The following is a 72,089-nucleotide window of genomic DNA, read 5'->3' as shown; positions in this document are numbered from 1 at the left end:
CTTCCATCGTTCAAACAATATATGCTGAATGATCTACTGTGATGTCACGGTCGCTCAGTCATTGTATTGCTGTTGGAGATGTATATATATTTTAAAAAAATATTACTGCGTCTGCCACCCCCCCCTATTTAAAGCGGTAAGTTGGTTCGTTCCAAATTATGACGTTCACACAACGCGATCAAAGTTCGGAACGCTCTTGCAGAATTGTACAAACATTTAACTCCGAAAGTTATCGCGATATGGCGATACTACGATATTACATAATCATATCCAACATAAGCGTATTGTACAATTTGTTTCCACACGGCACGTGCACACACTCAAAGCATTTGCAATTCAAATTTCGATTTAAAGCTTTCGTGACTGCAGGGATTCATCTTCTTGGTTATTTCGGTAAAGTCACCACGTAGAATGGAAACAATAAAATAATAATAAAAATATTTTGATCCCCTGCTGATTTTGTACGTTTGCCCACTGACAAAGAAATGATCAGTCTATAATTTTAATGGTAGATTTATTTGAACAGTGAGAGACAGAATAACAACAAAAATCCAGAGAAACGCATGTCAAAAATGTTATAAATTGATTTGCATTGTAATGAGTGAAATGAGTATTTGACCCATCAGAAAGATTTCTGGCTCCCAGGTGTCTATGTGTACACTGTGTGTGTGTACACTGTTTGTATACACTGTGTGTGTACACTGTATACAGTGTGTGTGTACACTGTGTGTATACACTGTGTGTGTCACTGTGTGTGTACCACTGTGTGTACACTGTGTGTACACTGTGTGTGTGTACATTGTGTATACACAGTGTGTGTACACTGTGTGTGTGTGTACACTCTGTGTGTGTACACTGTGTGTACACTGTGTGTGTGTGTACACAATGTGTGTGTGTACACTGTTTACGTATATACACCATGTATGTACATACACACTGTATATACTGTGTGTGTACACTGTGTGTGTTTACACTGTGTGTATACACTGTGTGTGTACACTGTGTGTATGTACACTGTGTGTGTGTGTACACTGTGTGTTTACACTGTGTGTGTTTACACTGTGTATATACACTGTGTGTACACTGTGTGTTTGTACACTATGTGTGTGTGTACACTGTGTGTGTACACTGTGTGTGTGTACACTGTGTGTATACACAATATGTGTGTGTGTACACTGAGTGTTTGTGTACACTGTGTGTGTGCACTGTGTGTACACTGTGTGTGTGTGTACACTGTGTGTATACACTGTGTGTACACTGTGTGTGTACACTGTGTGTGTGTACACTGTGTGTATACACTGTGTGTGTGTACACTGTGTGTGTGTACACTGTGTGTATGTGTGTACACTGTGTGTGTACACTGTGTGTGTGTGTACACTGTGTGTGTGTGTACAATGTGTGTGTACACTGTGTGTGTACACTGTGTGTGTGTACACAATGTGTGTGTACACAATGTGTGTGTACACTGTGTGTACGTATATACACTATGTATGTACATACACACTATGTGTATATACTGTGTGTGTACACAATGTGTGTGTGTACACTGTGTGTGTGTACACTGTGTGTGTTTACACTGTGTGTACACTGTGTGTGTGTGTGCACTGTGTGTGTGTGTACACTGTGTGTGTACACTGTGTGTATACTGTGTGTGTATACACTGTGTGTGTACACTGTGTGTGTGTGTGTGTACACTGTGTGTGGGTGGTGAGTGTGTGAGCGACTGGGTGAGTGAGTGTGTGGGTGGGTGAGTGAGTGGGCGACTGGGTGAGTGGGTGGGTGAGTGGGTGGTGAGTGTGTGAGCGACTGGGTGAGTGAGTGTGTAGGTGAGTGGGTGAGTGAGTGTGTGAGGTGAGTGTGTGAGCGACTGGGTGAGCGACTGGGTGAGTATGTGGGTGGATGAGTGGGTGGATGACTGTGTGAGTGAGTGAGCAACTGGGTGAGTGAGTGGGTGTGTGAGTGTGTATGTGTGAATGGGAGAGTGAGTGGGTGGGTGACTGTGTGAGTGAGTGAGCGGATGAGCAACTGGGTGAGTGAGTGATTGTGTGTGCGACTGGGTGAGTGAGTGGGTGTGTGAATGTGTGAGCGAATAGGTGAGTGTGTGAGTGAGTGAGCGACTGGGTGAGTGTGTGGGTGGGTGAGTGTGTAGATGAGTATGTGAGCGACTGGACGAGTGAGTGTATGAGTGTCTGGGCGAGTGTGTGGGTGAGTGTGTCGGTGAGTGAGTGAGCGATTGGGTGAGTGGGTGAGTTTGGTGCAGTAGGAGGCACAGGTGGTGCATCAGCCAGTCATCTCAGCCGTCTCAGTCGACCCGTGGCACCTGCTGGGCCTGCCCCGTGACTTCCTGCCAGCGGGCGTTCGACACTTCACGTGGCCTCAAGGTGCACCTAGCCTGGCACAAGCGTCGTGGTGGCGTCACCGCCACTTAGTGGCGAATGGCGGTTGTTGTTGTTGTTGGCAAAAACAACTCCCTACCTCCACGTGGTGCCGGACGGGCAACGTTGTCGTGGACAGTGCTGTGGGGTGGAGGGCCAATTCCAATCGGCCTCTACTCTCAGGGCATTTGCGACCACCATAGCGGCTAATTAATTGAAGGTGGAGGGGCTGGTAACCCCTCCACCTTCATTTACTTAATTGAAGGTGGAGGGGTTACCCACTCACCCACCCACTCACCCAGACACTCACACATCCACCCACTCACCCAGTCGCCAACCCACTCACCCAGACACTCACCCAGACACTCACACATCCACCCACTCACCCAGTTGCCCACTCACTCACCCACCCACTCACCCAGACACTCACCACCCACTCACTCACCCACCCACCCACTCACCCAGTCGTCCACTCACCCACCCAACCACCCGCCCACACACACACCCACTCACCCAGTCGCCCACCCACTCACCCACCTACTCACCCAGACACACATCCACCCACTCATCCAGTCGCCCACCCACGCACCCACCCACTCACCCAGTCGCCCACTCACACACCCACCCAACCACATGCCCACACGCTCGCTCACCCACTCGCTCGCCCATCCACTCACCCACCCACTCGCCCACCCACTCAGCCACCTGCCCACTCACCCAGCCACTCACAACCGCCACTAATTGGCGGTGACGTCACCACGACGCTTGTGCCAGGCTCACGTGGTTAGCATTAATTAATTAAACCATCTCCACCTTCAATTAATTACCGCTTACCACGTGACCCTGGCACAAGCGTCGTGGTGACGTCACCGCCAATTAGTGGCGGTTGTTGTGAGTGGCTGGATGAGCGGCTGGGTGAGCGAGCAGGTGAGTGAGTGGGTGAGTGGCTGAGAGAGTGGGTGAGTGGGTGGGTGAGCGTGTGGGCGACTGGGTGAGTGGGTGGGTGAGTGGGTGGTGAGTGTGTGAGCTACTGGGTGAGCGACTAGGTGAGTGTGTGGGTGGATGAGTGGGTGGGTGACTTTGTGAGTGAGCAACTGGGTGAGCAACTGGGTAAGTGAGTGGGTGTGTGAGTGTGCGTGCGACTGGGTGAGTGAGTGGGTGTGTGAGTGTGTGAGCGAATAGGTGAGTGTGTGAGTGAGTGAGCGACTGGGTGAGTGTGTGGGTGGGTGAGTGTGTAGATGAGTATGTGAGCGACTAGACGAGTGAGTGTATGAGTGTCTGGGTGAGTGGGTGAGTTTGGCGGAGTAGGAGGCACAGGTGGTGCATCAGCCAGTCATCTCAGTCAGTCGACCCGTGGCACCTGGGTCTGCCCCGTGACCTGCCAGCGGGACGTTTGACACTTCACGTGGCCTCAGGGTGCACATAGCCTGGCACAAGCGTCGTTGTTGTTGACAAAAACAACTCCCTACCTCCCCGTGGTGCCGGACAGTGCTGTGGGGTGGAGGGCCAATTCCAATCGTCCTCTTCTCTCAGGGCATTTGCGACCACCATAGCGGCTAATTAATTGAAGGTGGAGGGGCTGGTAACCCCTCCACCTTAATTCACTTAATTGAAGGTGGAGGGGTTACCCACTCACCCACCCACTCACACATCCACCCACTCACCCAGACACTCACCCAGACACTCACCATCCACTCACCCGCCCACACACATCCACCCACTCACAACAATCGCCACTAATTGGCGGTGACGTCACCACGACGCATGTGCCAGGCTCACGTGGTTAGCAGTAATTAATTAATTAAGCCCCTCTCCACCTTCAATTAATTAACCCCTCCACCTTCAATTGATTACCGCTAACCACGTGACCCTGGCACAAGCGTTGTGGTGACGTCACCGCCAATTAGTGGCGATTGTTGTGAGTGAGTGGCTGGGTGAGTGGCTGGGTGAGCGAGCAGGTGAGTGAGTGGGTGAGCGTGTGGGCAACTGGGTGAGTGGGTGGGTGAGTGGGTGGTGAGTGTGTGAGCGACTGGGTGAGTGAGTGTGTGGGTGGGTGAGTGAGTGAGTGGGTGAGTGAGTGAGTGTGTGAGGTGAGTGTGTGGGCGACTGGGTGAGTGGGTGGGTGGTGGGTGGTGAGTGTGTGAGCGACTGGGTGAGTGAGTGTGTAGGTGAGTGGGTGAGTGAGTGAGTGTGTGAGGTGAGTGTGTGAGCGACTGGGTGAGCGACTAGGTGAGTGTGTAGGTGGATGAGTAGCTGGGTGACTGTGTGAGTGAGTGAGCAACTGGGTGAGCAACTGGGTGAGTGAGTGAGTGTGTGAGGTGAGTGTGTGGGCGACTGGGTGAGTGGGTGGGTGAGTGGGTGGTGAGTGTGTGAGCGACTGGGTGAGTGAGTGTGTGGGTGAGTGGGTGGGTGAGTGGGTGGTGAGTGTGTGAGCGACTGGGTGAGTGAGTGTGTGGGTGAGTGGGTGAGTGAGTGAGTGTGTGAGGTGAGTGTGTGAGCGACTAGGTGAGCGACTAGGTGAGTGTGTGGGTGGATGAGTGGGTGGGTGACTGTGTGAGTGAGTGAGCAACTGGGTGAGCAACTGGGTGAGTGAGTGGGTGGATGTGTGAGTGTGTGAGCGAATGGGTGAGTGTGTGAGTGAGGGAGCGACTGGGTGAGTGTGTGGGTGGGTGAGTGTGTAGATGAGTATGTGAGCGACTGGACGAGTGAGTGTATGAGTGGTTGGGTGAGTGTGTGGGTGGGTGAGTGGCTGAGTGAGTGGGCGAGTAAATGGGTGGGTGAATGTGTGAGCGACTCGGTGAGTGAGTGGATGAGTGAGGAGGGGTACTGCGGAGGGTGGGGGGGGTGTACAGGGGGTGAGGGGTAATGATTATTATACAGGGCGGTACAAAAGTCAGGTCACAGTTTCTTGGGTTTCTTTTTAAGTTCATTGTGATTTTTCGAGTTTATATAGTTTAACACGTAGGCTTTCGCGACCAATATTATTCATAATAAAAGTTTTTGGGTTAGATCGCGTTATTTATAAATGTGTCGTAACCCTCTACCACCCGACACGGCCAATCAGCAAAAAAAGTGTCACGTTGACAAAAGACAAATAGTTCACTACTTTAGCCCACCGGTGTGTTGAAGAGTGAATCCACAACATTTACAGTTTGAGTAGTACTGTGACGTTTCGCTGGTAAATACATCCGACATCATCGGGCAATTCGCCAGAATGGTAAAGCCCTCTCCACTTGCTCCCGGTCTTAAATAGAGCAGCAGCAGGGTGATGTCATCATTTAACTCATATCAGGTGCAGTGATTAGAGGCGGATGGGGGGGGGGTATTGTAATTATGTAATCGATTAGTAATCAGTCAATGGTTATGATTAGTAATGAGTTGTAGATTAGTAATTAGTTGTAATGCGTGTTAGTGATTACATGCTATGTTAGTAATCCGTTTATTAGTATGTGTTTCCCCTATAAGGAATTGTAATGTGTATTATTTAATAATACGCTTCCAGGACGCACTAAGCCTGTAGCTGTCAGAGCGATTAAAGTTATTTTTATTCCTCTCAATTTCAATGGATTCTCTAATTAGTCTTTGCCAGTAATAATTAGTTTTACACAACACTTCAACGTTATCAAAATCAATTGAGTGTCCTTGTTGACAAGCATGTTCTGCCACTGCTGACAGTTGTGTTTGAGATAATTTAATATTTCTCTGATGTTATTTTAGTCTTACGCTGATGTTACGTCCCATCTGTCCAATATAGCATCTGCCACATAAACAATTAATCCGATATACACTTTCTGTTGATAATTTAGGTAATGCGTCTTTAGTGCAAGATACTAGTTTTTGAATTTTGTGTACTGTACCAAATCTTACTGTAATGTTTTGCTTTTGCAAAACATGGGTTAATTTGTCAGTTACTCCTGAGATATATGGAATTTTTATTGTTTTAACAATCTGATCGCTTTCAGCAGTATTGCTTTGCGATCGTGATTTGGCATTCAGTGCTCTGTTGATTTGAGCATTATTGTAGCCATTCTGTCTTAGTGCGTCTTTAACGTGTTTGATCTCTCTCACTAGACTTTCACCATCTGACACTGTTTTAGCCCGATGTATGAGCGTCTTGATAAGAGAGGATTTCTGAGCTGGATGATGATGCGAATCTGCATTCAGATAGGCATCAGTGTGCGTTTGCTTTCTGTAAACGCTGTGTGTTATTTTACCGTTTAGGCCTTTTCCAAGCAAAATATCTAGGAATGGGAGTGTGTTATTCACCTCCATTGCCATGGTGAACTGGATGGCCGGGTTTTGTGCATTGAGATGATTTAGAAAATCATTAAGTGTATCTTTACCATGTGGCCAGACAACCAAAGTGTCATCCACATATCTAAACCAAAAATATGGTTTTAATGTGAATTATTTGTCTTTTGTCAACGTGACACTTTTTTGCTGATTGGCCGTGTCGGGTGGTGGAGGGGTTACGACACATTTATAAATAACGCGATCTAACCCAAAAACCTTTATTATGAGTTTATATAGGTAGCTCTGCTTAAACGCGTCTCTCTCTCCATCCATCTCTCTCTCCACTCTCTCCCTCTCTCCCTCTCTCTTCCTATCCCCTGTAGGTTTGGGCCGAGCGAGTTCCTGCCAGGGATTTGGCTCTTCAGGAGTTGATTCCCCCTGTGGCTTTGCCGGCACGAGGCGACCGCGCGGAGCGTCAAGGGCTCCACCGGGCCCCAAGCCGCCGCCCCAGCATCACCATAGCAGCCAAACCACCGGTGCTCGGCATGGCCTATATGAAGGTCTTGCTGGACCGCATGTTGCGCACGGGGTACAACATCGTCCAGGAGAGCAGACAGAGGAAGTTCGGACCGCCGCCTGACTGGCAGGGGCCCCCTCCCGCCCGTGGCTGCGAGGTGTTTCTAGGGAGGATCCCGCGCGACCTCTACGAGGATGAGCTGGTGCCCGTGCTGGAGACGGTGGGGAAGCTCTACCAGCTCCGCCTCATGATGGAGCACGGCGGAGAGACCCGCGGCTATGCGTTCGCTACCTACGCGACGCTCGCCCAAGCCACGGATGCCGTCAAGAAACTCAACAAATTAGAGATCCGTCCCGGACGCCGCATTGGAGTCTGCATCAGCGTGGACAATCGCCGCCTCTTCATTGGGGGGCTGCCAAAAGACAAGAAACGAGCGGAGGTGATGATGGCGATGAGCGGTGCCACCGAGGGCGTGGTGGACGTCAAGATGAGCGTCTGTCGCTGGGACAAAACCCTCAACCGAGGCTACGCGTTCATCGAGTACGGGAGCCATCACGCGGCCGCCATGGCCCGGAAGAAGCTCCTTCGAATCAACTTCCAGCTATGGGGCCGGACCATCAAGGTGGACTGGGCCATCCCGGAGTGGCACACGGTGGCTGCGGCTGCGGCCGCGGCAACGGAAGACGAGGAGGAGATGGAGGCAGCGGTGCCAGACCTGCCGGAGCCGGAGTGCACGGCCACCGGCAAAGCCGCACACAGCCTGTTTGAGGGCTGGGGGGCACACACGTGCCTGTGGTGGGTACCTCGCCACCTGCGGCCCATGCCCGTGGCTCTCGAGGCGCTGCCGGAGGTGGCCATGCTGTCGTGGGCGGGGCGGCTGCGGATGCTGTGCCGGACCTCCGGCATCAGCTACCCGATCTTCGAGCTGCACGCTCACTCGGGGCCCGGGATGCACGCGGGCCTCCTCTATAAGGTGTCGATTCCCGGGATGGGAGAAGGCGCCAGCATCTTCCCCGCATTTCTGAGCTCCAGCGAGGAGGGAGCACGAGAGGTGGCGTGTCAGCACGCCTACAACATCCTCACCAAGGCGAATCCTCTGAGAATGTGCCCAGCCCCTGCCGCGACACCGCCTCCCAGCTGCCTCTTCCAGGGCCTCTCGACGTAACCCGGCTCCTTCTCCGTGAGCCGGCAGGTGGTCGCCACGTGCTGTACCTGCAACAAAAGCGACATGTACCCGTAGCGCATGTGTCTATTGCAGCGGCGTTCGTCACACCACTGACGATGTTCTACCCACGAGCCCTCACTTAGCGTTCACTCTGAACCTCACGTCCATTGCGGCGTTTGCCGTCAAACTGCAAATTGCCCGGCCACTCGCTCTCCACGTTCACGTTCCCGCACGCTCTCCACTCAGCCATCCGCCTCCTTTCCTTTTTCCCTCGGTGGGGGGGGGGGACCACCCCTGACTTCACGTTGCGCCTCTCTCATTTGACTCGTCGCTCCTTCTCACCGGACCACGCGCCGCTACCTCGCTCGCTACGCACGTCTCACCAAATGACTTTCCACGTTAACGTCTCGTGACTATGCCGGCCCTTCTTGGCCACGATTCCGGCTGGCGGCGTGACGACGACGGAGAGAGATGCCGGCGAACGGCGACACGCCAGGACCCGAGACCCCACGCACGAGCCCCGAGCTCCGGGTCCGCTCCCCCTTATATCCCCCCAGGCGTGGCTAGGCCCCGCCTCTGGCCACGCCCTCTCGTGGAACCTTGGAGCAGGTTACACGAGAGGGCGTGGACGGAGGCGTGGCTAGGCCCTGCCTCTGGCCACGCCCTCTCGTGGAACCTTGGAGCAGGTTCCACGAGAGGGCGTGGCCAGAGGCGTGGCTAGGCCCTGCCCCCGGCCACGCCCTCTCGTGGAACCTTTCGAGCAGGTGACCGGAGTAACTCGGCTAGCCCCACCTGTTGCCTTTGCCCCAGATGCGCCTCCTTCCCTGATTGGTTGTTACCTCTGTGGCCATACCCATGGAGCCCTTCCCAGGCCAGCAGGTGTCACCCTGTCATGTCAGCAGGTGTCACCCTGTCATGTCAGCAGGTGTCACCCTGTGATGTCAGCAGGTGTCACCCTGTCATGTCAGCAGGTGTCACCCTGTGATGTCAGCAGGTGTCACCCTGTGATGTCAGCAGGTGTCACCCTGTCATGTCAGCAGGTGTCACCCTGTGATGTCAGCAGGTGTCACCCTGTGATGTCAGCAGGTGTCACCCTGTGATGTCAGCAGGTGTCACCCTGTGATGTCAGCAGGTGTTACCCTGTCATTACACTTTAATGAAAACCGACAACAGAATCCTTGAAGAAAAAACTAATTCAGGTGTTTGACATGTCGACGCCATTTCGTTTTGAAAATGTAGCGGAGAAAAATATATATTGTTCACATCGCATTCTGTTTTGTCAATAATCTCTGTAACGTGTGCCTGCTCTGCAAGCCATACATTAACCCCTTTCTTTCTCAATTTAATTCCCAGCATGCAATTCTCCAAGCCTCAGATTTTATAACATATTTCGCACAACTTTAATCCTGGTAAATATATTATTTTCTTTTAAAACACAAGCATTATATTTAGTCTTTTGCATGGCTAAAGTATTCTAAGTAAAAATATAAATTGTATTAAACCAATATTAGATCATCGCTATGATAAATATATTTCTACCCTACAATATACAAATCTACATTGTGCTAATGTTTCAATTCTACTTTTATTAACTTACAAATATAGTGTCTAGGACACATTTTCAAATAAATATTTTCATGTACCCAGACAATATTTGCACGTGCCCACATTAAAAAAACTTGCAGACTGCATACGTAACTACGACAACAGAATCCTTGAAGAAAAAACGAATTCAGGTGTTTGACATTTCGTTTTGTACGGGAGAAAAATATATATTGTTCACATCGCATTCTGATGTCAAAACTTTTGATTCTTTATAAAATTGAAAAACCCTTGAACAACTTTGCTGCACACGGAGATGTCCGTGCACCGCCTCGTTTCCACAGCTTCTATCCCGGTGCCATTTGTATGTCATGCACATACCGCTGTTAAGAGTTTGATGTTTTATTGATTTTCAATTTAGGTGTTTTTTTCCTGTAATGTTTTTTTGTAAATTTTTTAGTGGAAATAAAGTCCTGAAAAGTCTCTTCCTCTCTCTCCACTCCCTCGGCCGAGTCTCTGCCACTTTTGGTTCTGAGTGTCGCATATTTGGGATCCTTCTTTCCCTCCTCTGTGGATTTAATTTGATTTGCTGATTTACACGTCAACATATTTAAGACGTTTTCCTAATCATTACCAATGTTTCCATGGCCAGGCACTTTAGAGTAACTTATTACCTTTTCCCACAGCATCATAATATAATTTTCCTGCATCATCACCTTCAAAGCTTTGATCAATTACCAATTTTTTTTCAAATTTTCTTGCTGTGGTTTTCACACCTGATGATGATTGCTTGTGTTGCAGTCGAAACGTCGTGAGAATTTTATTGTTTTATATTTTTATTATTTTATTGTTTTCCTTATACGTGACTTTACCGAAAGAACCAAGAATATGAATCCCTGCAGTCACGAAAGCTTTAAATCTAAATTCAATCACCAATGGTTTACTGGTTCGTTTTTGTATTTACTTACGCCACCGTCTTTCCCCGTGGGACCATGTGGCGTGAAGTTGTGTCGCACATAAACAGAATCTGTTCACATCACGATTTTCCGTACTCGACTGTCAGTTGCCATCCCCGGGGCGATGTGCACATTTGTCGACTCGGCGAATCGATTTGATTTCGGGTCCCGTTGGGTCGCCCCTTTTGTGCTTTTGCGTGAGCCGGATTTCAACACAATTCCCGATCCGTTGTGGTGCCACGGTCTCGGAGCAACTCTGCCGGCGCCTCGACTCCCCCGTGGCCCCCCACACCGAGCACGCACCTGCAGCGCGCACATGTAGCGTCCTGGCGGGGGATTGCCCGTCACGACGGGTTTTCATCCGAAGGGTCTCTGGGATGAAAGTCCCGCGGTTTCCCGGTGCCAGGAGAATGGCCGACCCTCGCAGAGCAAGTCACATTGCGGCGCCCCTGAGTTGGCTTCAAATTGTTTGGGTGCGCGAAGGTTCGCCGGGTCGGCGGCGACGAGTCGCACGCAACGCTCCCCGCCTTCTCGAGCCGCCCGCGGCATCCATGCGACGCCGGCGAGCGCCGCTACGAGGCGGCGATAGGCAAAGTTCCCTTTCGTCTTCGTCCCTACCGACTCTCACGGCGTCCGCGCGACGCCGTGAGCATGGCCGCGAGGTACGTGATGGGGCGTGCGAGCATTTGTGGACTTGGGTAGCGGTAGGCCTAGGCTCCGCTCGTAGAATATTCCCTCCGGGCGGTGCGGGGTTTGCGCCACGAATAAAATTTAGCAGAGAGCATCGGTGTGGTGCGCGTGTGATCCCCGTGCGGAGCGGCTCCGTGGGCGGATGCGCGGCGAGAGCGAGGGCGGAGCCGCGGCCGGAGCTCGCGCGTTGAGATCATCGCCCGTCGGCGTGGACGCGAGTGGGCCGCCGCGTGCTGCGTCAGCGTCAGCCGTAGTGGGCGCGCGGCGTGCACGGACGCGCGTTGAGATAATCGCCCGCAGGTGCGAGACCGTTCGGGCCCCGTGTTAACGGCGGCTGCGGTGCGCGCGGATGCTCGTGGAGGTAATCGCTCGCCGGTGCAGGCGCTAGCGTGCCGCTGTCCGCTGCGCTAGCGATAGCCGCGGTGCGCGCGGGGGTGCGTGGGTTTACTCCGTGCGGCCGTGAGCCAGCAGCACGAGTCTGTCCCTCGGAGAGGGCGCTAGCGCGGGGGACCCGATCGCTCGGTCGGCGGGGGCCCGGCGGGAGCCGACCGACGCGGTGGAGGAGGCGGCGGAAGGGGCGGACGTCGCGCCCCACCTGCCTAGCGAGGGCGGTGGGGTGGACGTCGGCCCCCACACCGCCATGGCCCTGTACACGGTAAAGTATTGAGCACAAACTCAAGAAGCAGGGAAAATGGTAATGTTCGTGCACCCTTCAGGTGCACGATGTGCGGGATGGCGTTTACACAGTCATATCATCTCGTAATACACCAGAGAACACACACGGGAGAGAAATCCTTCAAGTGCAGTGTGTGTGGGAAGGCATTTTCAGATTTATCTACTCTTAAAAAACACCAGAGAACACACACAGGAGAGAAACCCTTCAAGTGCAGTGTGTGTGGGAAGGCATTTTCACAGTCATCTGTTGTTAAAAAGCACCAGAGAACACACACGGGAGAGAAACCCTTCAAGTGCAGTGTGTGTGGGATGGCGTTTGCACAGTCCCCACATCTTAAAGAGCACCAGAGAACACACACGGGAGAGAAACCCTTCAAGTGCAGTGTGTGTGGGAAGGCGTTTGCACATTCATTAAGTCTGCAAAGACACCAGAGAACACACGGGAGAGAAACCCTTCAGGTGCACTGTGTGTGGGAAGGCGTTTGCACATTCATTAAGTCTGCAAAGACACCAGAGTACACACACGGGAGAGAAACCCTTCAGGTGCACTGTGTGTGGGAAGGCATTTTCACAGTCAACTGTTCTTTAAAAACATCAGAGAACACACACAGGAGAGAAACCATTCAAGTGCACTGTGTGTGGGAAGGCATTTTCACTGTCATCTGTTCTTAAAAAACACAAGAGAACACACGGGAGAGAAACCCTTCAGGTGCTTTTTGTGCGGGATGATGTTTGCACAGTCATCACATCTTCAAGCACACGAGAGAACACACACGGGAGAGAAACCCTTCAAGTGCACTCTGTGCGGGAAGGCGTTTTCACAGTCACCACATGTTAAAGTCCACCAGAGAACACACACGGGAGAGAAACCCTTCAAGTGCAGTGTGTGTGGGAAGGCGTTTGCACAGTCATCTCTTGTAACACACCAGAGAATACACACAGGAGAGAAACCCTTGAGGTCCACTCTGCAGGAAGGCGTTTGCACATTCATAAAATCTTCAAGTACACCAGAGAACACAGAAGCATCAGAAGATCTGCAAGGAGTGGAGTCTGAAATCAGCTTGTGAAAGTCAAAGTGCCACAATAAGCCCATCCCTCATGAAACACGAACCGGAAGAAAATCCCAGCTTGGACACTTTTAAAGGTATCAAGGTGAAATATGAAGAGGTGATGGTGAAGAGGGAAGAGGTGATGGTGAAATGTGAAGATGATTCAACTCCAAAGTCGGACCTTCACATTGATGGAGGCAACGTGAAGCCAGAGGTGAATTCTGACTGAGGCAGAGCGAGGCAACTCCCAGCAATTCATGGAAGTGGAGGTGTGGGTGGACTTGCTCCTAGACAATACAAAGTCAAATGGAGACCCGGTAGATGTGTAAGCTTGAGACGGTCGCTACAATAGATGCACCTTTGTCACAGGCCTTTAATGAAAAGAATGTGAAGTTGAACACTCAATTCCTAGGTTCAACCTGCAGAGTAAGAGCGAGCGGCCAGTCTTTGTGGGCCCGTGGGTTGGGGAGATCTCTGACCAGGAGCGAGAGCCAAGAATCCCCCAAGCATTCACTATGTTGTCATAATAATTGCATTCATTCGGTGCTTGCTTAATTGCCTCGGCAACTCGGAGTTTCGGATCTCGTCTGAAACACTCGAAGAGCATCCCCAAGTAGCAGCTGCCCCTGTGTGGCACAGGGTAGTGGCCCTGCACCGGCCTGCATTTATTATTTTTTCCGCCTGAGGACGACCGCTTGTGTTACGATCGAAACGTCGTGATCTATTATTTTTTCTACCTATGTGACTTTACTGAAAGAACCAAAGATTATGTGAACAAGAGGCTGTCAGTAGGGGGCGATGATTGATGTTTCATCTCAGTCTTGTAATTTGTCGCTAATGTTTAGAATTCGCCAGCATGCAATGGCCTACTCGTTTTGAATGACACTACAATAGTATGTTTTACATCCACTGTTAAGCAGACGCTGCATATTTTTTTAAAAATAGTTTCTTAATCAGATGTTATCTGATGCAGTATATTTCACTGCAGTAATTAAATTTTGTTAAAATTCCTGTCAATAATTTAGAATGAACACTTGTCTGATATTGTGTGTACATGCATCACTTTATTTTTTATAAGGGTCAAACATTGAATAAGTGATGTTAGGACAAAGTGTGTGTGTGTTTGGAAGTAACCTGTATAGATAACTCAGGTGAGACCCGTTGTTCTTGTGATACAGGTCAAAGGCTATTTTTGTGTTTCAGGAAGCATCTGGAGCAACTCATTGTCTTTGACATAGGAAGCACACTCGGATCATTCATCAGTTACAAGGCATACCACCTTAAAGTTACACGTAGAGGAGATACATTCTCTACAACACGAATTATAATTTTGTCTTACGTGTTGCCGTACATTTTGTCGAGCTCGGACTAGAAGTGCTCCTTGCTGATTAACGTCTGGATGTTCACAACCATGGCTTGAAGCAAGCCCCACTGCTGTTGAGACATTGCCCACCAAAACCGGTCCACAGTTGGCTTGCACTGAAGCAATGCTGCAGTAATTATGGACTCGCACGAAGGCCGTGGGATTTATATTTCGTGTTCAACATTCCTTTGTTTTGCGGAGAGACCGATTAAATTAAAGACGTCTTGTCTGCTGATCTTGTTCATATCTGTGTACATCGATATCCCACATTGCCTGCACGTACACACCACACGCAATTAAATCAATAAAAATAAGAATGACTTCCGGGCATTGCGAAGATCGAGGAATCTCTTTCAATGGAGCAAGTTCAGTGTGTTCGATTCAACATCTCTCTGTCTCTGTCCGTCTGTGTCATCTGTTTGCCTCTGTGTTTCTTTCTGCCTGTGTCTCTCTGTCGTCTCTGTGTTCTTGTCTGTGTCTGTCCGCCTGTCTTGTCTGTGTGTGTCTCTCTATCAGCGTCTATCCAACCGTATTCAACGACAGTAGCAACACGCGCCCGGTCAACTTCCACGGCCCACGACTCAAACTTGTTTATCTGTAACTTTCGCACCGTACGTAGCCAACCGTGTTAATCCATGGGTCTCTGTGTGTGTGTACATAACTTTTTTCGCACCATACCTAGCCAACCGTGATAATCTATTGGTCTCTGTGTGAGTCTCTGTGTGTATCTGGAACTTATTTCGCACCGTACGTAACCTCACCTGCCCAGGAGGAGCGGCTGGTATCTGTGGAGCTGTGGGCTGGGTAAATCTGTGAGCAGGAGCGAGAGACAATTAAGCTCCCAAGCATTCACTACGTTATAAACAACATATTTGCACTCATAAGTCGCTTGCCTAATTGCCTCAGCAACTCGGTGTTTCGTATCGAATCTCATCTCAAACAATCGAAGGGCGCCCCCTAGTGGCAGCTGCCCCTGTGTGGCACAAGGTGGCCCTGCACCGGCCTGCACGTGGCATGAGTCTGTCGGTAGGGGGCGATCATTGACGTGTCATCTCCCTTGTGGAGTTTCTGGATAGTGTTACTGGAATTGCCACAATTTTGACCGTGACACCAACATGCAATGTGCGTTGTGAGTGACACAGTGGCTTGTTTGACATCCGCTGTTAAGCAGACTGCACAGAAATTCAACCTGCCAAAGACAATGATGGTGCAATTCTATACAGCGATCATTGAATCCATCCTCACCTCCTCCATAACCGTCTGGTACGCTGCTGCCACTGCCAAGGACAAGAGCAGACTGCTGAGAAGGTGATTGCCTGCAATCTACCAACCCTCGAGGACCTGCACACGACAAGGACCATGAGGCGAGCGAGGAAGATTATGGCCGATTCCTCCCACCCTGGACACTCTCTGTTTCAGCTACTCCCCTCCGGCAGAAGGCTTCGGTCCATCAGGACCAAAACCTCACGCCATAAAAACAGTTTCTTCCCATCTGCTGCTGGCCTGTTAAACAAGGCCAAGGGCTTACACTGATTTTAACATTTTATCTACATAATGACACCTTGCCGATATTAACTATGTTAACCTATTTGTATTTTTTATTTTTAAATTATATCTTAAAGCTATTTTATATTCGATATTTATTCAATTTTATATACTTCAGCCCCTTGGTGTTAGTTAGACTTTTAACCCTTATTATAGTAAGACTTGTTTAAAACTTATTTAAGATTTTAGATTCCTATATGTTGAATGTATGCACCATCCTGCCAAAGTAAATTCCGTATTGGTGTGAACTTTCATGGCGAATAAAACCCTTTCTGATTCTGATTCATAGACTACAATGCTATCTCAATAGGAATCGATTCTAAACGCTCTCCTTTTCTAACACAATCGATTCTCATGGTAGGTATCCCAATGGGATTCGATTCTATGCGCTTTAAATCACTAGCTAGATCGATTCCTATGTTATTAGAACAAATCGCCATAATCAATTCCCATGTTATCGAAAATGTATTCGATTCCATTTTACACTCACGACCAACGTCAATTCCAATGCAGTCCCAATAGGGATCGATGCCATCGGCTACATTTTTGACCACTATCGATTCGCATTTGTTATCCCCATAGGAATCGATCCGATTTTTTAATTTAACCTTGAATCGATTTCCTCAGCACGTGACTTGGGTGAGGCGGGCGCGTGGCTGCGTGTGGGGTTAATGGCGATGTCGAAACTCTACAAACTTGGCCTACTCTTCCCCTTCATCCTGCCTCTCCTCCTCCTCCACCACCTCGTCACGTGCAGCAGCCACGGTGAGCAGAGCCCGAGATGGTCGATAAATCGGGTGCCAGGTTGTGATTGTGGGGGGAGTGGTGGTGCAGTGGTTAGCGCACTGTGTGAGTGTGAGTGGGGAGTGGTGGTGCAGTGGTTAGCGCACTGTGTGAGTGTGGAGTGGTGGTGCAGTGGTTAGCGCACTGTGTGTGTGTGGGGAGTGGTGGTGCAGTGGATAGCGCACTGTGTGTGTGTGTGAGGAGTGGTGGTGCAGTGGTTAGCGCACTCTTGAGTGTTTTTTCCCCATCTGCCCAGCTCCGCTGTTCCCACTGAATGTTCGTTTGGAGTCTCGAGACCTCCTGGCGACCCTTTGCTGGGACCCCGTTGAAGCGGCTCCCAGTGGGGATGGAGGGGATAGACCCCCACTTGTTGATCCTTTAACTATCAACTCGACCACCACGACCACGACCAACTCAACGTACCTGAATGTTACATACAGAGTTCAGAGCAAACTGTGAGATGCTCACTCACTCAGCCACTCACTCACCAACCCACTCACTCACCCACTCACTAACCCACTCACTTACCCACTCACCCACTCACTCACCAACCCACTCACCAACCCACTCACTCACTCACCAACTCACTCACTCAGCCACTCACTCACCAACCCACTCACTCACCCACTCACTCACCAACCCACTCACCCACTCACTCACCAACCAACTTACCCACTCACCCACTCACTCACCAACCCACTCACCCACCCACTCACTCACCAACCCACTCACCAACCCACTCACTCACCAACCCACTCACTCACCCACTCAATCACCCACTCACCCATTCACCCACTCACTCACCAACCCATTCACCCACTCACCAACCCACTCACCCACTCACTCACCAACCCACTCATCCACCAACCCACTCACTCACACACACACACGTCTCTCTCACCCACTGGCTCCTCACCACCCTCACCACTCCTCCCTGTGTCTCTGTCTGCGCAGCTTCAGACGAGCCCGCTGGCAGACCGTCTGCGCTGCAACAACGGAGACACGGTGCGACGTCTCCTCGGCGCTGGACGATCCCGGTGACCGCTACCTCCTCCGTGTGAGATTCTCCTTCTCATCCTCGCCGTCACGATCCTCACCCTGGGTCGCGGTTGTGGTCCTGCCCTTGATGGAAAGTGAGTGGCACGAGATTGTACATATGCCTGTGTCTCTGTGTGTGTGTGTCTCTCTCTGTGTCTCTGTGTGTGTGTCTCTCTCTGTGTCTCTGTGTGTGTGTCTCTCTGTGTCTCTCTCTCTGTGTCTCTGTGTGTGTGTGTCTCTCTGTGTCTCTCTCTCTGTGTCTCCCTTTGTCCGTGTCTGTCTGGTGCTCACTAACAGCACTTGCCCCAACGGTCTTTTTCAGGCTACACGGAGGATCTTTGTCATCTTTGTCTGTGTGTGTCGCTGTGTATGTCTGTGACTCTTTCTGCCTGTGTGTGTGTCTTCGGCTCACAAGGGGAGATCACACAAACTCCACTCACTCACTCTGTAGGACAGGGGGGGATCACACAAACTCCACTCACTCACTCTGTAGCACAGGGGGAGATCACACAAACTACACTCACTCACTCTGTAGGACAGGGGGAGATCACACAAACTCCACTCACTCACTCTGTAGCACAGGGGGAGATCACACAAACTCCACTCACTCACTCTGTAGGACAGGGGGAGATCACACAAACTCCACTCACTCTGTAGGACAGGGGGAGATCACACAAACTCCACTCACTCACTCTGTAGCACAGGGGGAGATCACACAAACTCCACTCACTCACTCTGTAGGACAGGGGGAGATCATACAAACTCCACTCACTCTGTAGGAGAGGGGGAGATCACACAAACTCCACTCACTCTGTAGGACAGGGGGAGATCACACAAACTCCACTCACTCTGTAGGACAGGGGAGATCACACAAACTCCACTCACTCACTCTGTAGGACAGGGAGAGATCACACAAACTCCACTCACTCACTCTGTAGGACAGGGGGAGATCACACAAACTCCACTCACTCTGTAGGACAGGGGGAGATCACACAAACTCCACTCACTCTGTAGGACAGGGGGAGATCACACAAACTCCACTCACTCACTCTGTAGGACAGGGGGAGATCACACGAACTCCACTAACTCACTCTATAGAACAGGGGGAGATCACACAAACTCCACTCACTCTGTAGGACAGGGGGAGATCACACAAACTCCACTCACTCTGTAGAACAGGGGGAGATCATACAAACTCCACTCACTCTGTAGGACAGGGGAAGATCACACAAACTCCACTCACTCACTCTGTTGGACAGGGGGAGATCACACAAACTCCACTCACACACTCTGTAGGACAGGGGGAGATCACACAAACTCCACACACTCACTCTGTAGGACAGGGGGAGATCACACAAACTCCACTCACTCACTCTGTAGGACAGGGGGAGATCACACAAACTCCACTCACTCTGTAGGACAGGGGGAGATCACACAAACTCCACTCACTCTGTAGAACAGGGGGAGATCACACAAACTCCACACACTCACTCTGTAGGACAGGGGGAGATCACACAAACTCCACTCACTCACTCTGTAGGACAGGGGGAGATCACACAAACTCCACTCACTCTGTAGGACAGGGGGAGATCACACAAACTCCACTCGCTCTGTAGGACAGGGGGAGATCACACAAACTCCACTCACACACTCTGTAGGACAGGGGGAGATCACACAAACTCCACTCACACACTCTGTAGAACAGGGGGAGATCGCACAAACTCCACTCACTCTGTAGGACAGAGGGAGATCACACAAACTCCACACACTCTGTAGGACAGGGGGAGATCACACAAACTCCACTCACACTGTAGAACAGGGGGAGATCACACAAACTCCACACACTCTGTAGGACAGGGGGAGATCACACAAACTCCACTCACACACTGTAGAACAGGGAGAGATCACACAAACTCCACTCACTCACTCTGTAGGACAGGGGGAGATCACATAAACTCCACTCACTCTGTAGGACAGGGGGAGATCACACAAACTCCACTCACTCTATAAAACAGGGGGAGATCACACGAAGTCTATTCACTCACTCTGTAGGACAGGGGGTGATCATACAAACTCCACTCACTCACTCTGTAGGACAGGGGAAGATCACACAAACTCCACTCACACACTCTGTAGAACAGGGGGAGATCACACAAACTCCACTTACTCTGTAGAACAGGGGGTGATCATACAAACTCCACTCACTCTGTAGTACAAGGGGAGATCACACAAACTCCACTCACTCTGTAGGACAGGGGGAGATCATACAAAGTCCACTCACTCACTCTGTAAGAAAGGGAGAGATCACACAAACTCCACTCACACACTCTGTAGAACAGGGGGAGATCACACAAACTCCACTCACTCACTCTGTAGGACAGGGGGAGATCACACAAACTCCACTCACTCACTCTGTAGAACAGGGGGAGATCATACAAACTCCACTCACTCTGTAGAACAGGGGGAGATCATACAAACTCCACTCACTCTGTAGGACAGGGGAGATCACACAAACTCCGCTCACTCTGTAGGACAGGAGGAGATCACACAAACTCCACTCGCTCTGTAGGACAGGGGGAGATCACACAAACTCCACACACTCTGTAGGGCAGGGAGAGATCACACAAACTCCATTCGCTCACTCTGTAGAACAGGGGGAGATCACACAAACTCCACTCACACTGTAGAACAGGGGGAGATCACACAAACTCCACTCACTCTGTAGGACAGGGGGAGATCACACAAACTCCACTCACTCTGTAGGACAGGGGGAGATCACAAAAACTCCACTCGCTCTGTAGGACAGGGGGAGATCACACAAACTCCACACACTCTGTAGGACAGGGGGAGATCACACAAACTCCACTCACACACTCTGTAGAACAGGGGGAGATCACACAAACTCCACACACTCTGTAGGACAGGGGGAGATCACACAAACTCCACTCACACACTCTGTAGGACAGGGGGAGATCACACAAACTCCACTCACTCTGTAGAACAGGGGGAGATCACACAAACTCCACTCACACACTCTGTAGGACAGGGGGAGATCACACAAACTCCACTCACACACTCTGTAGGACAGGGGGAGATCACACAAACTCCACTCACTCACTCTGTAGGACAGGGAGAGATCACACAAACATCCCTCGCCATGACCCCCCCTCTCCCGTGTCTCAGCTGTGCTCAGCGCTCCGTCGTTCACCCTGAGGCTCGACAAACTGACGCGGGGGGAGGAGGAGGAGGAGGGCGATGGTGGTGAGGATGAGGATGAGGAGTGCGGTGTTGTGGGTGACGATGAAGACAACGACGATGATGGCTACAGCGACAACGACGACGGCGATGACGATGACCGTGACGGCGGTGACGATGACCGCCGTGATGACGGTGGTCCTGGGGTGGCTGGGGAGTTGGAGGCGGTGGTCGACGGAGAGCCGGAGGTGCGGAAGCTGTCGTTGTTGGTCTCCATCGGGCGGGGGTGGAGGGCGCTGGTGTCGCACGACGTGAAGTTCCACCATCAGGTTGACATTTCGACAAGAGGCGGCGTTCAACTCACGGTGAGAGATTGCGGGAGTTGTGACGGGGGTCGGGAGGTTGTGGCGGGAGATGTGCGTGGTTGAGTGGGTGGGTGGCGATGCTGCTACTGATGATGATGATACTACCAATGACACTACTACTGATGATGCTACTACTACTGATGATGATGCTGTTGCTGCTACTACTACTGCTGCTACTACTGATGATGATGATGCTTACTGCCAGGAGCGCTTCATCGGATGCCGGTACCAACACCGAATGATGCTTCTGCCGGGACGCGAGGATGAGTACTGCGTCCGCGTGAGAATGGTAGCCGACTTGCCACGGTGGAAGGCAGGGGAGTGGTCTCCACTGTCGTGTGTCTCCGTCCCTCCACCACACAGCACCGTGGGTGAGTGGGTGGCTGGGTGAATGAGTGAGAGGTATTTTTGTGCGTGTGAAGTGGGTCTCTGTGTGAGTAGTCTTGTGGATCTCTATGAGTGTTCTATGGGTCTCTGTGTGAGTAGTCTTGTGGGTCTCTGAGTGGTCTATGGAACTCTGCGTGAGTAGTCTATGAGTTTCTATGAGTAGTCTACGGATTTCGATTTAAAGCTTTCGTGACTGCAAGGATTCATCTTTGGTTCTTTCGGTAAAGTCACCACGTAGAATGAGAATAAAATAAATTGATAAAATAAAATAACACAATAATATTCTCACGACGTTTCGGCCACAACACAAGCGGCCTTCATCAGGTGAAGGGACGAGACTGTCTGGAGGACAGCGCTGGAGCGAACACGAGGACAGCGCTGGAGCGAACACAGCCACGCTCAGACCAGCGCTGTCCTCCAGACAGTCTCGTCCCTTCACCTGATGATGGCCGCTTGTGTTGTGGCCGATACGTCGTAAGAATATTATTGTGTTATTTTATCAATTTATTATTTTATTCTCATTCTACGTGACTATATCGAAATTACCAAAGAAGATAGTCTATGGGTCTCTATGAGTACTCTATGGATCTCTGCGTGAGTAGTCTTGTGGGTCTCTGAGTCGTCTATGGGACTCTGCGTGAGTAGTCTATGGGTCTCTATGAGTAGTCTATGGGTCTCTGTGAGTAGTCTATGGGTGTCTGTGTGAGTAGTTTATGGGTCTCTATGAGTAGTCTATGGGTCTCTATGAGTAGTCTATGGGTCTCTATGAGTAGTCTATGGGTCTCTGTGTTGTCTTCCCACCCAGCCCCTCGTGTGGGTGTCGACACGGACGGCCAGGTCACGGCGGTGGTCGGCCAGAAGGTGGCGCTGCTGCGCTGCGTCCTGTGGGGTGCGGCCGTGGTGGTGGTGCAGGCCAACTGGCTGAAGGCCTCCAGTGGCAACGTCTGGGCGGGGGCCAATTTGGCCGCACTCAGCCCGCTGCACGGCACGGCGTACTCCAACTCGTCCCTCGCGGGCCGACTGCGGTTCCGCGTTGGGGGGCCTCCCGGCGACGTCTCGCTGGAGCTGCTGGACGTGCGGGCTGGCGACGGGGGCCTCTTCCTCTGCCACGTGGCCACCTTCCCCCACGACAACTTCGAGGGGAGGGTCAACCTCTCTGTCATCGGTGAGGATTGACACTGCCCCACGCAGAGACCCATAGACTCATCATGCAGAGACCCATAGACTACTCACGCAGAGACCCATAGACTACTCACACAGAGACCCATAGACTACTCACACAGAGACCCATAGACTCACACAGAGACTCATAGACTACTCATACAGAGACCCATAGACTACTCACACAGAGACCCATAGACTACTCACACAGAGACCCATAGACTCATCACACAGAGACCCATAGACTACTCACACAGACACCCATAGACTACTCACACAGAGACCCATAGACTACTCACACAGAAACCCATAGACTACTCACACAGACACCCATAGACTACTCACACAGACACCCATAGACTACTCACACAGACACCCATAGACTACTCACACAGAGATCCATAGACTACTCACACAGACACCCATAGACTACTCACACAGAGACCCATAGACTACTCACACAGACACCCATAGACTACTCACACAGACACCCATAGACTACTCACACAGAGACCCATAGACTCACACAGACACCCATAGACTACTCACACAGACACCCATAGACTACTCACACAGAGACCCATAGACTACTCACACAGACACCCATAGACTACTCACACAGAGACCCATAGACTACTCACACAGAGACCCATAGACTCACACAGAGACCCATAGACTACTCACACAGAGACCCATAGAATACTCACACAGAGACCCATAGACTCATCACACAGAGACCCATAGACTACTCACACAGAGACCCATGGACTACTCACACAGACACCCATAGAATATTTACACAGAGACCCATAGACTACTCACACAGACACCCATAGACTACTCACACAGACACCCATAGACTACTCACAAAGAGACCCATAGACTACTTACACAGAGACCCATAGACTACTCACACAGACACTCATAGACTACTCACACAGAGACCCATAGATTACTCACACAGAGACACATAGACTCATCACACAGACACCCATAGACTACTCACACAGAGACCCATAGACTCATCACACAGAGACCCATAGACTCACACTGAGACCCATAGACTACTCACACAGACACCCATAGACTACTCACACAGTCACCCATAGACTACTCACACAGAGACCCATAGACTCATCACACAGACACCCATAGACTACTCACACAGAGACCCATAGACTCACACTGAGACCCATAGACTACTCACACAGACACCCATAGACTACTCACACAGACACCCATAGACTACTCACACAGAGACCCATAGACTCATCACACAGACACCCATAGACTACTCACACAGAGACCCATAGACTCATCACACAGAGACCCATAGACTCACACAGAGACCCATAGACTCACACAGAGACCCATAGTCTACTCACACAGAGACCCATAGACTCACACAGACACCCATAGACTACTCACACAGAGACCCATGGACTCATCACACAGACACCATAGACTACTCACTCAGAGACCCATAGACTACTCACACAGAGACCCATAGACTCATCACACAGACACCCATAGACTACTCACACAGAGACCCATAGACTCATCACACAGACACCCATAGACTACTCACACAGAGACCCATAGACTCATCACACAGAGACCCATAGACTACTCACACAGAGACCCATAGACTCATCACACAGAGACCCATAGACTACTTACACAGAGACCCATAGACTACTCACACAGACACCCATAGACTACTCACACAGACACCCATAGACTACTCACACAGAGACCCATAGACTACTTACACAGAGACCCATAGACTACTCACACAGACACCCATAGACTACTCACACAGACACCCATAGACTACTCACACAGAGACCCATAGACTACTCACACAGAGACCCATAGACTACTCACACAGAGACCCATAGACTCATCACACAGAGACCCATAGCCTACTCACACAGACACCCATAGACTACTCACACAGAGACCCATAGACTACTCACACAGACACCCATAGACTACTCACACAGACACCCATAGACTACTCACACAGAGACCCATAGACTACTTACACAGAGACCCATAGACTACTCACACAGACACCCATAGACTACTCACACAGACACCCATAGACTACTCACACAGAGACCCATAGACTACTCACACAGAGACCCATAGACTACTCACACAGAGACCCATAGACTCATCACACAGAGACCCATAGACTACTCACACAGACACCCATAGACTACTCACACAGAGACCCATAGACTACTCACAAAGAGACCCATAGACTACTCACACAGAGACCCATAGACTCACACAGAGACCCATAGACTACTCACACAGACACCCATAGACTACTCACTCAGAGACCCATAGACTCACACAGAGACCCATAGACTACTCACACAGAGACCCATAGAATACTCACACAGAGACCCATAGACTCATCACACAGAGACCCATAGACTACTCACACAGAGACCCATGGACTACTCACACAGACACCCATAGAATATTTACACAGAGACCCATAGACTACTCACACAGACACCCATAGACTACTCACACAGACACCCATAGACTACTCACAAAGAGACCCATAGACTACTTACACAGAGACCCATAGACTACTCACACAGACACTCATAGACTACTCACACAGAGACCCATAGATTACTCACACAGAGACGCATAGACTCATCACACAGACACCCATAGACTACTCACACAGAGACCCATAGACTCATCACACAGAGACCCATAGACTCACACTGAGACCCATAGACTACTCACACAGACACCCATAGACTACGCAAACAGTCACCCATAGACTACTCACACAGAGACCCATAGACTCATCACACAGACACCCATAGACTACTCACACAGAGACCCATAGACTCACACTGAGACCCATAGACTACTCACACAGACACCCATAGACTACTCACACAGACACCCATAGACTACTCACACAGAGACCCATAGACTCATCACACAGACACCCATAGACTACTCACACAGAGACCCATAGACTCATCACACAGAGACCCATAGACTCACACAGAGACCCATAGACTCACACAGAGACCCATAGTCTACTCACACAGAGACCCATAGACTCACACAGACACCCATAGACTACTCACACAGAGACCCATGGACTCATCACACAGACACCATAGACTACTCACTCAGAGACCCATAGACTACTCACACAGAGACCCATAGACTCATCACACAGACATCCATAGACTACTCACACAGAGACCCATAGACTCATCACACAGACACCCATAGACTACTCACACAGAGACCCATAGACTCATCACACAGAGACCCATAGACTACTCACACAGAGACCCATAGACTCATCACACAGAGACCCATAGACTACTTACACAGAGACCCATAGACTACTCACACAGACACCCATAGACTACTCACACAGACACCCATAGACTACTCACACAGAGACCCATAGACTACTTACACAGAGACCCATAGACTACTCACACAGACACCCATAGACTACTCACACAGAGACCCATAGACTACTCACACAGACACCCATAGACTACTCACACAGAGACCCATAGACTACTCACACAGACACCCATAGACTACTCACACAGACACCCATAGACTACTCACACAGAGACCCATATACTACTTACACAGAGACCCATAGACTACTCACACAGACACCCATAGACTACTCACACAGACACCCATAGACTACTCACACAGAGACCCATAGACTACTCACACAGAGACCCATAGACTACTCACACAGAGACCCATAGACTCATCACACAGAGACCCATAGACTACTCACATAGACACCCATAGACTACTCACACAGAGACCCATAGACTACTCACACAGAGACCCATAGACTACTCACACAGAGACCCATAGACTCACACAGAGACCCATAGACTACTCACACAGACACCCATAGACTACTCACTCAGAGACCCATAGACTCACACAGAGACCCATAGACTACTCACACAGAGACCCATAGAATACTCACACAGAGACCCATAGACTCATCACACAGAGACCCATAGACTACTCACACAGAGACCCATAGACTACTCACACAGACACCCATAGACTACTCACACAGACACCCATAGACTACTCACACAGAGACCCATAGACTACTTACACAGAGACCCATAGACTACTCACACAGACACCCATAGACTACTCACACAGAGACCCATAGACTACTCACACAGAAACCCATAAACTACTCACAGAGACACCCATAGACTACTCACACAGAGACCCATAGACTACTCACACAGAGACCCATAGACTCACACAGAGACCCATAGACTACTCACACAGACACCCATAGACTACTCACACAGACACCCATAGACTACTCACTCACAGACCCATAGACTCACAAAGAGACCCATAGACTACTCACACAGAGACCCATAGAATACTCACACAGAGACCCATAGACTCATCACACAGAGACCCATAGACTACTCACACAGAGACCCATGGACTACTCACACAGACACCCATAGAATATTTACACAGAGACCCATAGACTACTCACACACACACCCATAGACTACTCACACAGACACCCATAGACTGCTCACACAGACACCCATAGTCTACTCACACAGACACCCATAGACTACTCACACAGAGACCCATAGACTCATCACACAGACACCCATAGACTACTCACACAGAGACCCATAGACTCATCACACAGAGACCCATAGACTCACACAGAGACCCATAGACTACTCACACAGAGACCCATAGTCTACTCACACAGAGACCCATAGACTCACACAGACACCCATATACTACTCACACAGAGACCCATGGACTCATCACACAGACACCATAGACTACTCACTCAGAGACCCATAGACTACTCACACAGAGACCCATAGACTCATCACACAGACACCCATAGACTACTCACACAGAGACCCATAGACTCATCACACAGACACCCATAGACTACTCACACAGAGACCCATAGACTCATCACACAGAGACCCATATACTACTTACACAGAGACCCATAGACTACTCACACAGACACCCATAGACTACTCACACAGACACCCATAGACTACTCACACAGAGACCCATAGACTACTCACACAGACACCCATAGACTACTCACACAGACACCCATAGACTACTCACACAGAGACCCATAGACTACTCACACAGAGACCCATAGACTACTCACACAGAGACCCATAGACTCATCACACAGAGACCCATAGACTACTCACACAGACACCCATAGACTACTCACACAGAGACCCATAGACTACTCACACAGACACCCATAGACTACTCACACAGACACCCATAGACTACTCACACAGAGACCCATAGACTACTTACACAGAGACCCATAGACTACTCACACAGACACCCATAGACTACTCACACAGACACCCATAGACTACTCACACAGAGACCCATAGACTACTCGCACAGAGACCCATAGACTACTCACACAGAGACCCATAGACTCATCACACAGAGACCCATAGACTACTCACACAGACACCCATAGACTACTCACACAGAGACCCATAGACTACTCACACAGAGACCCATAGACTACTCACACAGAGACCCATAGACTCACACAGAGACCCATAGACTACTCACACAGACACCCATAGACTACTCACTCAGAGACCCATAGACTCACACAGAGACCCATAGACTACTCACACAGAGACCCATAGAATACTCACACAGAGACCCATAGACTCATCACACAGAGACCCATAGACTACTCACACAGAGACCCATGGACTACTCACACAGACACCCATAAAATATTTACACAGAGACCCATAGACTACTCACACAGACACCCATAGACTACTCACAAAGAGACCCATAGACTACTTACACAGAGACCCATAGACTACTCACACAGACACTCATAGACTACTCACACAGAGACCCATAGATTACTCACACAGAGACGCATAGACTCATCTCACAGACACCCATAGAGTACTCACACAGAGACCCATAGACTCATCACACAGAGACCCATAGACTCACACTGAGACCCATAGACTACTCACACAGACACCCATAGACTACTCACACAGTCACCCATAGACTACTCACACAGAGACCCATAGACTCATCACACAGACACCCATAGACTACTCACACAGAGACCCATAGACTCACACTGAGACCCATAGACTACTCACACAGACACCCATAGACTACTCACACAGACACCCATAGACTACTCACACAGAGACCCATAGACTCATCACACAGACACCCATAGACTACTCACACAGAGACCCATAGACTCATCACACAGAGACCCATAGACTCACACAGAGACCCATAGACTCACACAGAGACCCATAGTCTACTCACACAGAGACCCATAGACTCACACAGACACCCATAGACTCATCACACAGAGACCCATAGACTCACACTGAGACCCATAGACTACTCACACAGACACCCATAGACTACTCACACAGAGACCCATGGACTCATCACACAGACACCATAGACTACTCACTCAGAGACCCATAGACTACTCACACAGAGACCCATAGACTCATCACACAGACACCCATAGACTACTCACACAGAGACCCATAGACTCATCACACAGACACCCATAGACTACTCACACAGAGACCCATAGACTCATCACACAGAGACCCATAGACTACTCACACAGAGACCCATAGACTCATCACACAGAGACCCATAGACTACTTACACAGAGACCCATAGACTACTCACACAGACACCCATAGACTACTCACACAGACACCCATAGACTACTTACACAGAGACCCATAGACTACTCACACAGACACCCATAGACTACTCACACAGACACCCATAGACTACTCACACAGAGACCCATAGACTACTCACACAGAGACCCATAGACTCATCACACAGAGACCCATAGACTACTCACACAGAGACCCATAGACTCATCACACAGACACCCATAGACTACTCACACAGAGAGCCATAGACTCACACAGAGACCCATAGACTCATCACACCGAGACCCATAGACTACTCACATAGAGACCCATAGACTACTCACACAGAGACCCATAGACTCACCACACAGACACCCATAGACTACTCACACAGAGACCCATAGACTACTCACACAGACACCCATAGACTCATCACACAGACACCCATAGACTGACACAGAGACCCATAGACTACTCACACAGAGACCCATAGACTCACACAGACACCCATAGACTCACACAGAGACCCATAGACTACTCACACAGAGACCCATAGACTCACACAGAGACCCATAGACTCATCACACAGACACCCATAGACTACTCACACAGACACCCATAGACTACTCACACAGAGACCCATAGACTACTCACAGAGAGACCCATAGACTCACACAGAGACCCATAGACTCATCACACAGCCACCCATAGACTACTCACACAGAGACCCATAGACTCACACAGAGACCTATAGACTCATCACACCGAGACCCATAGACTACTCACACAGAGACCCATAGACTCACATGGAGACCCAAAGCTCATTATCTTCTGCAGATGTAGATGCCACTGGTTCTTCACGCTCTGCAGATGTAGATGCCACTGGTTCTTCACGTTCTGCAGATGTAGATGCCACTGGTTCTTCACGCTCTGCAGATGTAGATGCCACTGGTTCTTCACGTTCTACAGATGTAGATGCCGCTGGTTCTTCACGCTCTGCAGATGTAGATGCCGCTGATTCTTCACGTTCTGCAGATGTAGATGACACTGGTTCTTCACGCTCTGCAGATGTAGATGCCAATGGTTCTTCACGTTCTGCAGATGTAGATGCCACTGGTTCTTCACGTTCTGCAGATGTAGATCCCACTGGTTCTTCACGCTCTGCAGATGTAGATGCCACTGGTTCTTCACGTTCTGCAGATGTAGATGCCACTGGTTCTTCACGTTCTGCAGATGGAGATGCCACTGGTTATTGACGTTCTCTTCACGTTCTGCAGATGTAGATGCCACTGGTTCTTCACGCTCTGCAGATGTAGATGCCACTGGTTCTTCACGCTCTGCAGATGTAGATGCCACTGGTTCTTCACGTTCAGCAGATGTAGATGCCACTGGTTCTTTACGTGATACAGATGTACATGTCACTGTTTTTTCGTATTCTGTTGATATTAATGTCACTGGTTCTTCTCGTTTTGCAGATGTAGATGCCACTGGTTCTTCACCTTTTGGAGATGTAGATGCCACTGGTTCTTCACCTTCTGGAGATGTAGATGCCACTGGTTCTTCACGTTCTACAGATGTAGATGCCACTGGTTCTTCACGCTCTGCAGATGTAGATGCCACTGGTTCTTCACGTTCTACAGATGTAAATGCCACTGGTTCTTCACGTTCTACAGATGTAGTTGCCACCACCGCCGTCTGTTGCACGCCGGTTGAACTGGGTGGTGAGTGAGCGGTGAGCGAGCGAGCGGTGAGCGGTGAGCGAGCGAGCGGTGAGCGAGTGTCCGCCCACATCACCGATGCTCCTGCTTAGGCTGAGTGAGTGATCCGCTTCTGGCCACCCCAGGGGGGGGGGGGGTGGGTGGGGTCGGTCACCGTCTCTCTAATTTATTCCGACCCCCGCAGGTTTTCACAGACGAAGATGACGACGAGGCGAGGGAGGAAGATTTTTGAGAAGCGGCTCGGGGTGGGGGGGGGGGGAGGAGCGAGAGTGCGCCACCTTGCCGTGCTCCACCTTGGAGTGCTCCACCTTGCCGTGCTCCACCTTGCCGTGCTCCGCCTTGCCGTGCTCCACCTTGGAGTGCTCCACCTTGCCGCGCTCCGCCTTGCCGCGCTCCACCTTGACGTGGTTGCCGGCGGAAACGCCCGGGCTTGTCGCTTCGCGAGCGGGTGAACCCCCCCCCCCCCCCGAAAGAACCAAGACGATTTGTTGTTGTTGTTTGATCCCAACTGAGCGATGTTTTTCAGCATTGGGGGATATTTGCCTCGTGCCGGTTACAATCGGTGCCCCGAGTTTGGCTTTTCACTTTTTTTTTTGGGTGGGGTGGGGGTGGGAATTTTGTTTTACGAAACAGCTCTCCGTTAACCGGACGCAGTGTTTTTGTTATTTTATTTTAGTCTTCGCGACGGTCTCTCACCTCCCAGCGCTTTCCCCCGGCGTTGTGCTGCTGGACGGGAGGCGACTGGGCGTCGTGCCAGGGAGCCAGGGATAGGGGGGTGCGGTGGGGTGGGGGGAGAATTTAAATTCGCCCTCGCGTGGCCGGGGGTCAACGAGCGGCGACATCGGCACGGTCCGTCACGACGTCCGGCACCGTGAGGGAGTTCCGCGTGTTTATATTATTGTTTTACCGGGGCGACAGGCGGCGTCACGATGGCGCGTACAACGCCGTGAGCCTTCCTGCGCCACGTCAGCGTCCCGGTTTTTTTATTTCTCCCCGAGCCCGGCCAGTTTCATCGGCCGCTCCCGCGATGCCGCGGTACTTTCGTAGTTTGACGCTGTTGGTTTTCGGCGAGCCGATATCGTCCGGGTTAGATTGTGTGAATGAATAAATGCACAAATGTGGCTGTTGCCCGATGAAGCTGGTTGTTGTGATTGCTGGCGAAATGTCACGGTATCCAGAGTGCAAATGTTGTTGCTTGGCTCGCTAACCCACCAGTGTGATGTGCTAGTGTACTACACTACACACTACACTATGCATTACACTATACACTACACTATATATACTACACTATACTATACACTACACTATACACTACACTATACATTACACTATACACTACACTATACTCTACACTATACAATACACTGTACACTACACACTACACTATACACTACTATACACTACACTATACACTACACTATACACTACACTATACACTACACCATACTCTACACTATACACAGGTTGAAATTGTGTCTGCTGTGTATATGGATGGCTTCATGAACGAATCTTTGTTGATGGCCATCGTCTTAGAGAAATCAACTTAGTGTGAGCCAGCCGTAGTATTAAAATAATCATCAGCCACGGTAGAAGCGTTGGTCCTACCGTGTTACCAAATCTGCCTTCTGCTCACGAACACGGTCCGAGACACGTCGCTTAGTTTCCCCAATGTAACTGCAGACACAGCTTAGTTTGTAGACGCCGGGATATTGCATGTCAGGAATCTTGTCTTTCACAGATGGGATCAGATCGCGAATTTTATGTACTGTGTTAAATCGTACCTGGATCTTGTGTTTGTTCATGATTTTGGAAATACTTTTGGTTACCCCTGCTATGTATGGCAGGGTGATGGTTTTTATTGGATCCTCAGATGGCTCCTTCCTCACGTACTCTTTGGTTCTATTCGGTAAAGTCACGTAGGTTAAAAAAATAAAACAACAAAAATCACGACGTTTCGGCCACAACACAAGCGGCCTTCATCAGTTGAAGGGACCGGGCTGTCTCGAGGACAGAGCTGGAGTGAAACACAGCCACGCTCAGACCGCGACCTTTAAGCTGTGTGCGAGGAAACAAGGTGCCTTGACAAAGGAATTAGCGTAAAAAAATAGCATTTGATTGGCCGACTTAGCATGATGAATGGTGTACATGCGGGTGCACATGCCGGTTGGCGCGGGGGGGGGGGGGGGGAGTTTACATATTGATGGTGTGAAAAGAATTTTTAAGAACTGCGAAAGTTTGGGGTACCACTACTTTGCGGATTGTGTAGTCAGACAATCCATTCGCCTTGAGGGCTTGGTGTATGTGTTTTGAGTTCACTGGTCAGGCGTTCGTGGCCGGAGATGCACTGAGCTCTGTGGTGTAGCGTTTTGACGAGGAAATTCTTCCGGGATGGATGGTGCTGGGATTCGGGTTTTAGGTAGCCGTCAGTCTGGGTTACTCTCCTGTAGACAGAATGGCTCATTGAGCCATCTGGTCTCTCTTTGATTGAGACATACAAGAAAGGTAGCATGCCATCCGTTTCTACCTCCGTGGTGAATTTGATGGCTGGGTTTATGGAATTGATGTGGTTGAGGAATTTTATTTTGAGCCGGTCGGCCATGTGGCCAGATGACAAACGTGTCATCCACATAGCTCTTCCACAAGGACGGACGTAGAGTGGATGCCTGGATGGCGTCCGTCTCAAAAATTTTCCATGAAAACATTGGCCACAACCGGTAATAAGGGAGAACCCATAGGGGTGCCTTCAACTTGTTTGTCGAATGTTCCATTCCGGGTGAGTATTGGTGAGGCAGTGTCTCGCCAGGGCCGGTACATCGGCATTCAATCCTCGTTGGACCAAATCCTCAATGATTGCAATGGGCATCGGGCACAGGAACTTTGGTGAACAAAGAAACTACATCGAAACTGACGAGTAAGTCACCTGGGAACAGTGAGATGTCTTTCATTGACGATACCAGGTGAGCTGAGTTAAGTACAGAAGAGGTGGTCTTACCAGTGAATGGCTGAAGGTCTCAGATATCGGGCCAGTTCGTAGGTGGGTGAGCCAATGGTGGAGACGATGGGACGGAGTGGTGTACCTTCTTTATGGATTTTTGGTAAGCCATATAATCTGGGTGGTCTAGCAGCAGAAGGTTTTAAGGAAAACCGTTTTGGTCTGTTCAATTAATGAAGCTGAATCAGTGATGATGCTGTTCGTTTTTGTAACGAGGCTGTTGGTGGGATCTCTTTAAATTTTTTGTGTAGCTACCATCATTAAGTAGCTCCTGAATTGTTATTGTTCTATGTGATTTTGTCCATGATGACCGTGGCATTGCCCTTATCGGCTGAGAGGATCACGATATCATCTCTCTTTTTCAATTGAGATTATACATGTATTTATTTACTGCCAAGATGGCGCCGATGATGGCAGCCTCGGCCGGTTGGTGCGCCCTGTTTTGTCCAGTTTTGTCTTGAGAGGGGCTTGCTGTTCAACACACTCGTGCTGGTGAGAGAGGCCTGCTGTTCATCACACCCGTGCTGGTGAGAGAGGCCTGCTGTTCAGTACACCCATGTTGAGGGGCCTGCTGTTCAGCACACCCTTGCTGGTGAGAGAGGCTTGCTGTTGAGAGGCCTGCTGTTCAGCACACCTGCGCTGGTGAGAGAGGCCTGCTGTTGAGGGGCCTGCTTTTCAGCACACCCGTGCTGGTGAGAGGGGCCTGCTGTTCAACACACCCGTGTTGAGGGGCCTGCTGTTCAGCACACCCGTGCTGGTGAGAGGGGCCTGCTGTTCATCACATCCGTGTTGGTGAGAGGGGCCTGCTGTTCAGCACAACCGTGCTGGTGAGAGAGGCCTGCTGTTCAGCACACCCGTGTTGAGGGGCCTGCTTTTCAGCACACCCGTGTTGGTGAGAGAGGCCTGCTGTTCAGCACACCCGTGCTGGTGAGAGAGGCCTACTGTTGAGGGGCCTACTGTTCAGCACACCCGTGTTGGTGAGAGAGGCCTGCTGTTCAGCACACCCGTGCTGGTGAGAGAGGCCTGCTGTTCAGCACACCCGTGTTGAGGGGCCTGCTGTTCAGCACACCCGTGCTGGTGAGAGGGGCCTGCTGTTGAGGGGCCTACTGTTCAGCACACCCGTGTTGGTGAGAGAGGCCTGCTGTTCAGCACACCCGTGCTGGTGAGAGTGGCCTGCTGTTCAGCACACCCGTGTTGAGGGGCCTACTGTTCAGCACACCCGTGCTGGTGAGAGGGGCCTGCTGTTCAACACACCCGTGCTGGTGAGAGGGGCCTACTGTTCAGCACACCCGTGCTGGTGAGAGGGGCCTGCTGGTCAACACACCCGTGCTGGTGAGAGGGGCCTGCTGTTCAACACACCCGTGCTGGTGAGAGGGGCCTGCTGTTCAACACACCCGTGCTGGTGAGAGGGGCCTGCTGTTCAACACACCCGTGCTGGTGAGAGGGGCCTGCTGTTCAACACACCCGTGCTGGTGAGAGAGGCCTACTATTCATCACACCCGTGCTGGTGAGAGGGGCGTGCTGTTCATCACACCCGTGTTGGTGAGAGGGGTCTGCTGTTCACTCCCATGCTGGTGAGAGAGGCCTACTGTTCATCACACCCGTGTTGGTGAGAGGGGCCTGCTGTTCACCACTCCCATGCTGGTGAGAGGGGCCTACTGTTCAACGCACCAGTGCTGGTGAGAGAGTCTTGCTGTTCAGTACACCCGTCCTGGTGCGAAGATGGCGCTGATGATGGTAGCCTCAGCCGGTCGGTGCGCCCTGTTTTGTCTTGTTTTGTCTGTCAATTCAGTGTTTTGCCAAGATTTTCGGAGTTCTCTAACAAGAGACGAACTTTTAAATATCAGGGAAACAACTCCTGTGGATTTAATTCCTACTTTTCTGCTTCCAGCGGCAGAATTAGTAGGCATTCTAGTCAATGCCGCGCTAGGCTTTGCTCAAGCAACGAAACGCCGCCCAAGGGGTAAACGGTCGGGGGCTCTAGTACGGCTACGCAGACGCGGAATCCGAACAGTGCTGCCGAGCTTTTTCCTCTCCAATGTACGTTCACTGTACAACAAAATGGATGAACTTCAGCTACTGATGGTAAAAAACAAAGACTTTCTTTCAGCTTCTGCATTGTGCTTCACGGAAACATGGCTGTGTGATTTGATTCCGGACACTTCGCTACAACTAGCAGGATTCCATCTTGTAAGATCGGATCGTGACATAGCACTCTCCGGCAAGACGAAAGGCGGTGGTATTTGTTTTTACATTAACAGTGGCTGGTGTGTAGATGTCACAGTGATTCTGCAACATTGTTCTCCACTCCTTGAATCAATTTTTATAACCTGTAAACCGTTTTACTCGCCTCGCGAGTTCGCGTCGCTCATTTTGGTCGGAGTTTATTTGCCGCCTTGTCCTCAGGTTAAAGAGGCCCAACGCATGCTCGCCGATCAGATTCTGAGTGTGGAGCGAGCAAATCCAGATTCGTTGGTTATCGTACTTGGCGACTTTAACAAAGGTAATCTCAGCCACGAACTCCCCAAATACATACAATTCATTAAATGCCCAACCAGAGAAGGGAACACTCTGGATCACTGCTACACTACAGTCAGTAGAGCCTACCACGCCGTCCCCCGAGCAGCACTAGGACACTGACCATGCCATGGTCCACCTGATTCCTGCATACAGGCAGAAACTAAAACTCTGTAAACCTGCTGTGAGGACATCTAAACAGTGGACCAGTGAGGCTGTGGAAGATTTGCGGGCGTGCTTAGATTGTACTGACTGGGATATGTTCACGACTGCTACCAATAGTCTGGATGAACTCACAGAGGCTGTGACGTCCTACATCAGCTTCTGTGAGGACTGCTGTATCCCAACACGTACCAGGGTGAACTTTAACAACAATAAGCCCTGGTTCTCAGCAAAGCTCAGAAGGTTGAGGTTGGAGAAGGAGGAAGCATTTAGGAGTGGAGATAGAGACAGATTCAAGGAGTCGAACAACAGGTTTAGCAAAGCGGTGAGAGAGGCTAAACGACTGTACTCAGAGAGACTAAAACACCAGTTCTCTACAAAAGACGCTGCTTCTGTCTGGAGAGGGCTCAGGCAGATCACCAACTACAAACCCAGAGCCCCCCACACCACTAACGACTCCCGCCTAGCCAACGACCTGAACGAGTTCTACTGTAGATTTGAAAGACAATTGGACTGTCCTGAACCACCCCTTCCGACCCAAGAGGCCCCATCCCCCACCAATACTACAGAGACGACTATCTCCCTTCAGGAGGGAGAAGTTAATAGACTTTTCAAGAGGCAGAATCCACGCAAAGCAGCCGGGCCAGACTCTGTCTCTCCAGCCACCCTCAGGCACTGCGCTGACCAGCTGTCTCCGGTGTTCACCAACATCTTTAACACCTCCCTGGAGACATGCCATGTACCAGCCTGTCTCAAGTCCTCCACCATCATCCCTGTGCCCAAAAAGCTAAGGCCAACAGGACTAAATGATTACAGACCGGTCGCCCTTACATCTGTGGTAATGAAGTCTTTTGAGCGCCTGGTCCTGGCACACCTCAAAGCCATCACAGACCCTCTCCTGGACCCCCTTCAGTTTGCCTACAGAGCCAACAGGTCTGTGGACGATACAGTTAACATGGCCCTCCACTTCACCCTACAGCATCTGGACGCCCCAGCATCCTACGCCAGGATCCTGTTTGTGGACTTCAGCTCTGCCTTCAACACCATCATCCCTGCCCTGCTTCAGGACAAGCTCTTCCAGCTGAACGTGCCATACACCACCTGTAAATGGATCACAGACTTCCTGTCTGACAGGAAGCAGTGCGTTAAGCTGGGAACACAAGTCTCTGACTCCAGGTCCATCAGCACCGGAACTCCTCAGGGCTGCGTCCTTTCCCCTCTGCTCTTCTCCCTGTATACCAACAGCTGCACCTCCAATCATTTGTCCGTCAAACTATTGAAGTTTGCGGATGACACCAGCCTCATTGGGCTGATCTCTGGTGGGGATGAGTCTGACTATAGGTGGGAAGCTGACAATCTGGTGACCTGGTGTAGCCAGAACAACTTAGAGCTAAATGCTCTAAAGACAGTTGAGATGGTTTTGGACTTCAGGAAGAATACAGCACCACTCACCCCCATCACCCTGTTAAACTCCCCAGTCAAAATTGTAGAGTCCTTCCGCTTCCTGGGCACTATTCTCTCCCGGGACCTTAAGTGGGAATTGAACATCAGCTCCCTCACCAAGAAAGCTCAACAGAGGATGTACTTTCTACGGCAGCTGAAGAAATTCAACCTGCCAAAGACAATGATGGTGCAATTCTATACAGCGATCATTGAATCCATCCTCACCTCCTCCATAACCGTCTGGTATGCTGCTGCCACTGCCAAGGACAAGAGCAGACTGCAGCGTATCATCCACACTGCTGAGAAGGTAATTGCCTGCAATCTACCAACCCTCGAGGACCTGCACACGACAAGGTCCATGAGGCGAGTGAGGAAGATTGTGGCCGATTTCTCCCACCCTGGACACTCTCTGTTTCAGCTACTCCCCTCCGGCAGAAGGCTTCGGTCCATCAGGACCAAAACCTCACGCCATAAAAACAGTTTCTTCCCATCTGCTGCTGGCCTGTTAAACGAGGCCAAGGGCTAACACTGATTTTAACATTTTATCTACATAATGACACCTTGCCGATATTAACTATGTTAACCTATTTGTATTTTTTATTTTTAAATTATATCTTAAAGCTATTTTATATTCGATATTTATTCAATTTTATATAATTCAGCCCCTTGGCGTTAGTTAGACTTTTAACCCTTATTATTATAGTAAGACTTGTTTAAAACTTATTTAAGATTTTAGATTCCTATATGTTGAATGTATGCACCATCCTGCCAAAGTAAATTCCGTGTCGGTGTGAACTTTCATGGCGAATAAAACCCTTTCTGATTCTGATTCATTCTCAATAGGAATCGATTCTAAACGCTCTCCTTTTCTAACACAATCGATTCTCATGGTAGGTATCCCAATGGGATTCGATTTTATGCGCTTTAAATCCCTAGCTAGATCGATTCCTATGTTATTAGAACAAATCGCCATAATCAATTCCCATGTTATCGAAAATGTATTCGATTCCATTTTACACTCACGACCAACGTCAATTCCAATGCAGTCCCAATGTGGATCGATGCCATCGGCTACATTTTTGACCACTATCGATTCGCATTTGTTATCCCCACAGGAATCGATCCGAGTTTTTAATTTAACCTTGAATCGATTTCCTCAGCACGTGACTTGGGTGAGGCGGGTGCGTGGCTGCGTGTGGGGTTAATGGCGATGTCGAAACTCTACAAACTTGGCCTACTCTTCCCCTTCATCCTGCCTCTCCTCCTCCTCCACCACCACCCCGTCACGTGCAGCAGCCACGGTGAGCAGAGCCCGAGGTGGTCGATAAATCGGGTGCCAGGTTGTGTGATTGTGTGGGGAGTGGTGGTGCAGTGGTTAGCACACTGTGTGTGTGAGTGGGGAGTGGTGGTGCAGTGGTTAGCGCACTGTGTGTGTGTGTGAGGAGTGGTGGTGCAGTGGTTAGCGCACCGTGTGTGTGAGTGAGGAGTGGTGGTGCAGTGGTTAGCGCACTGTGTGTGAGTGTGTGGGGAGTGGTGGTGCAGTGGTTAGCGCACTGTGTGTGTGTGAGGAGTGGTGGTGCAGTGGTTAGCGCACTGTGTGTGAGTGTGTGGGGAGTGGTGGTGCAGTGGTTAGCGCACTGTGTGTGTGTGAGGAGTGGTGGTGCAGTGGTTAGCGCACTCTTGAGTGTTTTTTCCCCATCTGCCCAGCTCCGCTGTTCCCACTGAATGTTCGTTTGGAGTCTCGAGACCTCCTGGCGACGCTTTGCTGGGACCCCGTTGAAGTGGCTCCCAGTGGGGATGGAGGGGATAGACCCCCACTTGTTGATCCTTTAACCATCAACTCGACCACCACGACCACGACCAACTCAACGTTCCTGAATGTTACATACAGAGTTCAGAGCAAACTGTGAGATGCTCACTCACTCAGCCACTCACTCACCAACCCACTCATTCACCCACTCACTCACCAACCCACTCACCCACTCACTCACCAACCAACTTACCCACTCACTCACCAACCCACTCACCCACCCACTCACTCACCAACCCACTCACCAACCCACTCACTCACCAACCCACTCACTCACCCACTCAATCATCCACTCACCCATTCACCCACTCACTCACCAACCCATTCACCCACTCACCAACCCACTCACCCACTCACTCACCAACCCACTCATCCACCAACCCACTCACTCACACACACACACGTCTCTCTCACCCACTGGCTCCTCACCACCCTCACCACTCCTCCCTGTGTCTCTGTCTGCGCAGCTTCAGACGAGCCCGCTGGCAGACCGTCTGCGCTGCCACAACGGAGACACGGTGCGACGTCTCCTCGGCGCTGGACGATCCCGGTGACCGCTTCCTCCTCCGTGTGATATTCTCCTTCTCATCCTCGCCGTCGCGATCCTCACGCTGGGTCGCCGTTGTGGTCCTGCCCTTGATGGAAAGTGAGTGGCACGAGATTGTACATGCCTGTGTCTCTCTCTCTGTGTCTCTGTGTGTGTCTCTCTCTGTGTCTCTGTGTGTGTGTCTCTCTGTGTCTCCCTCTCTGTGTCTCTGTGTGTGTGTGTCTCTCTGTGTCTCTCTCTCTGTGTCTCTCTTTGTCCGTGTCTGTCTGGTGCTCACTAACAGCACTTGCCCCAACGGTCTTTTTCAGGCTACACGGAGGATCTTTGTCATCTTTGTCTGTGTGTGTCGCTGTGTATGTCTGTGACTCTTTCTGCCTGTGTGTGTGTCTTTGGCTCACAAGGGGAGATCAAACAAACTCTACTCACTCACTCTGTAGGACAGGGGGAGATCACACAAACTCCACTCACTCACTCTGTAGCACAGGGGGAGATCACACAAACTCCACTCACTCACTCTGTAGGACAGGGGGAGATCACACAAACTCCACTCACTCTGTAGGACAGGGGGAGATCACACAAACTCCACTCACTCACTCTGTAGCACAGGGGGAGATCACACAAACTCCACTCACTCACTCTGTAGGACAGGGGGAGATCATACAAACTCCACTCACTCATTCACTCACTGTAGGACAGGGGGAGATCACACAAACTCCACTCACTCTGTAGTACAGGGGGAGATCACACAAACTCCACTCACTCTGTAGGACAGGGGGAGATCATACAAACTCCACTCACTCTGTAGGACAGGGGGAGATCACACAAACTCCACTCACTCTGTAGGACAGGAGGAGATCACACAAACTCACTCGCTCTGTAGGACAGGGGGAGATCACACAAACTCCACACACTCTGTAGGGCAGGGAGAGATCACACAAACTCCATTCGCTCACTCTGTAGAACAGGGGGAGATCACACAAACTCCACTCACACTGTAGAACAGGGGGAGATCACACAAACTCCACTCACTCTGTAGGACAGGGGGAGATCACACAAACTCCACTCACTCTGTAGGACAGGGGGAGATCACACAAACTCCACGCACTCTGTAGAACAGGGAGATCATACAAACTCCACTCACACTCACTCTGTAGAACAGGGGGAGATCACACAAACTCCACTCACTCACTCTGTAGGACAGGGGGAGATCACACAAACTCCACTCACTCACTCTGTAGGACAGGGGGAGTTCACACAAACTCCACTCACTCATTCACTCACTGTAGGACAGGGGGAGATCACACAAACTCCACTCACTCTGTAGTACAGGGGGAGATCACACAAACTCCACTCACTCTGTAGGACAGGGGGAGATCATACAAACTCCACTCACTCTGTAGGACAGGGGGAGATCACACAAACTCCACTCACTCTATAGGACAGGAGGAGATCACACAAACTCACTCGCTCTGTAGGACAGGGGGAGATCACACAAACTCCACACACTCTGTAGGGCAGGGAGAGATCACACAAACTCCATTCGCTCACTCTGTAGAACAGGGGGAGATCACACAAACTCCACTCACACTGTAGAACAGGGGGAGATCACACACACTCCACTCACTCTGTAGGACAGGGGGAGATCACACAAACTCCACTCACTCTGTAGGACAGGGGGAGATCACACAAACTCCACGCACTCTGTAGAACAGGGAGATCATACAAACTCCACTCACACTCACTCTGTAGAACAGGGGGAGATCACACAAACTCCACTCACTCACTCTGTAGGACAGGGGGAGATCACACAAACTCCACTCACTCACTCTGTAGGACAGGGGGAGTTCACACAAACTCCACTCACTCACTCTGTAGGACAGGGGGAGATCACACAAACTCCACTCACTCTGTAGGACAGGGGGAGATCACACAAACTCCACTCACTCTGTAGAACAGGGGGAGATCACACAAACTCCACACACTCACTCTGTAGGACAGGGGGAGATCACACAAACTCCACTCACACTGTAGAACAGGGGGAGATCACACAAACTCCACTCACTCTGTAGGACAGGGGGAGATCACACAAACTCCACTCACACTGTAGAACAGGGGGAGATCACACAAACTCCACTCACTCTGTAGGACAGGGGGAGATCACACAAACTCCACTCACTCTGTAGGACAGGGGGAGATCACACAAACTCCACGCACTCTGTAGAACAGGGAGATCATACAAACTCCACTCACACTCACTCTGTAGAACAGGGGGAGATCACACAAACTCCACTCACTCACTCTGTAGGACAGGGGGAGATCACACAAACTCCACTCACTCACTCTGTAGGACAGGGGGAGTTCACACAAACTCCACTCACTCATTCACTCACTGTAGGACAGGGGGAGATCACACAAACTCCACTCACTCTGTAGTACAGGGGGAGATCACACAAACTCCACTCACTCTGTAGGACAGGGGGAGATCATACAAACTCCACTCACTCTGTAGGACAGGGGGAGATCACACAAACTCCACTCACTCTATAGGACAGGAGGAGATCACACAAACTCACTCGCTCTGTAGGACAGGGGGAGATCACACAAACTCCACACACTCTGTAGGGCAGGGAGAGATCACACAAACTCCATTCGCTCACTCTGTAGAACAGGGGGAGATCACACAAACTCCACTCACACTGTAGAACAGGGGGAGATCACACACACTCCACTCACTCTGTAGGACAGGGGGAGATCACACAAACTCCACTCACTCTGTAGGACAGGGGGAGATCACACAAACTCCACGCACTCTGTAGAACAGGGAGATCATACAAACTCCACTCACACTCACTCTGTAGAACAGGGGGAGATCACACAAACTCCACTCACTCACTCTGTAGGACAGGGGGAGATCACACAAACTCCACTCACTCACTCTGTAGGACAGGGGGAGTTCACACAAACTCCACTCACTCACTCTGTAGGACAGGGGGAGATCACACAAACTCCACTCACTCTGTAGGACAGGGGGAGATCACACAAACTCCACTCACTCTGTAGAACAGGGGGAGATCACACAAACTCCACACACTCACTCTGTAGGACAGGGGGAGATCACACAAACTCCACTCGCTCTGTAGGACAGGGGGAGATCACACAAACTCCACTCACTCACTCTGTAGCACAGGGGGAGATCACACAAACTCCACTCACTCACTCTGTAGGACAGGGGGAGATCATACAAACTCCACTCACTCATTCACTCACTGTAGGACATGGGGAGATCACACAAACTCCACTCACTCTGTAGGACAGGGGGAGATCACACAAACTCCACTCACTCTGTAGGACAGGGGGAGATCATACAAACTCCACTCACTCTGTAGGACAGGGGGAGATCACACAAACTCCACTCACTCTGTAGGACAGGAGGAGATCACACAAACTCACTCGCTCTGTAGGACAGGGGGAGATCACACAAACTCCACACACTCTGTAGGGCAAGGAGAGATCACACAAACTCCATTCGCTCACTCTGTAGAACAGGGGGAGATCACACAAACTCCACTCACACTGTAGAACAGGGGGAGATCACACAAACTCCACTCACTCTGTAGGACAGGGGGAGATCACACAAACTCCACTCACTCTGTAGGACAGGGGGAGATCACACAAACTCCACGCACTCTGTAGAACAGGGAGATCATACAAACTCCACTCACACTCACTCTGTAGAACAGGGGGAGATCACACAAACTCCACTCACTCACTCTGTAGGACAGGGGGAGATCACACAAACTCCACTCACTCACTCTGTAGGACAGGGGGAGTTCACACAAACTCCACTCACTCACTCTGTAGGACAGGGGGAGATCACACAAACTCCACTCACTCTGTAGGACAGGGGGAGATCACACAAACTCCACTCACTCTGTAGAACAGGGGGAGATCACACAAACTCCACACACTCACTCTGTAGGACAGGGGGAGATCACACAAACTCCACTCGCTCTGTAGGACAGGGGGAGATCACACAAACTCCACTCACACACTCTGTAGGACAGGGGGAGATCACACAAACTCCACTCACACACTCTGTAGAACAGGGGGAGATCGCACAAACTCCACTCACTCTGTAGGACAGGGGGAGATCACACAAACTCCACACACTCTGTAGGACAGGGGGAGATCACAAACTCCACTCACACTGTAGAACAGGGGGAGATCACACAAACTCCACACACTCTGTAGGACAGGGGGAGATCACACAAACTCCACTCACACACTGTAGAACAGGGAGAGATCACACAAACTCCACTCACTCACTCTGTAGGACAGGGGGAGATCACATAAACTCCACTCACTCTGTAGGACAGGGGGAGATCACACAAACTCCACTCACTCTATAAAACAGGGGGAGATCACACAAAGTCCATTCACTCACTCTGTAGGACAGGGGGTGATCATACAAACTCCACTCACTCACTCTGTAGGACAGGGGGAGATCACACAAACTCCACTCACACACTCTGTAGAACAGGGGGAGATCACACAAACTCCACTTACTCTGTAGAACAGGGGGTGATCATACAAACTCCACTCACTCTGTAGAACAAGGGGAGATCACACAAACTCCACTCACTCTGTAGGACAGGGGGAGATCACACAAACTCCACTCACTCACTTTGTAGGACAGGGGGAGATCATACAAACTCCACTCACTCATTCACTCACTGTAGGACAGGGGGAGATCACACAAACTCCACTCACTCTGTAGGACAGGGGGAGATCACACAAACTCCACTCACTCTGTAGGACAGGGGGAGATCACACAAACTCCAGTCACTCTGTAGGACAGGGGGAGATCACACAAACTCCACTCACTCACTCTGTAGGACAGGGAGAGATCACACAAACTCCACTCACTCACTCTGTAGGACAGGGGGAGATCACACAAACTCCACTCACTCTGTAGGACAGGGGGAGATCACACAAACTCCACTCACTCTGTAGGACAGGGGGAGATCACACAAACTCCACTCACTCTGTAGGACAGGGGGAGATCACACAAACTCCACTCACTCTGTAGGACAGGGGGAGATCACACAAACTCCACTCACTCTGTAGGACAGGGGGAGATCACACAAACTCCACTCACTCTGTAGGACAGGGGGAGATCACACAAACTCCACTCACTCACTCTGTAGGACAGGGGGAGATCACACAAACTCCACTCACTCTGTAGGACAGGGGGAGATCACACAAACTCCACTCACTCTGTAGAACAGGGGGAGATCACATAAACTCCACTCGCTCTGTAGGACAGGGGGAGATCACACAAACTCCACTCACTCTGTAGGACAGGGGGAGATCACACAAACTCCACTCACTCACTCTGTAGGACAGGGGGAGATCACACAAACTCCACTCACTCTGTAGGACAGGGGGAGATCACACAAACTCCACACACTCACTCTGTAGGACAGGGGGAGATCACATAAACTCCACTCGCTCTGTAGGACAGGGGGAGATCACACAAACTCCACTCACTCTGTAGGACAGGGGGAGATCACACAAACTCCACTCACTCACTTTGTAGGACAGGGGGAGATCATACAAACTCCACTCACTCATTCACTCACTGTAGGACAGGGGGAGATCACACAAACTCCACTCACTCTGTAGGACAGGGGGAGATCACACAAACTCCACTCACTCTGTAGGACAGGGGGAGATCACACAAACTCCACTCACTCTGTAGGACAGGGGGAGATCACACAAACTCCACTCACTCTGTAGGACAGGGGGAGATCACACAAACTCCACTCACTCTGTAGGACAGGGGGAGATCACACAAACTCCACTCACTCTGTAGGACAGGGGGAGATCACACAAACTCCACTCACTCTGTAGGACAGGGGGAGATCACACAAACTCCACTCACTCTGTAGGACAGGGGGAGATCACACAAACTCCACTCACTCACTCTGTAGGACAGGGGGAGATCACACAAACTCCACTCACTCTGTAGGACAGGGGGAGATCACACAAACTCCACTCACTCTGTAGAACAGGGGGAGATCACATAAACTCCACTCGCTCTGTAGGACAGGGGGAGATCACACAAACTCCACTCACTCTGTAGGACAGGGGGAGATCACACAAACTCCACTCACTCACTCTGTAGGACAGGGGGAGATCACACAAACTCCACTCACTCTGTAGGACAGGGGGAGATCACACAAACTCCACACACTCACTCTGTAGGACAGGGGGAGATCACATAAACTCCACTCGCTCTGTAGGACAGGGGGAGATCACACAAACTCCACTCACACACTCTGTAGGACAGGGGGAGATCACACAAACTCCACTCACACACTCTGTAGAACAGGGGGAGATCACACAAACTCCACTCACTCTGTAGGACAGGGGGAGATCACACAAACTCCACACACTCTGTAGGACAGGGGGAGATCACAAACTCCACTCACACTGTAGAACAGGGGGAGATCACACAAACTCCACACACTCTGTAGGACAGGGGGAGATCACACAAACTCCACTCACACACTGTAGAACAGGGAGAGATCACACAAACTCCACTCACTCACTCTGTAGGACAGGGGGAAATCACATAAACTCCACTCACTCTGTAGGACAGGGGGAGATCACACAAACTCCACTCACTCTATAAAACAGGGGGAGATCACACAAAGTCCATTCACTCACTCTGTAGGACAGGGGGTGATCATACAAACTCCACTCACTCACTCTGTAGGACAGGGGGAGATCACACAAACTCCACTCACACACTCTGTAGAACATGGGGAGATCACACAAACTCCACTTACTCTGTAGGACAGGGGGAGATCACACAAAGTCCACTCACTCACTCTGTAAGAAAGGGAGAGATCACACAAACTCCACTCACACACTCTGCAGAATAGGGGGAGATCACACAAACTCCACTCACTCACTCTGTAGGACAGGGGGAGATCACACAAACTCCACTCACTCACTCTGTAGAACAGGGGGAGATCACACAAACTCCACTCACTCTGTAGGACAGGGGGAGATCACACAAAGTCCACTCACTCACTCTGTAAGAAAGGGAGAGATCACACAAACTCCACTCACACACTCTGTAGAACAGGGGGAGATCATACAAACTCCACTCACTCTGTAGGACAGGGGGAGATCACACAAACTCCACTCACTCTGTAGGACAGGAGGAGATCACACAAACTCACTCGCTCTGTAGGACAGGGGGAGATCACACAAACTCCACACACTCTGTAGGACAGGGGGAGATCACAAACTCCACTCACACTGTAGAACAGGGGGAGATCACACAAACTCCACACACTCTGTAGGACAGGGGGAGATCACACAAACTCCACTCACACACTGTAGAACAGGGAGAGATCACACAAACTCCACTCACTCACTCTGTAGGACAGGGGGAAATCACATAAACTCCACTCACTCTGTAGGACAGGGGGAGATCACACAAACTCCACTCACTCTATAAAACAGGGGGAGATCACACAAAGTCCATTCACTCACTCTGTAGGACAGGGGGTGATCATACAAACTCCACTCACTCACTCTGTAGGACAGGGGGAGATCACACAAACTCCACTCACACACTCTGTAGAACATGGGGAGATCACACAAACTCCACTTACTCTGTAGGACAGGGGGAGATCACACAAAGTCCACTCACTCACTCTGTAAGAAAGGGAGAGATCACACAAACTCCACTCACACACTCTGCAGAATAGGGGGAGATCACACAAACTCCACTCACTCACTCTGTAGGACAGGGGGAGATCACACAAACTCCACTCACTCACTCTGTAGAACAGGGGGAGATCACACAAACTCCACTCACTCTGTAGGACAGGGGGAGATCACACAAAGTCCACTCACTCACTCTGTAAGAAAGGGAGAGATCACACAAACTCCACTCACACACTCTGTAGAACAGGGGGAGATCATACAAACTCCACTCACTCTGTAGGACAGGGGGAGATCACACAAACTCCACTCACTCTGTAGGACAGGAGGAGATCACACAAACTCACTCGCTCTGTAGGACAGGGGGAGATCACACAAACTCCACACACTCTGTAGGGCAGGGAGAGATCACACAAACTCCATTCGCTCACTCTGTAGAACAGGGGGAGATCACACAAACTCCGCTCACACTGTAGAACAGGGGGAGATCACACAAACTCCACTCACTCTGTAGGACAGGGGGAGATCACACAAACTCCACTCACTCTGTAGGACAGGGGGAGATCACACAAACTCCACTCACTCTGTAGAACAGGGAGATCATACAAACTCCACTCACACTCACTCTGTAGAACAGGGGGAGATCACACAAACTCCACTCACTCACTCTGTAGGACAGGGGGAGATCACACAAACTCCACTCGCTCTGTAGGACAGGGGGAGATCACACAAAGTCCACTCACTCACTCTGTAAGAAAGGGAGAGATCACACAAACTCCACTCACACACTCTGTAGAACAGGGGGAGATCATACAAACTCCACTCACTCTGTAGGACAGGAGGAGATCACACAAACTCACTCGCTCTGTAGGACAGGGGGAGATCACACAAACTCCACACACTCTGTAGGGCAGGGAGAGATCACACAAACTCCATTCGCTCACTCTGTAGAACAGGGGGAGATCACACAAACTCCGCTCACACTGTAGAACTGGGGGAGATCACACAAACTCCACTCACTCTGTAGGACAGGGGGAGATCACACAAACTCCACTCACTCTGTAGGACAGGGGGAGATCACACAAACTCCACTCACTCTGTAGAACAGGGAGATCATACAAACTCCACTCACACTCACTCTGTAGAACAGGGGGAGATCACACAAACTCCACTCACTCACTCTGTAGGACAGGGGGAGATCACACAAACTCCACTCGCTCTGTAGGACAGGGGGAGATCACACAAACTCCACACACTCTGTAGGACAGGGGGAGATCACACAAACTCCACTCACACACTCTGTAGAACAGGGGGAGATCACACAAACTCCACTCACACTGTAGAACAGGGGGAGATCACACAAAGTCCACTCACTCTGTAGGACAGGGGGAGATCACACAAACTCCACTCACAGACTCTGTAGGACAGGGAGAGATCACACAAACATCCCTCGCCATGACCCCCCCTCTCCCGTGTCTCAGCTGTGCTCAGCGCTCCGTCGTTCACCCTGAGGCTCGACAAACTGACGCGGGGGGAGGAGGAGGAGGAGGGCGATGGTGGTGAGGATGAGGAGTGCGGTGTTGTGGGTGACGATGAAGACAACGACGATGATGGCTACAGCGACAACGACGACGGCGATGACGATGACCGTGACGGCGGTGACGATGACCGCCGTGATGACGGTGGTCCTGGGGTGGCTGGGGAGTTGGAGGCGGTGGTCGACGGAGAGCCAGAGGTGCGGAAGCTGTCGTTGTTGGTCTCCGTCGGGCGGGGGTGGAGGGCGCTGGTGTCGCACGACGTGAAGTTCCACCATCAGGTTGACATTTCGACAAGAGGCGGCGTTCAACTCACGGTGAGAGATTGCGGGAGTTGTGACGGGGGTCGGGAGGTTGTGGCGGGAGATGTGCGTGGTTGAGTGGGTGGGTGGCGATGCTGCTACTGATGATGATGATACTACCAATGACACTACTACTGATGATGCTACTACTACTGATGATGATGCTGTTTCTGCTACTACTACTGCTGCTACTACTGATGATGATGATGATGCTTACTGCCAGGAGCGCTTCATCGGATGCCGGTACCAACACCGAATGATGCTTCTGCCGGGACGCGAGGATGAGTACTGCGTCCGCATGAGAATGGTAGCCGACTTGCCACGGTGGAAGGCAGGGGAGTGGTCTCCACTGTCGTGTGTCTCCGTCCCTCCACCACACAGCACCGTGGGTGAGTGGGTGGCTGGGTGAATGAGTGAGAGGTATTTTTGTGCGTGTGAAGTGGGTCTCTGTGTGAGTAGTCTTGTGGATCTCTATGAGTGGTCTATGGGTCTCTGTGTGAGTAGTCTTGTGGGTCTCTGAGTGGTCTATGGGACTCTGCGTGAGTAGTCTATGAGTTTCTATGAGTAGTCTATGGATTTCGATTTAAAGCTTTCGTGACTGCAAGGATTCATCTTTGGTTCTTTCGGTAAAGTCACCACGTAGAATGAGCGCTTCAGCGAACACGAGGACAGCGCTGGAGCGAACACAGCCACGCTCAGACCAGCGCTGTCCTCCAGACAGTCTCGTCCCTTCACCTGATGATGGCCGCTTGTGTTGTGGCCGATACGTCGTAAGAATATTATTGTGTTATTTTATCAATTTATTATTTTATTCTCATTCTACGTGACTTTATCGAAATTACCAAAGAAGATAGTCTATGGGTCTCTATGAGTACTCTATGGATCTCTGCGTGGGTAGTCTTGTGGGTCTCTGAGTCGTCTATGGGACTCTGCGTGAGTAGTCTATGGGTCTCTATGAGTAGTCTATGGGTCTCTGTGTTGTCTTCCCACCCAGCCCCTCGTGTGGGTGTCGACACGGACGGCCAGGTCACGGCGGTGGTCGGCCAGAAGGTGGCGGTGCTGCGCTGCGTCCTGTGGGGTGCGGCCGTGGTGGTGGTGCAGGCCAACTGGCTGAAGGCCTCCCGTGGCAACGTCTGGGCGGGGGCCAATTTGGCCGCACTCAGCCCGCTGCACGGCACGGCGTACTCCAACTCGTCCCTCGCGGGCCGACTGCGGTTCCGCGTTGGGGGGCCTCCCGGCGACGTTTCGCTGGAGCTGCTGGACGTGCGGGCTGGCGACGGGGGCCTCTTCCTCTGCCACATGGCCACCTTCCCCCACGGCAACTACGAGGGGAGGGTCAGCCTCTCTGTCATCGGTGAGGATTGGCACTGCCCCACGCAGAGACCCATAGACTACTCACGCAGAGACCCATAGACTACTCACACAGAGACCCATAGACTACTCACGCAGAGACCCATAGACTCACCACACAGACACCCATAGACTCATCACGCAGAGAGCCATAGACTACTCAAGCAGAGACCCATAGACTACTCACGCAGAGACCCATAGACTACTCACACAGACACCCATAGACTACTCACGCAGAGACCCGTAGACTCATCACACAGAGACCCATAGACTCATCACACATAGACCCATAGACTACTCACACAGAGACCCATAGACTACTCACACAGAGACCCATAGACTACTCACACAGAGACCCATAGACTACTCACACAGAGACCTATAGACTACTCACACAGAGACCCATAGACTACTCACACAGAGACCCATAGACTACTCACACAGAGACCCATAGACTACTCACACAGACACCCATAGACTCATCACACAGACACCCATAGACTACTCATGCAGACACCCATAGACTACTCACACAGAGACCCATAGACTACTCACACAGAGACCCATAGACTCACACAGACACCCATAGACTACTCACACAGAGGCCCATAGAATACTCACGCAGAGACCCATAGACTACTCACGCAGAGACCCATAGACTACTCACACAGACACCCATAGACTACTCACACAGAGACCCATAGATTACTCACACAGACACCCATAGACTACTTACACAGAGACCCATAGACTCATCACACAGAGACCCATAGACTCACACAGACACCCATAGACTACTCACACAGAGGCCCATAGACTATTCACGTAGAGACCCATAGACTACTCACACAGACACCCATAGACTCATCACGCAGACACCCATAGACTACTCACACAGAGACCCATAGACTCATCACACAGAGACCTATAGACTCACCACACAGACACCCATAGACTAAACACACATACACCCATATACTACTCACACAGAGATCCATAGACTCATCACACAGACACCCATAGACTACTCACACAAAGACCCATAGACTACTCACACGGACACCCATAGACTACTCACACAGAGGCCCATAGACTACTCACACAGACACCCATAGACTACTCACACAGAGACCCATAGACTACTCACACAGACACCCATAGACTACTCACAAAGACACCCATAGACTACTCACACAGACACCCATAGACTACTCACAAAGACACCCATAGACTGCTCACACAGAGACCCATAGACTATATTCTTAGTTTTTTCGGTAAAGTCACGTTGAAGGGAAACAACAAAATAATAAAATATATATAAAGCAATATAAAATTCTCACGACGTTTCGACCATAACTCAAACGGTCGTCTTCAGGTGTGTTGGTTTGCATATATTTATTTTTAAACGGCGCATTTATTTATTTAAAAAAACGTTAGCGCCACGCGCAACGATTTGGCAGTTTATTTAGGACTAGTCCATCTATATTCTAAAAAGAGGAGGGGGGAGACGAAATTTTTTATAATGTATGCTGTCTGAAAGCCACTGTAAGCGTGAACAATCAATTAAGACCTGACATGGTTTATCAAATCTTTCCAATGATTGCTAAGATAGAATCCATCTTCTCTGTTGAAATTGTCTCTGTGCTTGTATATGTGGATAGCCTCATGAACGAATCTCTCATGGAAGCCAGATGGCTTACAAAGAACCTCTGTCTTGGAAAAGTCAATGGCATGTGAGCCTACTGAATTAGAACAATGATCTGCCACGGCCGAGGTGTTGGTCCTACCGTGTTTAAGGTCTGCTTTGTGTTCACGAATGCGGTCCGAGACATGGCGTTTGGTTTCTCCAATGTGACTACTACCATAGAGGCAACTTAGTTTGTAGACACCAGGGTATTGTATGTCCGGAATCACATCTTTTACAGACGGAACCAGATCACGGATTTTTTGTAATGTGTTGAAACGGACCTGGATCTTGTGTTTATTCAAGATTTTGGAGATCTTTTTTGTGATCCCCGCAATGTAGGGTAAAGTGATGGTTTTGAAAGGCTCCTCAAGAGGGTTCTTCTTCATGGTTTGAGTGATAGCTTTGCGGATTGTATAGTCGGAGTAACCATTAGCCCTAAGAGCTTGGTGTACGTGCTTGAGTTCACTGCTTATGTGTTCCTGGTCGGATATGCATTGGGCTCTATGATACAGAGTCTTTATGAGAGAATTCTTCTGTGATGGATGGTGGTGGGAATCCGGTTTCAGATAAGCATCCGTATGGGTAGCTTTCCTGTAGACAGAGTGGCTCATTGAACCATCAGGTCTCTTTTCAATTAGGACATCCAAAAAAGGTATCTTGCCATCTATTTCGACTTCCATGGTAAATCTGATGGCTGGGTGTATGGAATTGATGTGGTCGAAGAATTGGTCTAGAGCAGGCCGGCCATGTGGCCAGATGACAAAAGTGTCATCCACGTACCTCTTCCATAAGGTTGGGCGCAGAGTGACAGTCTGGATGGCGTCAGTCTCAAATTTCTCCATGAAAATGTTAGCTATAACTGGAGAAAGGGGGGAGCCCATTGGGTTGCCCTCAGTTTGTTTGTAGAAAGTTCCATTCCAAGTGAAGTATGTATTGGTTAAACAGTGTCTCACCAGGGGGGGTACCTCAGTGTTTAGTCCTTGATGAACCAAGTCTTCAATGATTGCAATGGTGTCAGGTACAGGAACCTTGGTGAATAAGGAAACTACATCAAAATTGACAAGCAGGTCATCTGGGGAAAGGGAAATACCCTTGATTGTCGATACCAGGTGAGTAGAATTTTGTACCGCAGAGGTGGTCTTTCCAGTGAAAGGACGCAGGATTTCAGACAAAAAACGAGCTAGTTTGTGGGTGGGGGAGCCGATAGTAGAGACTATGGGACGAAGGGGTGTATCTACTTTATGTATTTTTGGTAAGCCGTATAATCTTGGTGGCCTGGCAGCAGAAGGTTTCAACGAAAACTGTTTAGATTGATCAATTAATGCGGTTGAATCAGAAATTATTTTGTTGGTTTGTGTGACGAGGCTGTTGGTGGGATCTCTTTTTATTTTTGTATAACTACCATCGTCGAGTAATTCTTTAATTTTGTTGTTGTATTCTATTTTATCCATGATGACAGTAGCATTGCCTTTGTCAGCTGAGAGGACTACAATATCATTCCTCTTTTTAAATTTATATAATTCAAAACGCTCATCTTTGCTGAGGTTGCTAGCTGGCATCTTAGCGTTTTTGAGGGTTGCAGCGATTTCAGATCTTGCTACGTCTGCAGCGATGTGACCCAGGCCCCTGAGAGCAACGTCTACTTGGGCAATTATATCATTAACTGGTATGTATTTAGGTGTGACTGCAAAGTTTAGACCTTTAGCTAAAACGGATTTCAGACCATCGGAAATAGAACTGTTACTGCGATTAATTACGACTTTGTTAACGTCTAACTTTTTGGTGTGTGGGTCCGGTCTTTTGTTGAAGAGGAGGTTAAATTTGGAAATCAGGTTTTCCTTACATTTGGTCGACAGTAGCAGCTGAAGAGGCAGTCATATTGTCTACATGTTCCCAATCCGATGTGGACATTGTTGCCGTCAATGATAAGTGTGATTTGTAGAGTGTCTTGTCTAACTGATCTAGTTCGGTGCGTATAAGTCTGATTTTTTCTGAGATAAGAGCTAAGCTAGTTTTGAAAAGAATTCGTTTCGCATTAGAAGAAGTTACAGCAGCAGAGGTCAGTGTAAATGCGATTGGTATTACCCCAGAGTCGCGGCATCTCTTCAGGAAGGTGTGAGACTCGATCAGCTGAGCTTTCTTATCCCGGAGTTTGTTGAAGGATCTTAAAGTTATGTGAAAACCCTCCCCGTAGAGGCGATTAAATTTTGATTTAAAGCTTTCGTGACTGCAGTAATTCATATTCTTAGTTTTTTCGGTAAAGTCACGTTGAAGGGAAACAACAAAATAATAAAATATGTATAAAACAATAAAAAAATTCTCACGACGTTTCGACCATAACTCAAACGGTCGTCTTCAGGTGTGTTGGTTTGCATAAATGTATTTTTAAATGGCGCATTTATTTATTTATAAAAAACCGATAGCGCCACGCGCAACGATTTGGCAGTTTATTTAGGACTAGTCCATCTATATTCTGAAAAGAGGAGGGGGGAGACGAAATTTTTTATAATGTATGCTGTCTGAAAGCCACTGTAAGCGTGAACAATCAATTAAGACCTGAAATGGTTTATCAAATCTTTCCAATGATTGCTAAGATAGAATCCATCTTCTCGGTTGAAATTGTCTCTGTACTTGTATATGTGGATAGCCTCATGAACGAATCTCTCATGGAAGCCAGATGACTTACAAAGAACCTCTGTCTTGGAAAAGTCAATGGCATGTGAGCCTACTGAATTAGAACAATGATCTGCCACGGCCGAGGTGTTGGTCCTACCGTGTTTAAGGTCTGCTTTGTGTTCACGAATGCGGTCCGAGACATGGCGTTTGGTTTCTCCAATGTAACTACTACCACAGAGGCAACTTAGTTTGTAGACACCAGGGTATTGTATATCCGGAATCACATCTTTTACAGACGGAACCAGATCAATGATTTTATGTAATGTGTTGAAACGGACCTGGATCTTGTGTTTATTCAAGATTTTGGAGATCTTTTTTGTGATCCCCGCAATGTAGAGTAAAGTGATGGTTTTGAAAGGCTCCTCAAGAGGGTTCTTCTTCATGGTTTGAGTGATAGCTTTGCGGATTGTATAGTCGGAGTAACCATTAGCCCTAAGAGCTTGGTGTACGTGCTTGAGTTCACTGCTTATGTGTTCCTGGTCGGATATGCATTGGGCTCTATGATACAGAGTCTTTATGAGAGAATTCTTCTGTGATGGATGGTGGTGGGAATCCGGTTTCAGATAAGCATCCGTATGGGTAGCTTTCCTGTAGACAGAGTGGCTCATTGAACCATCAGGTCTCTTTTTAATTAGGACATCCAAAAAAGGTATCTTGCCGTCTATTTCGACTTCCATGGTAAATCTGATGGCTGGGTGTATGGAATTGATGTGGTCGAAGAATTGGTCTAGAGCAGGCCGGCCATGTGGCCAGATGACAAAAGTGTCATCCACGTACCTCTTCCATAAGGTTGGGCGCAGAGTGGCAGTCTGGATGGCGTCAGTCTCAAATTTCTCCATGAAAATGTTAGCTATAACTGGAGAAAGGGGGGAGCCCATTGGGGTGCCCTCAGTTTGGTTGTAGAAAGTTCCATTCCAAGTGAAGTATGGAAGAGGTACGTGGATGACACTTTTGTCATCTGGCCACATGGCCGGCCTGCTCTAGACCAATTCTTCGACCACATCAATTCCATATACCCAGCCATCAGATTTACCATGGAAGTCGAAATAGATGGCAAGATACCTTTTTTGGATGTCCTAATTGAAAAGAGACCTGATGGTTCAATGAGCCACTCTGTCTACAGGAAAGCTACCCATACGGATGCTTATCTGAAACCGGATTCCCACTACCATCCATCACAGAAGAATTCTCTCATAAAGACTCTGTATCATAGAGCCCAATGCATATCCGACCAGGAACACATAAGCAGTGAACTCAAGCACGTACACCAAGCTCTTAGGGCTAATGGTTACTCCGACTATACAATCCGCAAAGCTATCACTCAAACCATGAAGAAGAACCCTCTTGAGGAGCCTTTCAAAACCATCACTTTACCATACATTGCGGGGATCACAAAAAAGATCTCCAAAATCTTGAATAAACACAAGATCCAGGTCCGTTTCAACACATTACATACAATCCGTGATCTGGTTCCGTCTGTAAAAGATGTGATTCCGGACATACAATACCCTGGTGTCTACAAACTAAGTTGCCTCTGTGGTAGTAGTTATATTGGAGAAACCAAACGCCATGTCTCGGATCGCATTCGTGAACACAAAGCAGACCTTAAACACGGTAGGACCAACACCTCGGCCGTGGCAGATCATTGTTCTAATTCAGTAGGCTCACATGCCATTGACTTTTCCAAGACAGAGGTTCTTTGTAAGCCATCTGGCTTCCATGAGAGATTCGTTCATGAGGCTATCCACATATACAAGCACAGAGACAATTTCAACCGAGAAGATGGATTCTAACTTAGCAATCATTGGAAAGATTTGATAAACCATTTCAGGTCTTAATTGATTGTTCACGCTTACAGTGGCTTTCAGACAGCATACATTATAACAAATTTCGTCTCCCCCCTCCTCTTTTCAGAATATAGATGGACTAGTCTTAAATAAACTGCCAAATCGTTGCGCGTGGCCCTAACGTTTTTTTATAAATAAATAAATGCGCCGTTTAAAAATACATTTATGCAAACCAACACACCTGAAGACGACCGTTTGAGTTGTGGTCGAAACGTCGTGAGAATTTTTTATTGTTTTATATATTTTTTATTATTTTGTTGTTTCCCTTCAACGTGACTTTACCGAAAAAACTAAGAATATGAATTACTGCAGTCACGAAAGCTTTAAATCAAAACCCATAGACTACTTACACAGAGACTCATAGACTACTCACACAGACACTCATAGACTACTCACACAGACACCCATAGACTACTCAGACAGAGACCCATAGACTCATCACACAGACACCCATAGACTACTCACACAGACACCCATAGACTACTCACACAGAGACCCATAGACTCATCACACAGCCACCCATAGACTACTCACACAGACACCCATAGACTACTCAGACAGAGACCCATAGAATCATCACACAGACACCCATAGACTACTCACACAGAGACCCATAGACTACTCATACAGACACCCATAGACTACTCACATAGAGACCCATAGAATCATCACACAGACACCCATAGACTACTCACACAGAGACCCATAGACTACACACACAGACACCCATAGACTACTCACACAGAGGCCCATAGACTACTCACACAGACACCCATAGACTACTCACACAGAGACCCATAGACTACTCACACAGACACCCATAGACTACTCACACAGACACCCATAGACTACTCACACAGATACCCATAGACTACTCACACAGACACCCATAGACTACTCACACAGAGACCCATAGAATACTCACACAGAGACTCACAGACTACTCACACAGACACCCATAGACTACTAACACAGAGACCCATAGACTACTCACACAGAGACTCATAGACTACTCACACAGACACCCATAGACTACTCACACAGACACCCATAGACTACTCACACAGACACCCATAGACTACTCACACAGACACCCATAGACTACTCACACAGACACCCATAGACTACTCACACAGAGATCCAATGACTACTCACACAGAGAATCATAGACTACTCACACAGACACCCATAGACTACTCACACAGACACCCATAGACTACTCAGACAGAGACCCATAGACTCATCACACAGACACCCATAGACTACTCACACAGAGACCCATAGACTCATCATACAGACACCCATAGACTACTTACACAGACACCCATAGACTACTCAGACAGAGACCCATAGACTCATCACACAGACACCCATAGACTACTCACACAGAGACCCATAGACTACTCACACAGACACCCATAGACTACTCACACAGAGACCCATAGACTCATCACACAGACACCCATAGACTGCTCACACAGAGACCCATAGACTACTCACACAGACACCCATAGACTACTCACACAGTTGCCCATAGACTACTCACACAGACACCCATAGACTACTCACACAGAGACCCATAGACTACTCACACAGAGACCCATAGACTACTCACACAGAGACTCATAGACTACTCACACAGACACCCATAGACTACTCACACAGACACCCATAGACTCCTCACACAGAGACCCATAGACTCATCACACAGACATCCATAGACTACTCACACAGACACCCATAGACTACTCAGACAGAGACCCATAGACTCACACAGAGACCCAAAGCTCATTCTCTTCTGCAGATGTAGATGCCACTGGTTCTTCACCTTCTACAGATGTAGATTACACTGATTCTTCACGTTCTGCAGATGTAGATGCCACTGGTTCTTCACGTTCTGCAGATGTAGATGCCACTGGTTCTTCACGCTCTGCAGATGTAGATGCCACTGGTTCTTCACGTTCCGCAGATGTTAATGACACTGGATCTTCACGTTCAGCAGATGTAGATGCCACTGGTTCTTCACCTTCTGCAGATGTAGATGCCACTGGTTCCTCACGTTCTACAGATGTAGATGCCACTGGTTTTTCACGTTCTACAGATGTAGATGCCACTGGTTCCTCACGTTCTACAGATGTAGATGCCACTGGTTTTTCACGTTCTACAGATGTAGATGCCACTGGTTCTTCACCTTCTGGAGATGTAGATGCCACTGATTCTTTACGTTCTGCAGATGTACATGTCACTGGTTTTTCGTATTCTGTTGATGTTAATGTCACTGGTTCTTCTCGTTTTGTAGATGTAGATGCCACTGGTTCTTCACGCTCTGCAGATGTAGATGCCACTGGTTCTTCACGTTCTACCGATGTAGACGCCACTGGTTCTTCACGTTCTACCGATGTAGACGCCACTGGTTCTTCACGTTCTACAGATGTAGATGCCACTGGTTCTTCACGTTCTACAAATGTAGATGCCACTGGTTCTTCACGTTCTACCTATGTAGACGCCACTGGTTCTTCACGTTTTACAGATGTAGATGCCACTGGTTCTTCGCGTTCAGCAGATGTAGATGCCACTAGTTCTTCACCTTCTGCAGATGTAGATGCCACTGGTTCTTCACGTTCTACCGATGTAGACGCCACTGGTTCTTCACGTTCTACAGATGTAGATGCCACTGGTTCTTCACGTTCAGCAGATGTAGATGCCACTGGTTCTTCAACTTCTGGAGATGTAGATCCCACTGGTTCTTCACGTTCTACCGATGTAGATGCCACTGGTTCTTCACGTTCTACAGATGTAGATGCCACTGGTTCTTCACGTTTTACAGATGTAGATGCCACTGGCTCTTCACGCTCTACAGATGTAGATGCCACTGGTTCTTCACGCTCTACCGATGTAGACGCCACCACCGCCGTCTGTTGCACGCCGGTTGAACTCACGACTTTCGGTCCGAACAGGCAACTGGACACACGAACAGGTTTGTTCGCATCTCTGAATGTTGCATGTGTGTGTGTCCGTGTGCGTGTGTGTGTGTGTGTACGTGTGTGTGTCCGTGTGTGTGTGTGTGTGTCCGTGTGTGTGTGTCCGTGTACGTGTGTGGATGTGTGTCCATGTGTGTGTGTGTGTCCGTGTGTGTGTGTGTGTGTCCGTGTCCGTGTACATGTGTGTGTGTGTCCGTGTGTGTGTGTGTGTGCGTGTACGTGTCTGTGTGTGTACGTGTGTGTGGGTGTGTGTGTGTGTCCGTGTACGTGTGTGCGTGTGTGTGCGTGTCCGTGTACGTGTGTGTGTGTGTGTGTGTTGGTGCGTGTCTGTCCGTGTGCGTGTGCATGTCTGTCCGTGTGCGTGTGGATGTGTGTGTGTGCGTGCGTGTCTGTATGTGTGTGCATGCACGTGTGTTGGTGCGTGTCTGTCTGTGTGCGTGTGCATGCATGTCTGTGCGTGTGTGTCCGTGTGCGTGTGTGCGTGCATGCACGTGTGTGTGTGCGTGTGTGTGTGCGTGTGTGTGCGTGTCCGTGTGTGCGTGTGTGTGTGTACGTGTGTGTACGTGTGTGTGTGCGTGTGTGTGTGCGTGTGTGTGTGTGTCCGTGTGCGTGTCCGTGTGTGCGTGTTTGTACGTGTGTGTACGTGTGTGTGTGCGTGTGTGTGTGTGTGCGTGTATGTGTGTGTGTGCGTGTGTGTGTGCGTGTGTGTCCGTGTGTGTGTGTACGTGTGTGTGTGTGCGTGTGTGTGTGTGTCCGTGTGTGTGTCCCTGTTCTGGCCACCCATCCCCCCGTTTGTCACAATCACGGCCTTCACAGCTGCTGATACTCGCTAACAGCACCCGCCCCGACAGTCCCCTGGGGCCTTCACGGGGGAGACTTTGTCTCCGTCCGTCCCTTCGTCTCGCTCCCTCGACCCGCAACGCCCGGGTGTGAGCGCCACGAGCCTCAAAGCGCACCTAGCCTGGCGCGTGTGGTCATCGCGACGGTTGTCGTCGTCGTGTTACGGCGGCACGCTGACGCCACGCGGGGGATCGTTGTTGTGCCACGCAGAGAAGGCGGCGGCGGCGGGCCGGGCCGGCTGGGCCGCTCCGGCCACAATCCTCGGCGTGAGCCTCGCCCTGGTGGCCACGCTGCTGCTGCTGCTGCCGCCGCTCTACCGCCGCCGCCGCCGGCAGCGTCAGCGTCGTCACGAGCCCTGGGGCCCCACGGAGGGTCCCCCCACGCTCCTCAAGGAACCGCGGAGAAACGCGGAGGGCCACCGTGGCTGCTTGCTAACGCTGGAGAGTGGCAACGAGGCGGATGAGGGGCTGCACGGGTTGCCACCGCAGCCTCAGCACCAAGACGGCGGAGCTGGAAGCTACGACTACGCGGTGAGGAGGGGTGGGTGGCGAGCGAGTGGTGAGCGAGCGGCGAGCGAGCGGCGAGCGAGCGAGTGTCCGCCCACATCACCGATGCTCCTGCTTAGGCTGAGTGAGCGATCCGCTTCTGGCCACCCCAGTGGGTGGGGGGGGGGGGGTGGGGTCGGTCACTGTCTCTCTAATTTATTCCGACCCCCGCAGGTTTTCACAGACGAAGATGACGACGAGGCGAGGGAGGAAGATTTTTGAGAAGCGGCTCGGGGTGGGGGGGGGGGGGAGGAGCGAGAGTGCTCCACCTTGGAGTGCTCCACCTTGGAGTGCTCCACCTTGGAGTGCTCCACCTTGCCGCGCTCCGCCTTGCCGCGCCCCACCTTGCCGTGGTTGCCGGCGGCAACGCCGGGGCTTTTCGCTTCGCGAGCGGGTGAACCCCCCCCCTCGAAAGAAGCAAGAATATTTGTTGTTGTTGTTGTTTGATCCCAACTGAGCGATGTTTTTCAGCATTGGGGGATATTTGCCTCGTGCCGGTTACAATCGGTGCCCCGAGTTTGGCTTTTCACTTTTTTTTTTGGGTGGGGTGGGGGTGGGGGTGGGAATTTTGTTTTACGAAAGAGCTCTCCGTTACCGGAAGCAGTGTTTTTGTTATTTTATTTTGGTCTTCGCGACGGTCTCTCACCTCCCAGTGCTTTCCCCCGGCGTTGTGCCGCTGGACGGGAGACGACTGGGAGCCAGGGGGAGGGGGGTGGGGTGGGGTGGTGGGGGGAGAATTTAAATTCGCCCTCGCGTGGCCGGGGGTCGACGAGCGGCGACATCGGCACGGTCCGTCACGACGTCCGGCACCGAGAGGGAGTTCCGCGTGTTTATATTATTGTTTTACCGGGGCGACGAGCGGCGTCACGATGGCGCGTACAACGCCGTGGGCCTTCGTGCGCCCCGTCAGCGTCCCGGTTTTTTTTATTTCTCCCCGAACCCGGCCGGTTTCATCGGCCGCTCCCGTGATGCTGCGGCACTTTCGTAGTTTGACGCTGTTGGTTTTCGGCGACCCGATATCGTCCGGGTTAGATTGTGTAAATAAATGCACAATTGTCGCTGTCGCCCGATGAAGCTGGTTGTTGTGATTACTGGCGAAATGTCACGGTATCCAGAGTGCAAATGTTGTTGCTTGGTTCGCTAACCCACCAGTCTTCTTTGGTTCTTTCGGTAAAGTCACGTAGAATGAGAATAAAATAATAAATTGATAAAATAACACAATAATATTCTCACGACGTTTCGGCCACAACACAAGCGGTCTCGTCCTTTCACCTGATGAAGGCCGCTTGTGTTGTGGCCGAAACGTCGTGAGAATATTATTGTGTTATTTTATTTTATCAATTTATTATTTTATTCTCATTCTACGTGACTTTACCGAAAGAACCAAAGAAGATGAATCCTTGCAGTCTCGAAAGCTTTAAATCGAAATTTAACCCACCAGTGTTCTGTATTAGTCTACTACACTACACTATACACTGCACTATACACTACACTATATACTACACTATACACTATACTATACACTACACTATACACTACACTATACACTACACTATACACTACACTACTATACACTACTATACACTACACTATACACTATACTATACACTACACTATACACTACACTATACACTCCACTACACACTATATATACTACACTATATACTACACTACACACTATACTATACACTATACACTACACACTATACATATTACACTATTTTGTTGCTTGGCTCGCTAACCCACCAGTGTGCTGTACTAGTGTACTACACTACACTATACATTACACTATACACTACACTATACACTACACTATATACTACACTATACATTACACTATACACTACACTATACACTACTATACACTACACTATACACTACACTATACACTACACTACATACTATATATACTACGCTCTGTTGTTGCTTGGCTCGCTAACCCACCAGTGTGCTGTACTAGTGTACTACACTACACTATACACTACACTATACACTACACCATACACTACACTATACACTACCCTATATATACTACACTACACTATACACTACACTATACACTACACACTATATATACTACACTACACACTATACACTACACACTATATATACTACACTATATACTACACTATACACTATATACACTTGTTGTATATAGGTGTTATGAAAATTGATTAAAATAATGAAAATTAAATGCAATTTAAAATTTGCATAATTTATCCGAAATTATGTTAATTAGTGTAATTATGCGCATAAATTATGCTGATTCGAGAGATAACCGTATTAACTTATGCGAGTGGGCGTGGTTAGGATAATGGAGGTCGTTATGGATTATCAGGTCGAGCCTCGGTGACTAGGATTGTGTTATGAATTGGAATGACGCAATTAATCGTATGCAGTGACGCAGGCGTTGTGAGCGTGAATGAGAGAGAGTCGATTCGACTCTGCTCTTTAATTCCGTATTATCAATAAGGATACGATTACTCTCGATTGAACATTACGAATTATGTGTGTTATGGATTATGTGTGGTGATAGTGTGCTTATGATAGGTCCCCAGGATTCAGATCTCATACGCAGAACAATATTATGCAGAATTTCAGGAAGAATCACACACAAACCTTCTGCTTTAATCAATTTTATTTCTAGCTAACTTTAATTTTTGGATAATATGAAAACTCAATCTCGGGATTTTGGAATTTCAACACAGCGTTGACATGATACCATCACGATTGCGTTGTTTCACCTGGATAGCGGCACCTGTGGTTAATTCCCGACGCGTAATGCAATCGATCTGTTGTTGAGAGAGAGATTAAAAACATGCGAACTATTCTATCAAACCTTAACTTTATAATATGCAAACTCGTATACTTGAATTGTTACACAACACGGCACTTGGTCTTTGATTCGTATCCAATCCTTAATACATTCTGATATGCGAAGTTATTATGCTTGAAATCTTCAGCACAGTACCACGGCGATGTTCGTTCATTGATTCATCAACGATTATGCAATTAAAGCGTTCGACTGAAATAATTCTGATTGCCTCATCAACGTAACTCAATGGGTGGCGATGTTTTTCGTTATCAGCTAATAGTTGACGCAGTTATCATGAGTCTTGTATGTTTAATGGGAGGGTTGTTGATTTCTTGCGTTGAGCAAACGCCTAGGTTGATTTCCTTGTCAAAAAAATGTTTGTTCATTGTGTAGCGGTGGGGGAGTGAGGAGGGAGTGTGGGGGAGAGGCATACGAACGACTGCCAGTTTCTGTCCACCGCTGGCTGGATGAGTCAGCACGACGCTCGCCGTCCTCGCGCCGATGGGTGTTGAGTGCGGGGCCGCTTCCCTCTCAGCCCTGGTGACGCGAAGTTGCGCGCTGTTGCACGCTGGTGGCACGCTGTTGGCACGCGCTGGTGCTGGTGGCACGCTGGTGGCGCGCTGTTGGCACGCGCTGGTGCTGATGCTGGTGCTGATGGCACGCTGGTGGCGCGCGCTCCCTCTCCTTGAAGATGCGCGAACGCGCCCGTGCTGGTTCGCTGATAGCAGTTTCTCTCCACTGCTGGCTGAGCTGCTGCACGCTCTTGCTTGGCGTTGCTGGCCGCGCTCTTTCCCCTTGAAGATGCGCGAACGCGCCCGTGCTGATTCGCTGACAGCAGTTTCCTCCACTGCTGGATGAGCTGCGCCGGTGCGCGCTCTTTCCGCTGCTGTAGTATCTGACGCTGCGCTCGCGGGCGACAGGTCAAGTTTTTCTTCTGCTGAGTGAGCCGAGTCGCACGCGCTCTCTTTGTTGAGGTTGTTGGCGGCTCTCTGACAGCAGGTTTCCTCCACTGCTGTATGACTCAAGTCGCACGCGCTTGGTCACTGGTTTGCTGAAGTTGTTGGCGGCTGCTCGTGCTTTTCCGCTGCTGGTTGAGCCACGTTGCACGTGCTTTCTTTGTGGAGATGCTCGAGCGCTCTCAGCGCTGATTCGCTGATACTTTGTTGGCGGGTGGCCAAGCTTTTTCTTCAGTTGAGTGAGTTGAGTCGCACGTGCTCTCTCTGTTGAAGTGCGCGAACGCGCCCGTGCTGGTTCGCTGACAGCAGGTTTCCTCCCTGCTGTATGACTCACTTTTGTTGATACATCGCGACTCAGCGATCCTCGCTACTCAGCGAGGCTTGGAGCCAGCCGCTCCATGCGACTGCTCGTCCTGTGGACGTCTTGACTCGCTGATCTGTCTTGACTCTTGACTTAACTTCACTGACTTTTGAAAATGCAGCTGACCGTTATATTCAAAGACAATTCTCTCTGCGCAGTGGAAAAGGGGGGGGGGGGGCGGGGTCTGTGTGTGTGAGTTCGTGTGTGTGTGTGTACAGATGGCTCCTGCGATAACGATCTGTTTGCCCTGGCGTGAAATTCCTCTCTCGCGCTCTTCGGGAGAGACAAAGGTGGTCGGGAGTACCTATCTCTTTATACTTTCGACTTTATATTTCTCAAATACAATTTGGTCCCATGTTCGCCAAGACTCGTGTTTGTAACTACGTCCTCCCGACACCCCTCTCGGGTTACCGAGGTTCGCATTGATATGATGGAGTTATTAGAAAGAAAAATAATTTTCATCCTGAGTTTAAGAGGTCCGTTTCCAGATTGTTGGAATCCATATCCCTTGGTTCTGTAAGGTTCTATAATGGAATATCGTTTAAGGTTAACACGTTATTATTAATGTTATATTGCAATTTTCTTTAAAACTTGTTTGCCTGGTTGCCGTGTGTGGGGTGGGGTGTGTCTCCTCATCAAACCCGGCTGGCTTTTCCAGATGGCCCCTTGTGATAAGGTGCAATTCCTGCTTCTCCGCGCGGTGAGAGAGACAAAGGTGGTCGGGGTTGCTTGGGATATTGTTTAAACTCTTTCGTAAGTTTGCCCGTTCGCCTCATTCCTTCTCCATAACCTTTGATGTGACTCGTTATTTTGTCTCCAAGCTTTGTTTTAACAGTAAAAGTATTAAAGGTGAAAATCATTTGATAGCGAATTAATTATTGGATAATAATTCACTGATGTATCTGGTGGCCTGGTCTTGATTGCAGTGAGCGCGAAGACCGCTAACTTTAGCTTATTCTTGTTATTGCATTTTAAATTTGAACCGTTGTTTTAATGACAAAGGAAAAAAATAAATGGTTTAACCCGTGGGCGTCCTCGTTTCTGGCTTGCGGAGGGCTTCCCTCTGCGTGACCTCCTTTAGGGCACATCAAACTCTTGTTCATCTGGAGATCTTCGCAGATAGCTGCTAACATCCTCGCCTCGAGAGTTTTATTATTTCTTTATTTTTTAATGGTCTGTTTATGATCGACATCTGGTTTTTCGTGTGCCTGGCTTACGGGTTTTATTGATTATTTTTTTTGTTTGTTAAAAAAAATATTAATAACGCAAATATTGTTAATATCAATTTTGGAAAAGGCTCATATACAACACACTTCACTATACTACTATACACTGCACTATACACTACACTATGTACTACATTATACACTACGACACACTACATTAGTAGGATCCGTCGGTTGTTTTGTGATGTTCTGCCCGTTCACCCAGAGCCTTACTGCTTATTCATATTCTCTGGTTCTTTCAGTAAAGTCACGTAGATAGAACAAATAAAGTGAATAAAAATACCACCACGTTTAGATCGCAACACGGAGAGCCATTGACTCACACGGAGAGCCACAGAATCACAGAGACATAGACTCACACAGAGAGCCACAGACTCACACAGAGAGCCACAGAATCACAGAGCCATAGACTCACACAGAGAGACACAGAATCACAGAGCCATAGACTCACACAGAGAGCTACAGACTCACCCAGAGCCACAGAATCACAGAGCCATAGACTCACACGGAGAGCCACAATCACAGAGACAGACTCACACGGTGAGCCACAGAATGACAGAGCCACACAATGACAGAGCCATAGACTCACACGGAGAGCCATCGACTCACACAGAGAGCCACACAATGACAGAGCCATAGACTCACGGAGAGCCACAGAATGACAGAGCCACACAACGACAGAGCCATAGACTCACACGGAGAGCCATTGACTCACACAGCCACAGAATCACAGAGCCATAGACTCACACAGAGAGCTACAGACTCACCCAGAGCCACAGAATCACAGAGCCATAGACTCACACGGAGAGCCACAATCACAGAGACAGACTCACACGGTGAGCCACAGAATGACAGAGCCACACAATGACAGAGCCATAGACTCACACGGAGAGCCATCGACTCACACAGAGAGCCACACAATGACAGAGCCATAGACTCACGGAGAGCCACAGAATGACAGAGCCACACAACGACAGAGCCATAGACTCACACGGAGAGCCATTGACTCACACAGCCACAGAATCACAGAGCCATAGACTCACACATGGAGAGCTACAGACTCACACAGAGCCACAGAATCACAGAGACATAGACTCACACAGACTCACACAGAGAGCCACAGAATCACAGAGCCATAGACTCACACAGAGAGCCACAGACTCACACAGAGAGCCACAGAATCACAGAGCCATAGACTCACACAGAGAGCTACAGACTCACCCAGAGCCACAGAATCACAGAGCCATAGACTCAGACGTAGAGCCACAATCACAGAGACAGACTCACACGGTGAGCCACAGAATGACAGAGCCACACAATGACAGAGCCATAGACTCACACGGAGAGCCATCGACTCACAGACAGCCACAGAATCACAGAGCGATAGACTCACACAGAGACCCATAGAGACCCATAGACTCACACAGAGACCCATAGACTCGCACGCAGCCAAAACAAACTACAAAACAATTCACGGCCAAACACATCCGAAGAGAGGCGCCCGACAGACACCCGAGTTCGATTCCCGCTCACGGATGCGCCCTACCCAACACCATCAAAGACGTAACCGGTCAAACTGGGGGGTGAGGGGGGGGAGACAAAGGCGGCCGGGCGTGGTTGCTGGCCCACACCCCTGTCTCGTGTGACGTCTTTAAATGCAAAAGCGCTGAAGCTGGCGCGTGTCTTGACAATGGCGTCCTCTAGTGGCTGCTCACGCGTGGCGATGGCGCTTTGTTGATAAATTAGAGACAACGATCCCCCGCGCCCCCCCCACCACCGGAGGGGAGGCGGTGGGCGGGTCTCGTGATGGGGGGAGGGGCAGTCACGTGCCTCTACGGGTGGGCGGGTCTCGTGATGGGGGGAGGGGCAGTCACGTGCCTCTACGGGTGGGGGTGGGCGGGTCTCGTGATGGGGGGAGGGGCAGTCACGTGCCTACGGGTGGGGGTGGGCGGGTCTCGTGATGGGGGGAGGGGCAGTCACGTGCCTCTACGGGTGGGGGTGGGCGGGTCTCGTGATGGGGGGAGGGGCAGTCACGTGCCTCTACGGGTGGGGGTGGGCGGGTCTCGTGATGGGGGGAGGGGCAGTCACGTGCCTCTACGGGTGGGGGTGGGCGGGTCTCGTGATGGGGGGAGGGGCAGTCACGTGCCTACTTGTGTGGGGGTGGGGAGTTTGGTGATGTGAGGTGACGAGAAGAAAGTGATTTGAGGTGCGGAGTTGAGGCGATAGAGAGAGGAGGTGAGGCAAGGAGCGAGAGGAGGTGAGGCGAGCGAGAGGAGGTGAGGCGAGAGAGAGGAGGTGAGGTGAGCGAGAGGAGGTGAGGCGATAGAGAGAGGAGGTGAGGCAAGGAGCGAGGTGGCTGAAATCCGGCAAGTGGAGGGAGCCACATTGCATTCATGGCTTTTATTTTGGTGATTTCGAAAAGTTTTTTTGGTTTTGGCCATGTTTTTATTTATTGTAGTATGGAGTTAGACTGATGGCCTTAATCTAAGTTGTCTTGTTGTTGTTTGACTTGCATCCCACTGGGATTTTTGCACACAGCGTTGGTGTACGGTGCTATTTCAGGAATATTTTGATGTTTTTTTTCCTGGATTTTTCTGTTTGCACAGTCACACAAAGTCACTTCAAGATGTTTTCTTGTTCATGTTTGTTTTGTTTGTTGCGGTTGCACCCGATTCAAGAGCCGAATGGCTCACAGGGCTATACCAACATAAATACAACTATGAACTATGCTTCGCCGTTCTTACCCTCACCGCGATCACGGCGGCAGCAAGCAGCAGCAGCAAGCAGGGGCGGCACCGCTCCCCTATCGCCATGAGCCTCCTCCACTCAAGCCGGGTGGGCGGGTCTCGTGATGGGGGGAGGGGCAGTCACGTACCTCTGCTCGTCCAGGCCCTGGCGTGGCTGGCGCCGCGCGCCACGCTGCGGTGCGATCCCCGCTCGGCCAGGACGCTCCGCGGCTCCGAGCTGATGGAGGCGCCGCGGTTCGCGTGCGGCACCGACGGCTTCTACGCGGCGCGGCGGGGCGAGGGCCGGGGCGGCCGGGGCGCCGGGGCGGGCGGCGTCGTGGACGAGTGCCGCTTCCGTTCCCGCTCGCCGACGCGACCGGAGCGGTACTGCGCTCCGCCTCGCGGCACGGGGGGGGGCCTCGAGGCACGGGGGGGGGGGGCCTCGAGGCACGGGGGGGGGGCCTCGAGGCACGGGGGGGCCTCAAGGCACGGGGGGGGCCTTACTGGCGAGCGCGCCGTGAAGAAAAAACAAAAATTTTAAAAAAAAATCCTTCTAGAAAAGTAGAGAAGGGGGGGTGGGGGGTTACGTAAAACAAAGCATTAAAAAATCCGCCAAAAAATCGAGTGCAACTGGGTTAAATGTTAATTAACCAAGTCACCAGGAATGTGTCCGATCTCACGCGATCTCGGAAGCTCAGCACGGTTGAGTCTGGATCGTGCGTCGATCGGTGACCACCATACAAACCGGCTTAGTGCAGGCTGCTGTTATGCTTCATGGTGGGCAGCTCTATCATCTTAATGCTCCTGCTCTCACCATAATCCTCACAACTCACATGGTGGAAAGCCCTCATCCAGTGGTGAATTAATAAAGTGATGTACAAATATAAGACAACGGTCTGATTTGCTCCCCAAAAAGGTAAGATTAAATCCCCATTAGCCTAATAAACTTAAAAAGCAATGTTTAAACAACCAAACTCGTAATTTGTTTTATTGATGGGGAATATTGCTGGGGAGATGCTTTATCGCTAGCCATGCTATCTTAATGTTTACAGCTGTAATCCTCTTGTTACGTGTGCATTGCATCAATAAATTGAGAAATATTCAGATAATTAGCGCTGTAAATGCCTCGGAGGCCAATTTCATTTTCCAAATATAATTTCAGGTAAGAATAGGAGGAATAAGAAGTGTGTTTAGTATAGAACATGCAGTGCAGTCGCCATCCATGTTAATGTAAGCCACAGGATGGCAGCAGCATGTATACACTTGATTGAAACCTTCCACTTTTATAACGAAAGCTGTTTTATAAGCAGACTTGAAGATAATGTTATAGTAAACGTGCGTATAATATGTTTTTAACATCTCTTTTTTAACATTTTTTTTTATTATACAACTAATTCCTAAATGTTACATGTATAATAAAAGGAATTTACTCGCAAGACAAGACGATCGCTTGTGTTGCGATGGAAACGTGATATTGTTCTTATTTTCATTATTTTTTCTATCTACG

General features: G+C 49.9%; 3 protein-coding genes and 1 pseudogene across 8 annotated transcripts in view; 3 read left to right on the top strand and 1 right to left on the bottom strand.

The window, feature by feature from the left end:
* Nucleotides 1–158, bottom strand: part of LOC142921782 (uncharacterized) — a 3,210-nt gene extending 3,052 nt beyond the window's left edge. For both annotated transcript variants that reach the window (XM_076063113.1, XM_076063112.1), the window contains exon 1: nucleotides 1–158. This exon is cut by the window's left edge and continues 214 nt beyond it. The gene's annotated coding sequence lies outside the window, so the exon portion shown is untranslated.
* Nucleotides 159–12,210: 12,052 nt separating this feature from the next.
* On the top strand, nucleotides 12,211–13,257 carry LOC142921827 (uncharacterized; annotated as a pseudogene).
* Nucleotides 13,258–16,728: 3,471 nt separating this feature from the next.
* On the top strand, nucleotides 16,729–32,654 carry LOC142921781 (uncharacterized). 3 transcript variants are annotated; one of them, XM_076063109.1, is made up of 8 exons: nucleotides 16,729–16,875; nucleotides 17,150–17,348; nucleotides 17,848–18,026; nucleotides 21,115–21,491; nucleotides 21,697–21,862; nucleotides 22,684–23,043; nucleotides 31,279–31,524; nucleotides 31,706–32,654. In XM_076063109.1, the coding sequence occupies exons 1-8, from the start codon at nucleotides 16,782–16,784 to the stop codon at nucleotides 31,723–31,725; spliced, it is 1,641 nt and encodes a 546-aa protein (XP_075919224.1). In that variant the 5' UTR covers nucleotides 16,729–16,781; the 3' UTR covers nucleotides 31,726–32,654. The 3 variants fall into 3 exon arrangements, with proteins under 3 accessions (XP_075919224.1, XP_075919225.1, XP_075919226.1); XM_076063110.1 differs by having other exon boundaries at nucleotides 31,279–31,535; XM_076063111.1 differs by lacking the exon at nucleotides 31,279–31,524.
* Nucleotides 32,655–39,757: 7,103 nt separating this feature from the next.
* On the top strand, nucleotides 39,758–65,533 carry LOC142921780 (uncharacterized). Of its 3 annotated transcripts, none has more exons than XM_076063106.1 (9): nucleotides 39,758–39,936; nucleotides 40,343–40,541; nucleotides 40,913–41,091; nucleotides 50,217–50,587; nucleotides 50,796–50,961; nucleotides 51,567–51,926; nucleotides 60,432–61,109; nucleotides 62,164–62,483; nucleotides 62,673–65,533. In XM_076063106.1, the coding sequence occupies exons 1-9, from the start codon at nucleotides 39,840–39,842 to the stop codon at nucleotides 62,718–62,720; spliced, it is 2,418 nt and encodes an 805-aa protein (XP_075919221.1). In that variant the 5' UTR covers nucleotides 39,758–39,839; the 3' UTR covers nucleotides 62,721–65,533. The 3 variants fall into 3 exon arrangements, with proteins under 3 accessions (XP_075919221.1, XP_075919222.1, XP_075919223.1); XM_076063107.1 differs by having other exon boundaries at nucleotides 39,764–39,936; nucleotides 60,960–61,109; XM_076063108.1 differs by lacking the exon at nucleotides 60,432–61,109 and having other exon boundaries at nucleotides 39,765–39,936.
* Nucleotides 65,534–72,089: the final 6,556 nt, after the last annotated feature.

This window comes from Petromyzon marinus, unplaced genomic scaffold, assembly GCF_048934315.1.
Source record: "Petromyzon marinus isolate PM22_M1 ecotype Great Lakes invasive population unplaced genomic scaffold, UKy_Petmar_22M1.pri1.0 PM_G_Scaffold_9, whole genome shotgun sequence".
NCBI classification, from domain to species: Eukaryota; Metazoa; Chordata; class Hyperoartia; order Petromyzontiformes; family Petromyzontidae; genus Petromyzon; species Petromyzon marinus.
This window is presented reverse-complemented; position numbering and strand designations above follow the sequence as displayed.

What these genes read in the sequence shown, in the direction of transcription:
- LOC142921780 (XM_076063106.1), top strand. Translation starts at nt 39,840, where the DNA reads ATGGCGATGTCGAAACTCTACAAACTTGGCCTACTCTTCCCCTTCATC. An exon ending in CGTCACGTGCAGCAGCCACG is followed by an intron (nt 39,937 to 40,342) that starts GTGAGCAGAGCC and finishes CCATCTGCCCAG; the next exon opens with CTCCGCTGTTCCCACTGAAT. An exon ending in TCCACCACACAGCACCGTGG is followed by an intron (nt 50,962 to 51,566) that starts GTGAGTGGGTGG and finishes CTTCCCACCCAG; the next exon opens with CCCCTCGTGTGGGTGTCGAC.
- LOC142921781 (XM_076063109.1), top strand. Translation starts at nt 16,782, where the DNA reads ATGGCGATGTCGAAACTCTACAAACTTGGCCTACTCTTCCCCTTCATC. An exon ending in CGTCACGTGCAGCAGCCACG is followed by an intron (nt 16,876 to 17,149) that starts GTGAGCAGAGCC and finishes CCATCTGCCCAG; the next exon opens with CTCCGCTGTTCCCACTGAAT. An exon ending in TCCACCACACAGCACCGTGG is followed by an intron (nt 21,863 to 22,683) that starts GTGAGTGGGTGG and finishes CTTCCCACCCAG; the next exon opens with CCCCTCGTGTGGGTGTCGAC.